The 72,089-nt window shown below is 42.2% G+C and overlaps 2 protein-coding genes across 4 annotated transcripts; one reads left to right on the top strand and one right to left on the bottom strand.

Annotated features, from left to right (window-relative positions):
* Positions 1–2,460: 2,460 nt before the first annotated feature.
* Positions 2,461–13,576, bottom strand: LOC110533262 (nicotinamide N-methyltransferase). Of its 3 annotated transcripts, XM_036989442.2 has the most exons (5): positions 12,904–13,013; positions 12,741–12,753; positions 8,417–8,820; positions 3,554–3,761; positions 2,461–3,244 (listed from the first exon to the last, which is right to left on the bottom strand). In XM_036989442.2, the coding sequence occupies exons 3-5, from the start codon at positions 8,556–8,558 to the stop codon at positions 2,821–2,823; spliced, it is 774 nt and encodes a 257-aa protein (XP_036845337.1). In that variant the 5' UTR covers positions 8,559–8,820; positions 12,741–12,753; positions 12,904–13,013; the 3' UTR covers positions 2,461–2,820. The 3 variants fall into 3 exon arrangements, with proteins under 3 accessions (XP_036845337.1, XP_036845339.1, XP_090044893.1); XM_036989444.2 differs by lacking the exons at positions 12,741–12,753; positions 12,904–13,013 and adding an exon at positions 13,463–13,576; XM_090188767.1 differs by lacking the exons at positions 2,461–3,244; positions 3,554–3,761; positions 12,741–12,753; positions 12,904–13,013 and adding an exon at positions 3,951–7,421 and having other exon boundaries at positions 8,417–8,548.
* Positions 13,577–17,342: 3,766 nt separating this feature from the next.
* LOC110534824 (B-cell receptor CD22) lies at positions 17,343–57,917 on the top strand. Its single transcript, XM_090188765.1, has 11 exons — positions 17,343–17,875; positions 18,135–18,182; positions 20,222–20,263; positions 33,774–34,037; positions 35,851–36,114; positions 36,780–37,046; positions 47,347–47,616; positions 48,714–48,998; positions 49,998–50,085; positions 50,862–50,931; positions 55,342–57,917. The coding sequence occupies exons 2-11, from the start codon at positions 18,137–18,139 to the stop codon at positions 55,582–55,584; spliced, it is 1,839 nt and encodes a 612-aa protein (XP_090044891.1). The 5' UTR covers positions 17,343–17,875; positions 18,135–18,136; the 3' UTR covers positions 55,585–57,917.
* The last annotated feature ends 14,172 nt before the right edge of the window (positions 57,918–72,089 follow it).

Raw genomic sequence — 72,089 nt, 5'->3', positions numbered from 1 at the left:
TGCAAAAGCACGCCAGGATAACCTGTCTACATGACTACCACCTGTAGCACTCACATCTGTAGCCAAGCAATGTTTAGAAAGGCTGGTTATGGCTCACATCCCAGGAACCATGGACCCAATCCAATTCGCATTCCCAACAGATCCACAGATGATGCCGTCCTGTCTCCCTGTAGCGCTGTATTAGGCATCTCACATTGCAATTTATTTATTGCCCTGGCCACATGTGCAGTCCTCATGCCTCCTTGCAGCATGCCTAAGGCACGTTCACGCAGATGAGCAGGTTCCCTGAGCATCTTTCTTTTGGTGTTTTTCAGAGTCAGTAGAAAGGCCTCTTTAGTGTCCTAAGTTTTCATAACTGTGACCTTAATTGCCTACCATCTGTAAGCTGTTAGTGTCTTAACGACCATTCAACAGGTGCATGTTCACTAATTGTTTATGGTTCATTGAACAAGCATTGGAAACAGTGTTTAAACCCTTTACAATGAAGATCTGTGAAGTTATTTGGATTTTTACGAATTATCTTTGAAAGGCAGGGTCCTGAAAAAGGGACATTTATAATACATTTGATCAAATAGCCTAGTGCACACACAAAAACTTTTCAAGTCTTCAAATCGATGGGCTATTGTACAGAAAAACGTGGACAGTCAGGATCATCACAAATTCAGAAACTGCTGGACAGCAACACAATAAAGTAAAGCACTGATAATTGGAAATGAGATCAGAATGACCGCTAAGACTTGATCCATTAATTAAATAATTAAAATGGTATCCTAGGCTACAAACCTAAACCTAATCCATATGTTCAAATCAAAAGGCCTGATTGACATGACATCACAGCCACATCCTGAGTGAAGACACATTCACAAATCAAAATATGTTTTAGTATTTAGTTTAACAGCTCTGGTAAAGTCCAAGAGAACAATAAACACTTTTCAACAAGGAAACAGGAATCCCCCCCCAAAAAAATGCAATTCTCATGATAATTTTAAAGGAGAACAAAAACTGCTTAGCCTACATTTGAAGAGCACCGCAGGAGTTTCATAATTCAGCATCTTCCCAGTTAATAGCCTAGTTTTTGCATTCTCAAACCTCCTGCTATTTAGGATTTTTTTTGTTTGTTGGACAAGGCTCTTGTCTCAGGGTAGGAGTGGTGATCTAGGATCAGGTAACACCCTGCCTGTCAAATCCTATTCATTATGATCTAAAATGTAAAGCTGATCCTAGATCAACCATGAGACCAGGGATCTAACACAATAGGGGGCAACTTCAGGAACACAGGGAATTTAACATGTTGTCTAAACGCGTTTGAACAGAGCCATGCAAACAGTACTGCACACAATGAGAGAGAGAGAGAGACAGAGACAGAGACAGAGAGAGAGAGAGAGAGAGAGAGACAGAGATAGAGATAGAGAGAGAGAGAGACAGAGACAGAGACAGAGACAGAGAGAGAGAGAGAGAGACAGAGACAGAGACAGAGAGAGAGAGAGAGACAGAGAGAGAGAGAGACAGAGACAGAGACAGAGAGAGAGAGAGAGAGAGACAGAGACAGAGACAGAGACAGAGACAGAGAGAGAGAGAGAGAGAGAGAGAGAGAGACAGAGACAGAGACAGAGACAGAGACAGAGAGAGAGAGAGAGAGAGAGAGAGAGAGAGAGAGAGAGAGAGAGAGAGAGAGAGAGAGAGAGAGAGACAGAGACAGAGACAGAGACAGAGATAGAGACAGCTATATTTAATCTGGAGAACACAAATAGCAGGAGGGAAATACATCATAGTGTTCCCTCCACTGTCACATGACCCTCCTGATTTGTTTTAATCTAGGTGGTGTCTGTGGTCATATACCAGACATTTATGTCTGACAGGAAAAGGAACATTAGGGACTGAGTGTGGCAGACAGTGTGAGTGTGTCCCAAATGGCAGCCTATTCCCTATATGTCGTTCACTACTTTAGACCGGAGCCCATTTGGGATGCAGAGTGAATGCCTATTCCCTATATGTCGTTCACTACTTTAGACCAGAGCCATTTGGGATGTAGAGTGAATGCCTATTCCCTATATGTCGTTCACTACTTTAGACCGGAGCCCATTTGGGATGCAGAGTGAATGCCTATTCCCTATATGTCGTTCACTACTTTAGACCGGAGCCCATTTGGGATGCAGAGTGAATGCCTATTCCCTGTATGTCGTTCACTACTTTAGACCGGAGCCCATTTGGGATGCAGGGTGAATGTTCCTGTCTGACATCCTCTGTTCCATGTGTCCGTTTCTATCTCTCCCTGTCCCGGATAAATTGGATTTGGAAAGAAATGAGAGTGTGTGTGTGTGTGTGTGTGTGTGTGTATGTGTGTGTGTGTGTGTGTGTGTGTGTGTGTGTGTGTGTGTGTGTGTGTGTGTGTTTGCCAGATCAGCACTAGAACATGTAAAGACAAGAACATCATTTAGAAACTAAAAAACCCATAAAGACATTTGATCCACCATGTTATTTTTTCTTAACATTTAAAAGGGAAAACCCAGACACTGCTCTTGCTTGTATTACCCCCAAGCCATAAGACTCCTGAACAGGTAATCAAATGGCTACCCGGACTATCTGCATTGTGTCCCACAACACCCCAACCCCTCTTTTACGCTGCTGCTACTCAGTTTATCTTATATGCATAGTCACTTTAACTATACATTCATGTACATACTACCTCAATTGGGCCGACCAACCATTGTGTCCCACCACCTGACCAACTGACCTTCCGGACCTTTTTATTGTGTATAATAACCCATGACACAACCACAGCGTGTTACATAGTTTCTTACATAAACGTACAAGAGGTGATCAGTGTTTGATGGCAATGAGATGGAAGGAGGCGGCGTAGTCACACTTGTGGTTGCTGTCCCTGTCCTCAGCCTGCTGCAGAGTGAACTCCTCCACAGACAGTCCCAGCTTCGACAGCGTCTCGGTGATGAACTCCTCGCTCAGGTTGACACAGTCGAACCTCTGCTCTCCCACCGTGTAGAAGGTCTCATCCAGGTCCCCGATCAGGACCAGGACACCTCCAGACCTCAGTAGGTCCACCATGGAGGACAGCGAGCGGCGGTAGGACTCGCGGTCCTTACACGCCGCTTCCAGGCACAGCGAGGAGAGGACACAGTCCGCCGGAGGAACCGTGACAGGGTGGAACGGGTTCTCCAGGCAGATGTCGCACTTTAGAACCTGTTTAACCCTCTGACGGAGAGTGTCTGAGATGATCGCTGGGGTTCTGGTGAGAGACAGAGACAGAAGGAGAATGAGGTTTTTAGAAGTAAATAGAATACATCGATTACAAGAAAGAAATGAAGCGAAAAGAAAAAAAATACCTACATTTACAAAACATTTATTTAACCATAGTTGAAACCGTACAACTTCTAACCTGTATCTGCACTGTAAAAATACAGTACATTTTACAGTAAGTTTCTTTGGAATGTATGGTAACGTACTGTACTTTTTTTTTTTTTTTTTACAGTAACTTTCAGGTAACCAGATGCCAGTAAGTTAATGTAAAAAAAAAAAAACAACAGGATTACTGTACCTTTTCCTCTCCAGATCACAGACATACTGGAGGTGAGCGTTCCAGTCTAAACATCCCTCCTCGGCTTTCAGCCACTTCTCAATCTCCTTCCTGTTGCTGTCCACGTAGTCCGACACCACGATCTCATCATAGTACTCACAGGCACTGATCAGCGTGTGGATGGTTGGCCCTGTACCCACTTCTATCAGCCTCTGGCCCCTGTACTTCCCTGAGGAGAGAAACAACACCGTTTCGTTCATTCTCTGTTGATATGTATTTAAATGTCCGTTATATAGAGTGCATTCAGAAAGTATTCAGACCCCTTCCCTTTTGGCCACATTTAGTTACATTACAGCCTTATTGTAAAATGGATAAAAACCAATGTAACGATCGTCGTCGGAATGAGACCAAGGTGCAGCGTGGTAAACGCACGTTTTCTTTAATATATTAGATGTTCCACCAAAAACAATCATCAACGAACGAAAAGCTATGAAGTGCAACACATGCAACAAACAAAGACAAGATCCCACAAATGAAAGAGGGAAAAAAAGGCCTGTCTAAGTGTGATTCCCAATCAGAGACAACGATGGACAGCTGCCTCTGATTGGGAACCATACCAGGCCAAAAACAAAGAAACAGATGACATAGAATGCCCACCCCAAATCACATCTTGACCCTAACCAAAATAGAGAATAAAAAACCTCTCTATGGCCAGGGCATGACAACAAGTATTTCCACATCAATCTACACACAATGCCCCATAATGACATCACAATACCCCATAATGACATCACAATACCCCATAATGACATCACAATACCCCATAATGACATCACAATACCCCATAATGACAAAGCCTACACAGGTTTTTAGACATTTTTGCAAAAACTAAAATAGAAATACCTTATTTGTATTCATTATGGATCCCCATTAGCTGCTGTCAAAGCAGCTGCTACTCTTCAAAATTAAGGCAGTTTATAAAAAAATGTAAACTTTACAATACATTCACAGATTTCACAACACACTGTGTGCCCTCAGGCCCCTACTCCACCACTACCACATATCTACAGTACTAAATCCATCTGTATGTATAGTGTGTATGTTATCGTGTGTGTGTGTGTGTGTGTGTGTGTGTGTGTGTGTGTGTGTGTGCCAATGTTTGTGTTGCTTCAGTCCCCACTGTTCCATAAGGTGTATTTTAGTCCGTTTTTTTATTATAATTTCACTGCTTGCGTCAGTTACCTGATGTGGAATAGAGTTCCATGTAGTCATGGCTCCATGTAGTACTGTGGAATAGAGGTCCATGTAGTCATGGCTCCATGTAGTACTGTGGAATAGAGTTCCATGTAGTCATGGCTCCATGTAGTACTGTGGAATAGAGGTCCATGTAGTCATGGCTCTATGTAGTACTGTGGAATAGAGTTCCATGTAGCCATGGCTCTATGTAGTACTGTGGAATAGAGTTCCATGTAGTCATGTCTCTATGTAGTACTGTGGAATAGAGTTCCATGTAATCATGGCTCTATGTAGTACTGTGGAATAGAGTTCCATGTAGTCATGGCTCTATGTAGTACTGTGGAATAGAGTTCCATGTAGTCATGGCTCTATGTAGTACTGTGCGCCTCCCATAGTCTGTTCTGGACTTGGGGACTGTGAAGAGACCTCTGGTGTTATGTCTTGTGGGGTATGTATGGGTGTCTGAGCTGTGTGCTAATAGTTTAAACGGACAGCTTGGTGAATTCAACATGTCAATACCTCTCACAAATACAAGTCATGATGAAGTCAATCTCTCCTCAACTTTCAGCCAGGAGAGTCTGACATGCATATTATTAATATTAGTTCTCTGTGTACATCCAAGGGCCAGCCGTGCTGCCCTGTTCTGAACCAGCCGTGCTGCCCTGTTCTGAACCAGCCGTGCTGCCCTGTTCTGAGCCAATTGCAATTTTCCGAAGTCCTTTTTCGTGGCACCTGACCACACGACTGAACAGTAGTCCAAGTGTGACAAAACTAGGGCCTGTAGGACCTGCCTTGTTGATATTGTTGTTAAGAAGGTAGAAACTAGAGCCTGTAGGACCTGCCTTGTTGATAGTGTTGTTAAGAAGGTAGAAACTAGGGCCTGTAGGACCTGCCTTGTTGATAGTGTTGTTAAGAAGGTAGAAACTAGGGCCTGTAGGACCTGCCTTGTTGATAGTGTTGTTAAGAAGGTAGAAACTAGGGCCTGTAGGACCTGCCTTGTTGATAGTGTTGTTAAGAAGGTAGAAACTAGAGCCTGTAGGACCTGCCTTGTTGATAGTGCTGTTAAGATGGTAGAAACTAGGGCCTGTAGGACCTGCCTTGTTGATAGTGCTGTTAAGAAGGTAGAAACTAGGGCCTGCAGGACCTGCCTTGTTGATTGTGTTGTTAAGAAGGTAGAAACTAGAGCCTGTAGGACCTGCCTTGTTGATAGTGTTGTTAAGAAGGTAGAAACTAGGGCCTGTAGGACCTGCCTTGTTGATAGTGTTGTTAAGAAGGTAAAAACTAGGGCCTGCAGGACCTGCCTTGTTGATAGTGTTGTTAAGAAGGTAGAAACTAGGGCCTGTAGGACCTGCCTTGTTGATAGTGTTGTTAAGAAGGTAAAAACTAGGGCCTGCAGGACCTGCCTTGTTGATAGTGCTGTTGAGAAGGTAGAAACTAGGACCTGTAGGACCTGCCTTGTTGATAGTGTTGTTAAGAAGGTAGAAACTAGGACCTGCCATGTTGATAGTGCTGTTAAGAAGATAGAAACTAGAGCCTGCAGGACCTGCCTTGTTGATAGTGCTGTCTAGAAGGTAGAAACTAGAGCCTGCCATGTTGATAGTGCTGTCTAGAAGGTAGAAACTAGAGCCTGTAGGACCTGCCTTGTTGATAGTGTTGTTAAGAAGGTAGAAACTAGAGCCTGTAGGACCTGCCTTGTTGATAGTGTTGTTAAGAAGGTAGAAACTAGGGCCTGTAGGACCTGCCTTGTTGATAGTGCTGTTAAGAAGGTAGAAACTAGGACCTGTAGGACCTGCCTTGTTGATAGTGCTGTTGAGAAGGTAGAAACTAGGACCTGTAGGACCTGCCTTGTTGATAGTGCTGTTGAGAAGGTAGAGCAGAGCTTTATTATGGACAGACTTCTCCCCATCTTAGCTACTGTTGTAACGATATGTTTTGACCGGGACAGTTTACATTCTAAGGTTACTCCAAGTAGTTTAGTCACCTCAACTTGCTCAATTATTTATTATGAGATTTAGTTGAGGTTTAGGGTTTAGTGAGTGTTTTGTTCCAAATACAATGCTTTTAGTTATATTTAGACTAACTTATTCCTTGCCACCCACTCTGAAACTAACTGCTCTTTGTTGAGTGTTGCAGTCATTTCAGTCACTGTAGTAGCTGATGTGTGTAGTGTTGAGTCATGTGCATACATAGACACACTGGCTTTACTCAAAGTTAGTGGCATGTCATTAGTAAAAAATTTAAAAAGCAAGGGGCCTAAACAAGAAGAGAAGAAGCTTCCACCCTCTGTGTTCCGTTAGACAGGTAACTCTTTATCCACATTATAGTAGGGGTTGTAAAGCCATAACACATATGTTTTTCCAGCAGCAGACTATGATCGATAATGTCAAAAGTTAGGGGAGGTTTTGGCCGGCAGGGATATCCTTGTCTCATCGCACACTAGTGACTCCTGTGGCGGGCCGGGCGCAGTGCAAGCTGACACGGTCGCCAGGTGTACGGTGTTTCCTCCGGCACATTGTTGCGGCTAGCTTCCGGGTTGGATGTGCATTGTGTCAAGAAGCAGTGCGGCTGGGTTGTGTTTCGGAGGACGCACGGCTCTCGACCTTCGCCTCTCCCCAGTCCGTACGGGAGTTGCAGCGATGAGACAAGACTGTAACTACCAATTGGAAACCATGAAATTGGGGAGAAAAAAATGGGGTACAAAAATAAAAAATCTGAAATCTGAAACAAAACAGAATCATTTTATCATCAATTTCTCTCAGCCAATCATCAGTCATTTGTGTCAGTGCTGTGGTTGTTGAGTGTCCTTCCCTATATGCTGTGTGCTGAGAGTCTGTCAGTTTATTAAAATACCATTTTATCTGGTCAAACACTATTTTTTCCAGAAGTTTACTAAGGGTTGGTAACAGACTGATTGGGCGGTTATTTTAGACAGTAAAGGGGGCTTGACTATTCTTGGGTAGCGGAATGACTTCTGCTTCCCTCCAGGCCTGAGGAAACGCTTTCTAGTAGGCTTACATTGAAGATGTGACAATATGCCTAGACACACCAATTACCTTATCAATACACCTAAACACACCAATTACCTTATCAATACACCTAGACACACCAATTACCTTATCAATACACCTAAACACACCAATTACCATATCAATACACCTAAACACACCAATTACCTTATCAATACACCTAGACACACCAATTACCTTATCAATACACCTAAACACACCAATTACCTTATCAATACACCTAGACACACCAATTACCCTATCAATACACCTAAACACACAACTTACCTTATCAATACACCTAGACACACAACTTACCTTATCAATACACCTAGACACACCAATTACCCTATCAATACACCTAGACACACCAATTACCTTATCAATACACCTAGACACACCACTTACCTTATCAATACACCTAAACACACCAATTACCTTATCAATACACCTAAACACACAAATTACCTTATCAATACACCTAGACAAACCAATTACCTTATCAATACACCTAGACACACCAATTGCCTTATCAATACACCTAGACACACCAATTGCCTTATCAATACACCTAGACACACCAATGAAATTACATACTATTGGAATCAATGACACAGAGTGATCTACTGTCCCTGTCGTCTACCTGTTGAGAAGGTCTTGCTGAGCTGACAGAGGACGAAGGAGACGAAGCGGCTGTTGTCTTTCTGGCCCGGGACAGCAGCAAACTGGTAGCAGTAGTTGAAGTAGGTCTTTGGGTCAAACTTGGCCTGGTGGCACTCTCCCATGGTGCTGTTCAGGTGGTGTGGTGGCTGTTCAGGTGTTCAGGTGGTGTGGTGGCTGTTCAGGTGTTCAGGTAGTGTGGTGCTGTTCAGGTGTTCAGGTGGTCTAGTGGCTGTTCAGGTGTTCAGGTGGTGTGGTGCTGTTCAGGTGTTGAGGTGGTCTAGTGGCTGTTCAGGTGTTCAGGTGTGTGACTCAGTTGGTATGGTTCGGTGGTGTGGTGGGTGTTCAGGTGTGCGACTCAGGATGGTGGTGGGAGAGGTGCAGTACCTGTGAGAGAGGGGGGAAACAATCGGTTAGATAGAGTGTACTACAGCCCATTGTGCAGAAACGTCCCTTTTCCCCTGACACCAGGAGTGGTGTCGCCCTGGGTGGCTGTCTAAAGCCCCTGCTGCAAGTGTGTGTGTGTGTGTGCGTGTGTGTGTGTGTGTGTGTGTGTGTGTGTGTGTGTGTGTGTGTGTGTGTGTGTGTGTGTGTGTGTGAACTACAGACCTATAGTCACAGACTGATATCTGACCAGTCCCTGTGGTATTACAGACCTATAGTCACAGACTGATATCTGACCAGTCCCTGTGGTATTACAGACCTATAGTCACGGACTGATATCTGACCAGTCTGTGTGGAGTACTATTAGATCTCATTGGCTGTTTGTAATGAAAAGCCAAATGTTGTGTTGGACATGTCAGACAGACACTCATGTAAAGACATCACTTCAGAGAAACAGAAAGTTGACTGTGTGAAAGCAGGGTAAATATACCGCCACCTCCTGGAATAGAGTTTGTATATCTCCAAAAAATGATGTTATACCGCCACCTCCAGGGCCGGAGAATCTATATCACCAAAAAATGATGTTATACCGCCACCTCCAGGGCCGGAGAATCTATATCACCAAAAAATGATGTTATACCGCCACCTCCAGGGCCGGAGAATCTATATCACCAAAAAATGATGTTATACCGCCACCTCCAGGGCCGGAGAATCTATATCACCAAAAAATGATGTTATACCGCCACCTCCAGGGCCGGAGAATCTATATCACCAAAAAATGATGTTATACCGCCACCTCCAGGGCCGGAGAATCTATATCACCAAAAAATGATGTTATACCGCCACCTCCAGGGCCGGAGAATCTATATCACCAAAAAATGATGTTATACCGCCACCTCCAGGGCCGGAGAATCTATATCACCAAAAAATGATGTTATACTGCCACCTCCTGGGCCGGAGTTTGTATATCACCAAATAATGATGTTATGCTGTGTGACGACCCTCCCACTCTGTCTGCCGTATTCTGTCTTTGTTCTTGTTTCCTTATTAGGATGCCGGTGGGCGGAGTTGGGAGGGTCGTCAGCTTCATGGGAAACACCTGGGCCAGGTGTTCTTGCTGGCCTTTTGTTTGTTTGCTTTGGCACCTTTCAACACCCTACATTATCACATTCATGCAAAACACTCACTTACGCTACTGATTACTGATTACACACACCATTGTATATTTTCCTTAGTTGCTTTAGTTAATAAATATATATTTTGTTACTCCTTATCTCCACGTTGTCTCCCTTTGTTACGGGCTTTGAGCCGGTTCGTGACATACTGCCACCTCCTGGAATAGAGTATGTATATCACCAAAAAATGATGTTATACCGCCACCTCCTGGGCCGGAGTTTGCAACCGAAGATAACTTTTTGAATAAACTATTTCGACGGACACTTTCATCCTCAACGAAACCAATCAACATACATGGAATACTTAACTCTAGCCAAATACGACTGATTCATTTCATTGAAATAGCCATGATAAAGTTATTTAAAGTGGTAATCAGCAGTTGAAACAATAACAAAGTGATCTCAACACCGACGTTTCGGTACAAAGCAGTGGGACGGGGCTGAAGAAATGGAACCACTCTCAAAGTCAAAGAATTAGAGCGCGATGGATACAAGGACGGACCATCCATTATATTAAATGGTTTGTTTGTAATGTTTTCTAGTTTTGACCAATTTTTTTTTAGGCTATACAGTGTTTGTTTACAAAGCATTGTCGTTAAACATGGTTTTATTTTAGGTTCTGATGGGGTACAACCGTTGAGCTAAGCTCATAAGCCATTTCTAAGTTATATTTAAGCAATATTGCATGAGGTGGTGTGGTATATGGCCAATAACACACAGCTTAGGGCTGTTCTTATCCATGGTATATTGACCATATACCACAAACCCCCTGAGGTGCCTTATTGCTGTTATAAACTGGTTACCAACATAATTACAGCAGCCGTGCCTTATTGCTGTTATAAACTGGTTACCAACATAATTACAGCAGCCGTGCCTTATTGCTGTTATAAACTGGTTACCAACATAATTACAGCAGCCGTGCCTTATTGTTAATATAAACTGGTTACCAAAATAATTACAGCAGCCGTGCCTTATTGTTATTATAAACTGGTTACCAACATAATTACAGCAGCCGTGCCTTATTGTTGTTATCAACTGGTTACCAACATAATTACAGCAGCCGTGCCTTATTGCTGTTATAAACTGGTTACCAACATAATTACAGCAGCCGTGCCTTATTGTTGTTATAAACTGGTTACCAACATAATTACAGCAGCCGTGCCTTATTGCTGTTATAAACTGGTTACCAAAATAATTACAGCAGCCATGCCTTATTGTTGTTATAAACTGGTTACCAACATAATTACAGCAGCCGTGCCTTATTGCTGTTACCAACATAATTACAGCAGCCGTGCCTTATTGTTGTTATAAACTGGTTACCAACATAATTACAGCAGCCGTGCCTTATTGCTGTTATAAACTGGTTACCAACATAATTACAGCAGCCGTGCCTTATTGCTGTTATAAACTGGTTACCAACATAATTACAGCAGCCGTGCCTTATTGTTGTTATAAACTGGTTACCAACATAATTACAGCATCCGTGCCTTATTGCTGTTATAAACTGGTTACCAACATAATTACAGCAGCCGTGCCTTATTGTTAATATAAACTGGTTACCAACATAATTACAGCAGCCGTGCCTTATTGTTAATATAAACTGGTTACCAAAATAATTACAGCAGCAGTGCCTTATTGTTAATATAAACTGGTTACCAACATAATTACAGCAGCAGTGCCTTATTGTTATTATAAACTGGTTACCAACATAATTACAGCAGCCGTGCCTTATTGCTGTTATAAACTGGTTACCAACATAATTACAGCAGCCGTGCCTTATTGCTGTTACCAACATAATTACAGCAGCCGTGCCTTATTGTTGTTATAAACTGGTTACCAACATAATTACAGCAGCCGTGCCTTATTGCTGTTATAAACTGGTTACCAACATAATTACAGCAGCCGTGCCTTATTGTTGTTATCAACTAGTTACCAACATAATTACAGCAGCCGTGCCTTATTGCTGTTATAAACTGGTTACCAACATAATTACAGCAGCCGTGCCTTATTGTTGTTATAAACTGGTTACCAAAATAATTACAGCAGCCGTGCCTTATTGTTGTTATAAACTGGTTACCAACATAATTACAGCAGCCGTGCCTTATTGTTGTTATAAACTGGTTACCAACATAATTACAGCAGCCGTGCCTTATTGTTGTTATAAACTGGTTACCAACATAATTACAGCAGCCGTGCCTTATTGCTGTTATAAACTGGTTACCAACATAATTACAGCAGCCGTGCCTTATTGCTGTTATAAACTGGTTACCAACATAATTACAGCAGCCGTGCCTTATTGCTGTTATAAACTGGTTACCAAAATAATTACAGCAGCCGTGCCTTATTGCTGTTATAAACTGGTTACCAACATAATTACAGCAGCCGTGCCTTATTGTTGTTATAAACTGGTTACCAAAATAATTACAGCAGCCGTGCCTTATTGTTGTTATAAACTGGTTACCAACATAATTACAGCAGCCGTGCCTTATTGCTGTTATAAACTGGTTACCAACATAATTACAGCAGTAAAAAGACATGTTTTGTCATAACCGTGATATACGGTCTGATATATACCACGGCTGTCAGCCAATCAGCATTCAGTGCTCAAACCACCCAGTTTATAATCTTCAACAATCAAATGGGTACATATCATTCATTTATAAGTCCCCCAAAAAATGGATATAGGGAACTGCTGATTGGCCCTTGTGAGATTGTCTCTGTCGGACCTGGTGAGTGTACATTATTCACCCATGTTGGTCACCTGTGGGTAAAGAGTGGTATCATCAATGTAAACATGCAGAGATATGCGATGCCAACATTTATGACAACAGGCACAATAGGACAGACAGACAGCATTGTTCTACTGTGTATTACATGGAGAAAGAGATCCCATACTGGCCCACTGACACACCTTCTCAACTCCGTGCAGTGATTCGTTGACACTACTGCTTCTCTTAATGCGTCCAGGAACCTATTATTGGTGCGATTTCTTGCTCCATGCTGAGCGCGCCATGCAGCGTGCTGAAAGGGTAAGGGGATGTATTAATAAACTTCAGCTGTCCGGATACAGAATGTATTTCTGGGAGTTCTGTAGGAACGCCTGACTATTTTCATTCGCTCACTGGCTACATAAATAAATAATTTACTAATGATTTTATAAATGTAAGAAAAAGTTCAACTACAGATAGGAAACTTTGAAACAAGACAAGTGCAGATTGATTGCGGCACTGTAGCCTAGATCTCCAAATGTCAAAGCAGCGCTGTTTCAGGAAGCGCAACACCAGCCGGCAGTGTGACATGCGACGGTTACCATGTAGTCAATAAAATAAAATAAATCACATTTACAAGAGAGAAGACATTGAACAAAATAGTTAACCGCTCAAAGTAGTAGTTCATAGTAACACATGTTTAAATTCAGTACTGTGGCATGTCGGAGGACAGCATGAGAGACGGAGTGACTGAGTACTTACAGCTGGATCCGATGAGAGTGCCCGATCTCCCAGGAAGAGTCCTGTGACAACACCCTTATGGAAAACCTGCTGAACTGGAATAACACACGTGTGTGTGTGTGTGTGTGTGTGTGTGTGTGTGTGTGTGTGTGTGTGTGTGTGTGTGTGTGTGTGTGTGTGTGTGTGTGTTTGCCAGATCAGCACTAGAACATGTAAAGACAAGAACATCATTTAGAAACTAAAAAACCCATAAACACATTTGATCCACCATATGTTATTTTTTCTTAACATTTAAAAGAGAAAACCCAGACACTGCTCTTGCTTGTATTACCCCCAAGCCATAAGACTCCTGAACAGCTAATCAAATGGCTACCCGGACTATCTGCATTGTGTCCCACCACACCCCAACCCCTCTTTCTGCTACTGCTACTCTCTGTACATCATATATGCATAGGCACTTTAACCAGACCTATATGTACATACTACCTCAATCAGCCTGACTAACCGGTGTCTGTTTATAGCCTCTCTACTGTATATAGCCTCTCTACTGTATATAACCTCTCTACTTTATATAGCCTCTCTACTGTGTATAGCCTCTCTACTGTATATAGCCTCTCTACTGTATATAGCCTCTCTCCTGTATATAGCCTCTCTACTGTATATAGCCTCTCTCCTGTATATAGCCTCTCTACTGTATATAGCCTCTCTACTGTATATAGCCTCTCTCCTGTATATAGCCTCTCTACTGTATATAGCCTCTCTACTGTGTATAGCCTCTATACTGTATATAGCCCCTCTACTGTATGTAGCCTCTCTACTGTATATAGCCTCTCTACTGTATATAGCCTCTCTACTGTATATAGCCTCTCTACTGTATATAACCTCTCTACTTTATATAGCCTCTCTACTGTGTATAGCCTCTCTACTGTGTATAGCCTCTCTACTGTATATTGCCTGTCTACTGTATATAGCCTCTCTACTGTATATAGCCTCTCTACTGTATATAACCTCTCTACTGTATATAGCCTCTCTACTGTATATAGCCTCTCTACTGTGTATAGCCTCTCTACTGTATATATCCTCTATACTGTATATAGCCTCTCTACTGTCTATAGCCTCTCTATTGTATATAGCCTCTCTACTGTATATAGCCTCTCTACTGTGTATAACCTCTCTCCTGTATATGGCCCCTCTACTGTATATAGCCTCACTACTGTATATAGCCTCTCTACTGTATATAGCCCCTCTACTGTATATAGCCTGTCTACTGTATATAGCCTCTCTACTGTATATAGCCTGTCAACTGTATATACCCTCTCTACTGTGTATAGCCTCTCTACTGTATATAGCCCCTCTACTGTATATAGCCTCTCTACTGTGTATAACCTCTCTCCTGTATATAGCCTCTCTACTGTCTATAACCTCTCTACTGTATATAGCCTCTACTGTGTATAGTCTCTCTACTGTATATTGCCTGTCTACTGTATATAGCCTCTCTACTGTATATAGCCTCTCTACTGTATATAACCTCTCTACTGTATATAGCCTCTCTACTGTATATAGCCTCTCTACTGTGTATAGCCTCTCTACTGTATATATCCTCTATACTGTATATAGCCTCTCTACTGTCTATAGCCTCTCTATTGTATATAGCCTCTCTACTGTATATAGCCTCTCTACTGTGTATAACCTCTCTCCTGTATATGGCCCCTCTACTGTATATAGCCTCACTACTGTATATAGCCTCTCTACTGTATATAGCCCCTCTACTGTATATAGCCTGTCTACTGTATATAGCCTCTCTACTGTATATAGCCTGTCAACTGTATATACCCTCTCTACTGTGTATAGCCTCTCTACTGTATATAGCCCCTCTACTGTATATAGCCTCTCTACTGTGTATAACCTCTCTCCTGTATATAGCCTCTCTACTGTCTATAACCTCTCTACTGTATATAGCCTCTACTGTATATAGCCTCTCTACTGTATAAGCCTCTCTACTGTATATAGCCTCTCTACTGTATATAGCCTCTCTACTGTGTATAGCCTCTCTACTGTATATAGCCTCTCTCCTGTATATAGCCTGTCTACTGTATATAGCCTCTCTACTGTATATATCCTCTCTACTGTATATAGCCTCTCTACTGTATATAGCCTCTCTACTGTATATAGCCTCTCTACTGTATATAGCCTCTCTACTGTATATAGCCTCTCTACTGTATATATCCTCTATACTGTATATAGCCTCTCTACTGTCTATAGCCTCTCTACTGTATATAGCCTCTCTCCTGTATATAGCCTCTCTACTGTATATAGCCTCTCTACTGTATATAGCCTCTCTCCTGTATATAGCCTATCTCCTGTATATAGCCCCTCTACTATATATAGCCCCTCTACTGTATATAGCCTCTCTACTGTATATAGCCTCTCTACTGTAAATAGCCTCTCTACTGTGTATAGCCTCTATACTGTATATAGCCCCTCTACTGTATGTAGCCTCTCTACTGTATATATCCTCTCTACTGTATATAGCCTCTCTACTGTATATAGCCTCTCTTCTGTATATAGCCTCTCTACTGTATATAGCCTCTCTACTGTGTATAGCCTCTCTACTGTATATATCCTCTCTACTGTATATAGCCTCTCTACTGTAAATAGCCTCTCTACTGTGTATAGCCTCTCTACTGTATATAGCCTCTCTACTGTATATAGCCTGTCTACTGTATATAGCCTCTCTACTGTATATAGCCTCTCTACTGTATACAACCTCTCTACTGTATATAGCCTCTCTACTGTATATAGCCTCTCTACTGAGTATAGCCTCTCTACTGTATATATCCTCTATACTGTATATAGCCTCTCTACTGTCTATAGCCTCTCTACTGTATATAGTCTCTCTACTGTATATAGCCTCTCTACTGTGTATAACCTTTCTCCTGTATATAGCCTCTCCACTGTATATAGCCTCTCTACTTTATATAGCCTCTCTACTGTATATAGCCTTGCTACTGTATATAGCCTCTCTACTGTATATAGCCTCTCTACTGTATATAGCCTGTCTACTGTATATAGCCTCTCTACTGTATATAGCCTGTCTACTGTATATAGCCTCTCTACTGTGTATAGCCTCTCTACTGTATATAGCCCCTCTACTGTATATAGCCTCTCTACTGTGTATAACCTCTCTCCTGTATATAGCCTCTCTACTGTATATAGCCTCTCTACTGTATATAGCCTCTACTGTATATAGCCTCTCTACTGTATATAGCCTCTCTACTGTATATAGCTTCTCTACTGTATATAGCCTCTCTACTGTATATAGCCTCTCTACTGTATATAGCCTCTCTACTGTATATAGCCTCTACTGTATATAGCCTCTCTACTGTATATAGCCTCTCTACTGTATATAGCTTCTCTACTGTATATAGCCTCTCTACTGTATATAGTCTCTCTACTGTATATAGCCTCTCTACTGTATATAGCTTCTCTACTGTATATAGCCTCTCTACTGTGTATAACCTCTCTCCTGTACATAGCCTCTCTACTGTATATAGCCTCTCTACTGTATATAGCCTCTACTGTATATATCCTCTCTACTGTATATAGCCTCTCTACTGTATATAGCCTCTACTGTATATAGCCTCTCTACTGTATATAGCCTCTCTACTGTATATAGCCTCTCTACTGTATATAGCCTCTCTACTGTATATAGCCTCTCTACTGTGTATAGCCTCTCTACTGTATATAGCCTCTCTACTGTATATAGCCTCTCTACTGTAAAAAAAACTTACATATTGCAGCTTTAAAGGGATAGTTAAGATAAATGTACTGAAAACCCGATTGAATGAAAACTCCATGAGACACTCTGTTGGCCAGCAAGTGGGAGTGTTTTCAGCGGTGTAGGTAGATGTATTCAGCGCGAGGTAGATGTATTCAGCGCGAGCAAAGGGAACCATGTCTGCAAAGCCCGTTAAAATGCCCCCAACTAAGGCAATTTAATTTCCTAAATCAGATTCGGGCCCTTGGTGATTTGTTTGCTATTATCATGCTTAAATTCCAGGTCAGAATACGGGTAGAGAGAAAAGCGCATTAAAACAAAAGTGAATTTACGTTTCATTGACGTGCGCATAACACGGCTTGGAATTCCCCCGTTTTTAGTAGCTGATATAATTGTATTGAACAGCCAGCAGATGTAGCCCTCGGCCTATTCCTCTCAAGCCATTTATTTGAACGCTATTGATGGATACTAATGACGTAAGTTTTGTCTGTATTCGTGCTTGACGACGGGACCACTCTGTGTCTGGGTGAAGAATGAGAAGGACCACCATTTCCATCAGAGGAATTATCATTAGGACAAATCGTTGAGTTTTTAAATCAGTTTTTTTCAATTTTAAATCAATTTTTTACATTTCTAGGTGTTGGAAACTTTACATGGTAGGTTGATTTATTGTGTATTTACAGTAAATCAGTGTGACAAAAACAACAATGACTGGTTGAACATGTATGGATGTTATAGGAACTTATGATATTATTTAGTTGAAACTTTTTTTGATGTGACGATTATTATTTATTTGTTTTACATTGATGACTAACTGAGCCTTTATGATGGTCATGTAGTGAGAGTGTCTGCTGATTATATCGTTGTGTGTGTGTGTGTGTGTGTGTGTGTCTGTCTCTCTCTCACCCCGTGCAGAGATGAAAGGCGCAGAGAGACTCATCTTTCTGGGCTGGCTGCTGACAGGTTTTTATTTAATTTGCTACATTTCTTTCTAATATATGTTCAGGTCAAGTTTGAGAAGGAAGATTTTTTTTCAATTTTTAGAGCAATTCAAAAATGATCAATTTGTCAATAAACGTAGGTTATGATGTGATATTTATTCCTTCAGTGTCAGTATTGTATTGGGTTGTTGAGCCCAGCCCTGGGAACAGAGACCACTAACTCAGTCCTGTTGAACCCAGCCCTGGGAACAGAGACCACTAACTCAGTCCTGTTGAACCCAGCCCTGGGAACAGAGACCACTAACTCAGTCCTGTTGAACCCAGCCCTGGGAACAGAGACCACTAACTCAGTCCTGTTGAACCCAGCCCTGGGAACAGAGACCACTAACTCAGTTCTGTTGAACCTAGCCCTGGGAACAGAGACCACTAACTCAGTTCTGTTGAACCCAGCCCTGGGAACAGAGACCACTAACTCAGTCCTGTTGAACCCAGCCCTGGGAACAGAGACCACTAACTCAGTTCTGTTCAACCCAGCCCTGGGAACAGAGACCACTAACTCAGTTCTGTTGAACCTAGCCCTGGGAACAGAGACCACTAACTCAGTCCTGTTGAACCCAGCCCTGGGAACAGTTCTGTTGAACCCAGCCCTGGGAACAGAGACCACTAACTCAGTTCTGTTGAACCCAGCCCTGGGAACAGAGACCACTAACTCAGTTCTGTTGAACCCAGCCCTGGGAACAGAGACCACTAACTCAGTTCTGTTGAACCCAGCCCTGGGAACAGAGACCACTAACTCAGTTCTGTTGAACCCAGCACTGGGAACAGAGACCACTAACTCAGTCCTGTTGAACCCAGCCCTGGGAACAGTTCTGTTGAACCCAGCCCTGGGAACAGAGACCACTAACTCAGTCCTGTTGAACCCAGCCCTGGGAACAGAGACCACTAACTCAGTTCTGTTGAACCCAGCCCTGGGAACAGTTCTGTTGAACCCAGCCCTGGGAACAGAGACCACTAACTCAGTCCTGTTGAACCCAGCCCTGGGAACAGAGACCACTAACTCAGTCCTGTTGAACCCAGCCCTGGGAACAGTTCTGTTGAACCCAGCCCTGGGAACAGAGACCACTAACTCAGTCCTGTTGAACCCAGCCCTGGGAACAGAGACCACTAACTCAGTTCTGTTGAACCCAGCCCTGGGAACAGTTCTGTTGAACCCAGCCCTGGGAACAGAGACCACTAACTCAGTCCTGTTGAACCCAGCCCTGGGAACAGAGACCACTAACTCAGTCCTGTTGAACCCAGCCCTGGGAACAGAGACCACTAACTCAGTCCTGTTGAACCCAGCCCTGGGAACAGAGACCACTAACTCAGTCCTGTTGAACCCAGCCCTGGGAACAGAGACCACTAACTCAGTCCTGTTGAACCCAGCCCTGGGAACAGAGACCACTAACTCAGTCCTGTTGAACCCAGCCCTGGGAACAGAGACCACTAACTCAGTCCTGTTGAACCCAGCCCTGGGAACAGAGACCACTAACTCAGTCCTGTTGAACCCAGCCCTGGGAACAGAGATCACTAACTCAGTTCCAGAAAAACTGCTGTTTTGCCTGTTTCCTCCCAGTCACAACGTAACCAATTTCTTGGAATTTAGCTTGAAATGAAAACATCCTGTCAGATCACTAAGAGCAGTGGGCAGGTCCAGGACATTTCAGGGGCCATATTCATGAAGCGATTCGGAGTAGGACTGCTGATCTAGGATCAGTTTAGCCTTTAAGATCAGAATAAATAAATCAAGATTACATTAACATTAACAGGAGGAACCTAATCCTAGATGAGCATTTATTTATAAATACGGCCTCAGATTATGTCAATTGTAATGGTTAATGGTCAATGGTTAATGGTTAATCAATTGGGAAAAGGTTTAATAATTATAAACTGTTAATCTTTTTACTAACTTAGTAGTTTGTTGTCCAAGCCATCTATCCAGCGGGGTTGGGGTCAAATAGAAATGGAATTGACCCCAAACCCTGCTGTCCGGTCCTGATAGTGAACTGCTGTGTGTTTCAGGTACCCTGTGTCAAGGTGGGGTGGAAGGAACGGTCTGCACTAGTGAGTATTCAGATCAGTGTATTCCAAACAGTGGGTCAGAACTACTTCACTGGTGGGGTGTGGCTAAAGACTAGATTTATGAGGGTTCTTCATTAGACTGATAGAACCAGAGGCTTCTTCATTACACTGATAGAACCAGAGGGTTCTTCATTACACTGATATAACCAGAGGGTTCTTCATTACACTGATAGAACCATAGGGTTCCACTGATAGATCCAGAGGGTTCTTCATTAGACTGATAGAACCAGAGAGTTCTTCATTAGACTGATAGAACCAGAGGCTTCTTCATTACACTGATAGAACCAGAGGGTTCATCATTACACTGATATAACCAGAGGGTTCTTCATTACACTGATAGAACCATAGGGTTCCACTGATAGATCCAGAGGGTTCTTCATTACACTGATAGATCCAGAGGGTTCCACTGATAGAACCATAGGGTTCCACTGATAGAAACAGAGGGTTCTTCATTACACTGATAGAACCAGAGGGTTCTCCATTACACTGATAGAACCAGAGAGTTCTTCATTACACTGATAGAACCATATTGTTCCACTGATAGATCCAGAGGGTACTTCATTACACTGATAGAACCAGAGGGTTCTTCATTAGACTGATAGAACCAGAGGCTTCTTCATTACACTGATAGAACCAGAGGGTTCATCATTACACTGATATAACCAGAGGGTTCTTCATTACACTGATAGAACCATAGGGTTCCACTGATAGATCCAGAGGGTTCTTCATTACACTGATAGATCCAGAGGGTTCCACTGATAGAACCATAGGGTTCCACTGATAGAAACAGAGGGTTCTTCATTACACTGATAGAACCAGAGGGTTCTCCATTACACTGATAGAACCAGAGAGTTCTTCATTACACTGATAGAACCATATTGTTCCACTGATAGATCCAGAGGGTACTTCATTACACTGATAGAACCAGAGGGTTCTTCATTACACTGATAGATCCAGAGGGTTCTTCATTACACTGATAGATCCAGAGGGTTCTTCATTACACTGATAGAACCATAGGGTTCTTCATTACACTGATAGAACCGTTGGGTTCCACTGATAGAAACAGAGGGTTCTTCATTACACTGATAGAACCAGAGGGTTCTCCATTACACTGATAGAACCAGAGAGTTCTTCATTACACTGATAGAACCATATTGTTCCACTGATAGATCCAGAGGGTACTTCATTACACTGATAGAACCAGAGGGTTCTTCATTACACTGATAGATCCAGAGGGTTCTTCATTACACTGATAGATCCAGAGGGTTCTTCATTACACTGATAGAACCATAGGGTTCTTCATTACACTGATAGAACCGTTGGGTTCCACTGATAGAAAAAGAGGGTTCTTCATTACACTGATAGAACCAGAGGGTTCTCCATTACACTGATATAACCAGAGGGTTCTTCATTACACTGATAGAACCATATTGTTCCACTGATAGATCCAGAGGGTACTTCATTACACTGATAGAACCAGAGGGTTCTTCATTACACTGATAGATCCAGAGGGTTCTTCATTACACTGATAGATCCAGAGGGTTCTTCATTACACTGATAGAACCAGAGGGTTCCACTGATAGAACCAGAGGGTTCCCCTGATAGATCCAGAGGGTTCTTCATTCCACTGATAGATCCAGATGGTTCTTCATTCCACTAGTAGAACCAAAGGGTTCTTTATTACACTGATAGATCCAGATGGTTCTTCATTACACTGATATAACCTGAGGGTTCCCCTGATAGATCCAGAGGGTTCTTCATTACACTGACAGATCCAGAGGGTTCTTCATTACACTGATAGATCCAGAGGGTTCTTCATTACACTGATAGAACCAGAGGGTACTTCATTACACTGATAGATCCAGAGGGTTCTTCATTACACTGATAGATCCAGAGGGTTCTTCATTACACTGATAGAACCAGGGAGTTCTTCATTACACTGATAGACCCAGAGGGTTCTTCATTACACTGATAGATCCAGAGGGTTCTTCATTACACTGATAGAACCAGAGGGTTCCACTGATAGAACCAGAGGGTTCCCCTGATAGATCCAGAGGGTTCTTCATTCCACTAATAGATCCAGAGGGTTCTTCATTCCACTGATAGAACCAAAGGGTTCTTTATTACACTGATAGATCCAGATGGTTCTTCATTACACTGATAGAACCTGAGGGTTCCCCTGATAGATCCAGAGGGTTCTTCATTACACTGATAGATCCAGAGGGTTCTTCATTACACTGATAGAACCAGAGGGTTCTTCATTACACTGATAGATCCAGAGGGTTCTTCATTACACTGATAGAACCAGAGGGTTCTTCATTACACTGATAGATCCAGAGGGTTCTTCATTACACTGATAGATCCAGAGAGTTATTCATTACACTGATAGATCCAGAGGGTACTTCATTACACTGATAGAACCAGATAGTTCTTCATTACACTGATAGATCCAGAGGGTTCTTCATTACACTGATAGAACCAGAGGTTTCTTCATTACACTGATATAACCAGAGGGTTCTTTATTACACTGATAGATCCAGATGGTTCTTCTTTGCACTGATAGAACCTGAGGGTTCCCCTGATAGATCCAGAGGGTTCTTCATTACACTGATAGATCCAGAGGGTTCTTCATTACACTGATAGAACCAGAGGGTTCTTCATTACACTGATAGATCCAGAGGGTTCTTCATTACACTGATAGAACCAGAGGGTTCTTCATTACACTGATAGATCCAGAGGGTTCTTCATTACACTGATAGATCCAGAGGGTTCTTCATTACACTGATAGAACCAGAGGGTTCCACTGATAGAACCATTGGGTTCCCCTGATAGATCCAGAGGGTTCTTCATTCCACTGATAGATCCAGAGGGTTCTTCATTCCACTGATAGAACCAGAGGGTTCTTTATTACACTGATAGATCCAGATGGTTCTTCATTACACTGATATAACCTGAGGGTTCCCCTGATAGATCCAGAGGGTTCTTCATTACACTGACAGATCCAGAGGGTTCTTCATTACACTGATAGATCCAGAGGGTTCTTCATTACACTGATAGAACAAGAGGGTACTTCATTACACTGATAGATCCAGAGGGTTCTTCATTACAATGATAGATCCAGAGGGTTCTTCATTACACTGATAGAACCAGAGAGTTCTTCATTACACTGATAGACCCAGAGGGTTCTTCATTACACTGATAGAACCAGAGGGTTCTTCATTACACTGATAGATCCAGAGGGTTCTTCATTACACTGATAGATCCAGAGGGTTCCACTGATAGAACCAGAGGGTTCCCCTGATAGATCCAGAGGGTTCTTCATTCCACTAATAGATCCAGAGGGTTCTTCATTCCACTGATAGAACCAAATGGTTCTTTATTACACTGATAGATCCAGATGGTTCTTCATTACACTGATAGAACCTGAGGGTTCCCCTGATAGATCCAGAGGGTTCTTCATTACACTGATAGATCCAGAGGGTTCTTCATTACACTGATAGAACCAGAGGGTTCTTCATTACACTGATAGATCCAGAGGGTTCTTCATTACACTGATAGAACCAGAGGGTTCTTCATTACACTGATAGATCCAGAGGGTTCTTCATTACACTGATAGATCCAGAGAGTTCTTCATTACACTGATAGATCCAGAGGGTACTTCATTACACTGATAGAACCAGAGAGTTCTTCATTACACTGATAGATCCAGAGGGTTCTTCATTACACTGATAGAACCAAAGGGTTCTTCATTACACTGATAGAACCAGAGGGTTCTTTATTACACTGATAGATCCAGATGGTTCTTCATTGCACTGATAGAACCTGAGGGTTCCCCTGATAGATCCAGAGGGTTCTTCATTACACTGATAGATCCAGAGGGTTCTTCATTACACTGATAGAACCAGAGGGTTCTTCATTACACTGATAGATCCAGAGGGTTCTTCATTACACTGATAGAACCAGAGGGTTCTTCATTACACTGATAGATCCAGAGGGTTCTTCATTACACTGATAGAACCAGAGGGTTCCACTGATAGAACCAGAGGGTTCCCCTGATAGATCCAGAGGGTTCTTCATTCCACTGATAGATCCAGAGGGTTCTTCATTCCACTGATAGAACCAGAGGGTTCTTTATTACACTGATAGATCCAGATGGTTCTTCATTACACTGATATAACCTGAGGGTTCCCCTGATAGATCCAGAGGGTTCTTCATTACACTGACAGATCCAGAGGGTTCTTCATTACACTGATAGATCCAGAGGGTTCTTCATTACACTGATAGAACCAGAGGGTTCTTCATTACACTGATAGAACCATAGGGTTCTTCATTACACTGATAGAACCGTTGGGTTCCACTGATAGAAAAAGAGGGTTCTTCATTACACTGATAGAACCAGAGGGTTCTCCATTACACTGATATAACCAGAGGGTTCTTCATTACACTGATAGAACCATATTGTTCCACTGATAGATCCAGAGGGTACTTCATTACACTGATAGAACCAGAGGGTTCTTCATTACACTGATAGATCCAGAGGGTTCTTCATTACACTGATAGATCCAGAGGGTTCTTCATTACGCTGATAGAACCAGAGGGTTCCACTGATAGAACCAGAGGGTTCCCCTGATAGATCCAGAGGGTTCTTCATTCCACTGATAGATCCAGATGGTTCTTCATTCCACTAGTAGAACCAAAGGGTTCTTTATTACACTGATAGATCCAGATGGTTCTTCATTACACTGATATAACCTGAGGGTTCCCCTGATAGATCCAGAGGGTTCTTCATTACACTGACAGATCCAGAGGGTTCTTCATTACACTGATAGATCCAGAGGGTTCTTCATTACACTGATAGAACCAGAGGGTACTTCATTACACTGATAGATCCAGAGGGTTCTTCATTACACTGATAGATCCAGAGGGTTCTTCATTACACTGATAGAACCAGAGAGTTCTTCATTACACTGATAGACCCAGAGGGTTCTTCATTACACTGATAGAACCAGAGGGTTCCACTGATAGAACCAGAGGGTTCCCCTGATAGATCCAGAGGGTTCTTCATTCCACTAATAGATCCAGAGGGTTCTTCATTCCACTGATAGAACCAAAGGGTTCTTTATTACACTGATAGATCCAGATGGTTCTTCATTACACTGATAGAACCTGAGGGTTCCCCTGATAGATCCAGAGGGTTCTTCATTACACTGATAGATCCAGAGGGTTCTTCATTACACTGATAGAACCAGAGGGTTCTTCATTACACTGATAGATCCAGAGGGTTCTTCATTACACTGATAGAACCAGAGGGTCCTTCATTACACTGATAGATCCAGAGGGTTCTTCATTACACTGATAGATCCAGAGAGTTCTTCATTACACTGATAGATCCAGAGGGTACTTCATTACACTGATAGAACCAGAGAGTTCTTCATTACACTGATAGATCCAGAGGGTTCTTCATTACACTGATAGAACCAGAGGGTTCTTCATTACACTGATAGAACAAGAGGGTTCTTTATTACACTGATAGATCCAGATGGTTCTTCATTGCACTGATAGAACCTGAGGGTTCCCCTGATAGATCCAGAGGGTTCTTCATTACACTGATAGATCCAGAGGGTTCTTCATTACACTGATAGAACCAGAGAGTTCTTCATTACACTGATAGATCCAGAGGGTTCTTCATTACACTGATAGAACCAGATGGTTCTTCATTACACTGATAGATCCAGAGGGTTCTTCATTACACTGATAGATCCAGAGGGTTCTTCATTACACTGATAGAACCAGAGGGTTCTTCATTACACTGATAGATACAGAGGGTTCTTCATTGCACTGATAGATCCAGAGGGTTCTTCATTACACTGATAGATACAGAGGGTTCCACTGATAGAACCAGAGGGTTCTTCATTACACTGATAGAACCAGAGGGTTCTTCATTACACTGATAGATCCAGAGGGTTCTTCATTACACTGATAGATCCAGAGGGTTCTTCATTACACTGATAGATCCAGAGGTTTCCACTGATAGAACCAGAGGGTTCTTCATTACACTGATAGAACCAGAGGGTTCTTCATTACACTGATAGAACCAGAGGGTTCTTCATTACACTGTAAGAAAAAAAATCACAGTTACTGATTGCAGTGGAAATATGATAAATATACAAAACATTGCTGCATTTTTAAGGAATTATTACTGTTAAGGACAGTATGCTGCTCTATTCTGATTACTTACTGTATTCTGATTACTTCCTGTATTCTGATTACTTACTGTATTCTGATTACTTACTGTATTCTGATTACTTGGGAGTCAATCTCACTGGGACTTTGAACTCACAACCTCTTTGTTGCCAGTGAACTGAATTTCCCGCTACACCACCGGCTCTGCGGGTATGATGACGATTGAGAAAGATCGTTAAAAGATTAAAAACAATAGACATTCTGTCATTTGTCCCTATGGGGGAACCTTTTTGAGTTCCACGTACAACCCTTTTTTTTGTTTATAATCCTCTCATGAAGAAACCTCTGGTTCCATGTAGAACCAATAACAGGTTGGATAGTTATACAGTGTATTCGGAAAGTATTCAGACCCTTTGACTTTATCCACATTTTGTTACGTTACAGCCTTATTCTAAAATGGATGAAATTATAATGTTTCCCCCCCCCCCCCCCCCCCCATCTAATAACCCATAATGACTAAGCAAAAACAGGCTGTTTAAAATTAAAAACAGAAATACCTTATTTACTTAAGTATTCAGACCCTTTGCTATGAGGCTCGAAATTCAGCTCAAGTGCATCCTGTTTCCATTGATCATCCTTGAGATGTTTAAACAACTTGATTGGAGTCCACCTGTGGTAAATTCAATTGATTGGACATGATTTGGAAAGGCACACACCTGTCTATATAAGGTCCCACAGTTGACAGTGCATCTCAGAGCAAAAAACAAGCCATGAGGTTGAAGGAATTGTCCGTAGAGCTCCGAGACACGATTGTGTCGCAGGACAGGTCTGAGAGAGGGTAACAAACAATTCTGGCAGCATTGAAGGTCCCAAAGAACACAGTAGCTTCCATCATTCTTAAATGGAAGAAGTTTGGAACCGACTCTTCCTAGAGCTGGCCGCCCGGCCAAACTGAGCCGGGCACGATCCCTACGGTGAAGCATGGTGGTGGCAGCAGCATCACGTCTGGAGGAAACCTTGCACCATCCATACGGTGAAGCATGGTGGTGGCAGCATCACATCTGGAGGAAACCTTGAACCATCCCTACGGTGAAGCATGGTGGGGGCAGCATCACATCTGGAGGAAACCTTGAACCATCCCTACGGTGAAGCATGGTGGTGGCAGCATCACATCTGGAGGAAACCTTGCACCATCCCTACGGTGAAGCATGGTGGTGGCAGCATCACATCTGGAGGAAACCTTGCACCATCCCTACGGTGAAGCATGGTGGTTGCAGCGTGCGTAGAGGGTCTGAATACTAATGTAAATGTGATATTTCAAAAATGTATAAAAACCTGTTTTTTTTATATAGGGTAATGTGTGTAGATTGATGAGAAAAAAAATGAAATGTTTTAATACATTTTAAAATAAGGCTGTAACGTAGCAAAATGTTGAAAAGAATGGAAGGGGTCTGACTACGTTCTGAATGCTCCGTACATATATGATACTTTAGATGCATTTATGGTTGTTAGGTAACTCGCATGCTAATGGTCAGTGCCTTTATGGGTAAAGATGTAGTATAACGGGACATTTTCTACCCAATATATTCAATGTAAGGAACAATCATTTCTGAACCTTGAAATGTGGGTGGGGCAATGTGCTGGCGGAGGGATTATTAGCATATTTGGGGGCATGGTCTAAAATATGTTGTATTTGTGCCAGCTGTTACTGGAAGTGTTGGGGCTTATTAGCATATTTGGGGGCTTGGTCTAAAATATGTTGTATTTGTGCCAGCTGTTACTGGAAGTGTTGGGGCTTATTAGCATATTTGGGGGCTTGGTCTAAAATATGTTGTATTTGTGCCAGCTGTTACTGGAAGTGTTGGGGCTTATTAGCATATTTGGGGGCATGGTTTAAAATATGTTGTATTTGTGCCAGCTGTTACTGGAAGTGTTGGGGCTTATTAGCATATTTGGGGGCTTGGTCTAAAATATGTTGTATTTGTGCCAGCTGTTACTGGAAGTGTTGGGGCTTATTAGCATATTTGGGGGCATGGTTTAAAATATGTTGTATTTGTGCCAGCTGTTACTGGAAGTGTTGGGGCTTATTAGCATATTTGGGGGCATGGTTTAAAATATGTTGTATTTGTGCCAGCTGTTACTGGAAGTGTTGGGGCTTATTAGCATATTTGGGGGCGTGGTTTAAAATATGTTGTATTTGTGCCAGCTGTTACTGTAAGTGTTGGGGCTTATTAGCATATTTGGGGGCTTGGTCTAAAATATGTTGTATTTGTGCCAGCTGTTACTGGAAGTGTTGGGGCTTATTAGCATATTTTGGGACGTGGTCTAAAATATGTTGTATTTGTGTCAGCTGTTACTGGAAGTGTTGGGGATTATTAGCATATTTGGGGGCATGGTCTAAAATATGTTGTATTTGTGCCAGCTGTTACTGGAAGTGTTGGAGCTTATTAGCATATTTGGGGGCATGGTCTAAAATATGTTGTATTTGTGCCAGCTGTTACTTGAAGTGTTGGGGCTTATTAGCATATTTTGGGGCATGGTCTAAAATATGTTGTATTTGTGCCAGCTGTTACTGGAAGTGTTGGGGCTTATTAGCATATTTGGGGGCATGGTCTAAAATATGTTGTATTTGTGCCAGCTGTTACTGGAGGTGTTGGGGCTAATTAGCATATTTGGGGGCATGGTCTAAAATATGTTGTATTTGTGCCAGCTGTTACTGGAAGTGTTGGGGATTATTAGCAATTTGGGGGCATGGTCTAGAATATGTTGTATTTGTGCCAGCTGTTACTGGAAGTGTTGGAGCTTATTAGCATATTTGGGGGCATGGTCTAAAATATGTTGTATTTGTGCCAGCTGTTACTGGAAGTGTTGGGGATTATTAGCATATTTGGGGGCATGGTCTAAAATATGTTGTATTTGTGCCAGCTGTTACTGGAAGTGTTGGAGCTTATTAGCATATTTGGGGGCATGGTCTAAAATATGTTGTATTTGTGCCAGCTGTTACTGGAAGTGTTGGGGCTTATTAGCATATTTTGGGGCATGGTCTAAAATATGTTGTATTTGTGCCAGCTGTTACTGGAAGTGTTGGGGCTTATTAGCATATTTGGGGGCTTGGTCTAAAATATGTTGTATTTGTGCCAGCTGTTACTGGAAGTGTTGGGGCTTATTAGCATATTTGGGGGCATGGTTTAAAATATGTTGTATTTGTGCCAGCTGTTACTGTAAGTGTTGGGGCTTATTAGCATATTTGGGGGCTTGGTCTAAAATATGTTGTATTTGTGCCAGCTGTTACTGGAAGTGTTGGGGCTTATTAGCATATTTGGGGGCGTGGTCTAAAATATGTTGTATTTGTGCCAGCTGTTACTGGAAGTGTTGGGGATTATTAGCATATTTGGGGGCATGGTCTAAAATATGTTGTATTTGTGCCAGCTGTTACTGGAAGTGTTGGAGCTTATTAGCATATTTGGGGGCATGGTCTAAAATATGTTGTATTTGTGCCAGCTGTTACTTGAAGTGTTGGGGCTTATTAGCATATTTTGGGGCATGGTCTAAAATATGTTGTATTTGTGCCAGCTGTTACTGGAAGTGTTGGGGCTTATTAGCATATTTGGGGGCATGGTCTAAAATATGTTGTATTTGTGCCAGCTGTTACTGGAGGTGTTGGGGCTAATTAGCATATTTGGGGGCATGGTCTAAAATATTTGTATTTGTGCCAGCTGTTACTGGAAGTGTTGGGGATTATTAGCAATTTGGGGGCATGGTCTAGAATATGTTGTATTTGTGCCAGCTGTTACTGGAAGTGTTGGAGCTTATTAGCATATTTGGGGGCATGGTCTAAAATATGTTGTATTTGTGCCAGCTGTTACTGGAAGTGTTGGAGCTTATTAGCATATTTGGGGGCATGGTCTAAAATATGTTGTATTTGTGCCAGCTGTTACTTGAAGTGTTGGGGCTTATTAGCATATTTTGGGGCATGGTCTAAAATATGTTGTATTTGTGCCAGCTGTTACTGGAAGTGTTGGGGCTTATTAGCATATTTGGGGGCTTGGTCTAAAATATGTTGTATTTGTGCCAGCTGTTACTGGAGGTGTTGGGGCTAATTAGCATATTTGGGGGCATGGTCTAAAATATGTTGTATTTGTGCCAGCTGTTACTGGAAGTGTTGAGGCTTATTCGCATATTTGGGGGCATGGTCTAAAATAGGTTGTATTTGTGCCAGCTGTTACTGGAAGTGTTGGGGCTTATTAGCATATTTGGGGGCATGGTTTAAAATATGTTGTATTTGTGCCAGCTGTTACTGGAAGTGTTGGGGCTTATTAGCATATTTGGGGGCTTGGTCTAAAATATGTTGTATTTGTGCCAGCTGTTACTGGAAGTGTTGGGGCTTATTAGCATATTTGGGGGCGTGGTCTAAAATATGTTGTATTTGTGCCAGCTGTTACTGGAAGTGTTGGGGCTTATTAGCATATTTGGGGGCATGGTCTAAAATATGTTGTATTTGTGCCAGCTGTTACTGGAAGTGTTGGGACTTATTAGCATATTTGGGGGGCATGGTCTAAAATATGTTGTATTTGTGCCAGCTGTTACTGGAAGTGTTGGGGCTTATTAGCATATTTGGGGGCATGGTCTAAAATATGTTGTATTTGTGCCAGCTGTTACTGGAAGTGTTGGGGCTTATTAGCATATTTGGGGGCATGGTTTAAAATATGTTGTATTTGTCCCAGCTGTTACTTGAAGTGTTGGGGCTTATTAGCATATTTGGGGTGCGTGGTCTAAAATATGTTGTAGTTGTGCCAGCTGTTACTGGAAGTGTTGCATAATGTTAAGTGATGAAGTGAAGGTTGAGCACCCCCCCCCATAGTGCATTCAGAAAGTATTCACACCCCTTGATTGTTTTTTCTTTACACATTTTGGTTGTGTTATAGTCTGAATGTGGATTATTTGTAGATGATTTGGCACATGCCTACACCTAGTAGCTCAATAATGTCAGAGTGGAATGATGGTTTTATACATTTTGATAGATTAATAAATAATTGAAAGTTAAAATTTAGTTATTAAGTATTCAACCCTTTTGTTATGGCAAGCCTAAATAATTTCAAGGGTAAATATTTGCTTAACATTTCACATAACAATTTGCATGGACTCCCTTCATTTGCAATAATAGTGTTAAATAAGATGGGTTTTTTATGACTACCTCACACTCGCTTAGGGCATGGTGAAATTATTAATTACACTTTGGAGGGTGTATCAATAAATACAGTCACTACAAAAATACAGGCGTCCGTCCAAACTCGGTCGCAGGAGAGGAAGGAAACCACTCAGGGATTTCCATTCTGTACAGGCTTCCTTCTTTTCACTCTGTCATTTAGGTTAGTATTGTGGAGTAACTATAATGTTGTTGATCCATCCTCAGTTTTCTCCCGTCACAGCCATTAAACTCTTTAACTGTTTTAAAGTCACCATTGATCTCATCGTGAAATCCCTGAGCGGTTTCCTCAAAGGGATATTCAATGTCTGTTTTTTTTCTAATTTTGACCCATCTACCAATAGGTGCCCTTCTTTGCGAGTCATTGGAAAACCTCCCTGGTCTTTGTGGTTGAATCTCTGTTTGAAATTCACTGCTCGGCTGAGGGACCTTACAGATAATTGTATGTGTTGGGGGGTGCAGAGATGGGGAAGTCATTTAAAAATCACGTTGAACACTATAATTTGCACACGGAGTGTTAAGCACATTTTCCCTACTGAACTTATGTAGGGATTGCCATAACAAAGGGTTTGCATCATTATTGACTCAAGACATTTCAGCTTTCCATTTGTAATACTTAAAAAAAAAGATATATATCCAAAAGAGTATATTTCCCTTGTGACATTCTGGTGTATTGTGGGTAGGCCAGTGACACAGCGTCTCAATTTAATTCATTTTAAATTCAGGCTGTAACAACAACAAAAATGGTGGACAACTTTCTGAAAAGTTGTCAGTGTTTACAATTGGCTCATTCATCCCCCTCCTCTCCCCTGTAACTATTCCCCAGGTCGTTGCTGTAAATGAGAACGTTGTTCTCAGTCTCCTCTCCCCTGTAACTATTCCCCAGGTCGTTGCTGTAAATGAGAACGTTGTTCTCAGTCTCCTCTCCCCTGTAACTATTCCCCAGGTCGTTGGTGTAAATGAGAACGTTGTTCTCAGTCTCCTCTCCCCTGTAACTATTCCCCAGGTCGTTGCTGTAAATGAGAACGTTGTTCTCAGTCTCCTCTCCCCTGTAACTATTCCCCAGGTCGTTGCTGCAAATGAGAACGTTGTTCTCAGTCTCCTCTCCCCTGTAACTATTCCCCAGGTCGTTGCTGCAAATGAGAACGTTGTTCTCAGTCTCCTCTCCCCTGTAACTATTCCCCAGGTCGTTGCTGTAAATGAGAACGTTGTTCTCAGTCTCCTCTCCCCTGTAACTATTCCCCAGGTCGTTGCTGCAAATGAGAACGTTGTTCTCAGTCTCCTCTCCCCTGTAACTATTCCCCAGGTCGTTGCTGCAAATGAGAACGTTGTTCTCAGTCTCCTCTCCCCTGTAACTATTCCCCAGGTCGTTGCTGCAAATGAGAACGTTGTTCTCAGTCTCCTCTCCCCTGTAACTATTCCCCAGGTCGTTGCTGTAAATGAGAACGTTGTTCTCAGTCTCCTCTCCCCTGTAACTATTCCCCAGGTCGTTGCTGCAAATGAGAACGTTGTTCTCAGTCTCCTCTCCCCTGTAACTATTCCCCAGGTCGTTGCTGCAAATGAGAACGTTGTTCTCAGTCTCCTCTCCCCTGTAACTATTCCCCAGGTCGTTGCTGCAAATGAGAACGTTGTTCTCAGTCTCCTCTCCCCTGTAACTATTCCCCAGGTCGTTGCTGCAAATGAGAACGTTGTTCTCAGTCTCCTCTCCCCTGTAACTATTCCCCAGGTCGTTGCTGCAAATGAGAACGTTGTTCTCAGTCTCCTCTCCCCTGTAACTATTCCCCAGGTCGTTGCTGCAAATGAGAACGTTGTTCTCAGTCTCCTCTCCCCTGTAACTATTCCCCAGGTCGTTGCTGCAAATGAGAACGTTGTTCTCAGTCAACTTACCTGGTAAAATAACGGATAAATAAAATAAAAAATATAAAAAACTATCACCCTCACCTCTGACCTTTTTTATTGGATTGTATTCTTAATTAAAAATATATATAATCTGTCAGCTCAAACTGTGTTTTTTGTGTTTGTTGCTGTTCTGTTGACATTAATTGGTTCTATTAATTTGTTGACATGATAAGATGATAATTTTTTTGTTTATTTTCCTTCCAGATCCTCCCAGGAACACGTCAGTATCTGTGATTCCCTCTGGCGAAGTGTTAGAGGGCAGTTCAGTGACTCTGACCTGCAGCAGTGATGCCAACCCACCAGGGATCAGCTACCGCTGGTACTCAGTGAGAGCGGGTGACACCAGATCTACAGGCTATGGGCCGGTCCTGAGGACCAAAATCTGGGCGGACAATACCCTCTTCTACTGTGAAGCCAAGAATATGTGTGGAGCACATAATTCAACGATCACTAAAGTAACTGTGTGGTGTAAGTTCAAGGAACCAGAGTACAGTAAGCTTGTCTGTGGCCCTCTGTATCTCAGTTGGTAGAGCATAGCACTCCCTCCGTTCAGAGTTGTAGGTTCAGTTCCCGGGGGGGACCACCCATATGTTAAATGTATGCACGCATGACTTTAAGTTGCTTTGGCTAAAAGTGTCTGCTTAAATGTCACTTATATTATAAATATCAACAAGGCTTTATGTCTTTTTAAAAATGTAACCTTTATTTAACCAGCTCATTGAGATATAAAATATTTTTTTCAAGAGTGTCCTGGCCAAGATAGGCAGCACCAAGTCAATACACAAATTACAGACAAACAACATGAAAAACTACAAATAATCAAGTAAAAACCATTGAATTAACAAGAGTATAAAACAGCAAATTAAAGACATTGACAGGTCAGGGAAGCAGCCTCAAAATCCTTCATCAGTGATTTAAAAACACCAATCGGGACAAGTTCTTCCAGTTTAAAAGTATTTTGTAAGGTGTTCCAAGACAATGGCGCAGAGGACATAAAAGCCCTTTTACCAAATTCAGTTTGGACATTTGGAACAGTTAGCAGGATAAAGTCCAGCGAACGAAGAGACGACCCACCACATTTCTGAACAATAAAAATGCCCAAATAAAAAGGTAGTAAACCCAAAATGGCTTTGTAAATAAAAGTGTACCCGTGCCTGAGCCTACGAGTGACTAGAGAAGGCCAGCCAACCCTGGTATACAAAGTGCAGTGGTGCGTAAAGGTTTTGTAGTTTAAAATAAATCTCAAAGTGCCATGGTAAAGAGTGTCAATTGATTTCAAACACTGAGCGGAAGAAGCATTCATATATAAAATATCCCCATAGTCTAGTAAAGGCATAAATGTAGCTGATATACTAGCCTCCTTCTGGCTTCAATAGAAAAACAGGGTTATTCCTAAAATAAAATCCCAATTTCAGCTTCAATTTCTTTGAAAGCTGTTGAAAATGCAATTTAAAAGAGAGGCCGTCATCAATTCAAATTCCAAGATATTTACATGAGGTTACAGTCTCAATCTCACTGCCCTGACAGGTGAAAAGTTCAGAGGTCTATCTCTGGCATTAGAAAACACCATTAGTTTAGTTTTGCCAGTATTGAGCATAAGCTTCAATTGACACAAGGTATGTTGAACAGTATAACAAGCAGTTTGCATGTTCTGGAAAGCTTTTGTAAGAGACAGTAACAGTAAATAACAGTATCATCAGCATAAAAATGAAGTTGCACATTTTTTGTCTAAATCATTTATATAAATAGTGAATAAGAGAGGACCAAGTACAGAGCCTTGGGGCACACCATTACAGACAGACAATTTAACAGACATGAGCCCATCCAACAGAGTGCACTGAGTTCTATCAGACAGATGGTTAGCAAACCATGCAACTGCATGCTCCGAAAGACCTACAGTACACTCGACAATCTCTGCCTTAGTAAAGCACGATCAACTGTATCAAAAGCCTTAGAGAGATCGATAAAAAAGTGAGACACAGTGCTGTTTTTTGTCAAGGGCTTCAGTGATATCATTTAAAACCTTCATGGCTGCTGTAATTGTGCTATGCTTCTTCCTGAAGCCCGATTGGTACATTGATAAAAAAATAGAGTTAGTAAATAAAACATATTTTAGCTGTTCACTCACAAGGGTTTAGCTCAGTAGACTAACATAGTCTCGAGTCTGTAAAGATACATAAGCCTATATAATACTGGTGTTAAAAAGGCTTTAGCTCAGGAGGCTAATGAAGCCTTGAGTCACACATACAGTATAACATGTGTATTGCCTATTTCCCTCCAGATGGTCCTAAAACCATGTCTGTGTCAGTCACCCCATCTGGACCCGTGTTTGATGGTGCGATGGTGAATCTGACCTGCAGCAGCAATGGCAACCCACCAGTAAGCAGCTTCACCTGGTACAGTGTGAAGGGAGACCAGGCGACACGGCTTGGGGTTGGGACGAGGCTAGAGACCAGTGTGTCTGCAGAAGTCCACCAGTTTTACTGTGAGGGCAGAAACGACCACGGAGGACAGAACTCAACGCTGATAGAAGTGGTTGTACAGTGTATGTATACTGTAGCTACAAGACCAATTCAACCATCGGCAAACATTTTTGGCAGTTATTCAACAATGCTGTTCTTGTTCTTCTTCTTGTTCTTCTTGTTCTTCTTCTTGTTCTTATTGTTGTTGTTCTTCTTCTTGTTCTTCTTCTTGTTGTTGTTGTTGTTCTTCTTCTTCTTCTTCTTGTTCTTCTTGTTGTTCTTCTTCTTGTTGTTCTTCTTCTTGCTCTTATTGTTGTTCTTCTTCTTCTTGTTCTTCTTCTTGTTGTTGTTCTTCTTCTTCTTCTTCTTCTTCTTCTTCTTCTTGTTGTTCTTCTTCTTGTTCTTGTTCTTGTTATTTTTCTTCTTGTTCTTCTTGTTCTTCTTCTTGTTCTTCTTGTTGTTGTTGTTCTTCTTCTTCTTATTCTTCTTCTTATTCTTCTTCTTCTTGTTCTTCTTGTTGTTCTTCTTCTTGTTGTTCTTCTTCTTGTTATTTTTCTTCTTGTTCTTCTTCTTGTTCTTCTTGTTGTTGTTGTTCTTCTTCTTGTTCTTGTTCTTCTTGTTCTTCTTCTTGTTATTTTTCTTCTTGTTCTTCTTCTTGTTCTTGTTGTTGTTGTTGTTGTTCTTCTTCTTTTTCTTCTTCTTCTTCTTCTTGTTCTGTATTAATGCAGATACCAATCTATCTCTCCAGATCCTCCCAGAAACACGTCAGTATCAGTGAATTCCTCTGGTCCAGTGTTGAAGGGCAGTTCAGTGACTCTGACCTGCATCAGTGATGCCAACCCACCAGTGTCCAGCTATAACTGGTACTCAGTCGACGAGAGCGAAACACGCAGTGTAATAGGAGTTGAACAGATGTACATAGTAGCTAATGTCAATGGTAATACACAGTACTTCTGCATAGCTAAAAATCGACACGGATCGGACAATTCAACAATGCTCCAGCTCGACATTCAGTGTACGTTTTAATATCATAAACATCATGTAATGTGCCCCCAAATGGGACAGGGTCATTTTGTTGATGCAAGTCAGTGGTAATGTTTACCAAGCAATGAGTATTTTGGAGGGTCACCCACTTAAATTCTAGATCTGGTCAACCACATCGCTTCCATTATCCGATGGATCAACATTTAAATGGCCCTTGTTGGGTCATGGCACAGCAATGTCTGGGAACCACTGATTATAAACACAATCTGATAAACACAGGCTAGTAATTCCACAAAGGTCTGTTGTAATGGTGTTAGTCAGAGTAGACATAGTATTAATATCTGTAGTCAAAGTAGTTATAGTAGGTATAATAGTTATAGTAGGTATAATAGTTATAATAGTTATAGTAGTTATAATAGTTATAGTAGGTATAATAGTTATAATAGTTATAGTAGTTATAATAGTTATAGTAGGTATAGAATATATAATAGTTATAATAGTTATAATAGTTATAGTAGGTATAATAGTTATAGTAGGTATAATAGTTATAGTAGGTATAATAGTTATAGTAGTTATAATAGTTATAGTAGTTATTGTAGTTATAATAGTTATAGTAGGTATAATAGTTATAGTAGGTATAATAGTTATAATAGTTATAGTAGGTATAATAGTTATAGTAGGTATAATAGTTAAAGTAGTTATAATAGTTATAGTAGTTATTGTAGTTATAATAGTTATAATAGTTATAGAAGATATAATAGTTATAGTAGGTATAATAGTTATAGTAGGTATAATAGTTATAGTAGGTATAATAGTTATAGTAGTTATAGTAGGTATAATAGTTATAATAGTTATAGAATATATAATAGTTATAATAGTTATAATAGTTATAGTAGGTATAATAGTTATAGTAGGTATAATAGTTATAGTAGGTATAATAGTTATAGTAGGTATAATAGTTATAGTAGTTATAATAGTTATAGTAGTTATTGTAGTTATAATAGTTATAGTAGGTATAATAGTTATAGTAGTTATAGTAGTTATAGTAGTTATAGTAGGTATAATAGTTATAGTAGTTATAGTAGTTATAATAGTTATAGTAGGTATAATAGTTATAGTAGTTATAGTAGTTATAGTAGTTATAGTAGGTATAATAGTTATAGTAGGTATAATAGTTATAGTAGTTATAGTAGGTATAATAGTTATAATAGTTATAGAAGATATAATAGTTATAGTAGGTATAATAGTTATAGTAGGTATAATAGTTATAGTAGTTATAATAGTTATAGTAGGTATAATAGTTATAGTAGGTATAATAGTTATAGTAGTTATAATAGTTATAGTAGTTATTGTAGTTATAATAGTTATAGTAGGTATAATAGTTATAGTAGGTATAATAGTTATAATAGTTATAGTAGGTATAATAGTTATAGTAGGTATAATAGTTATAATAGTTATAGTAGGTATAATAGTTATTGTAGTTATAATAGTTATAGTAGGTATAATAGTTATAGTAGTTATAGTAGGTATAATAGTTATAGTAGTTATAGTAGGTATAATAGTTATAGTAGGTATAATAGTTATAATAGTTATAGTAGGTATAATAGTTATAGTAGGTATAATAGTTATAGTAGGTATAATAGTTATAGTAGTTATAGTAGGTATAATAGTTATAGTAGTTATAGTAGGTATAATAGTTATAGTAGTTATAGTAGGTATAATAGTTATAATAGTTATAGAAGATATAATAGTTATAGTAGGTATAATAGTTATAGTAGGTATAATAGTTATTGTAGTTATAATAGTTATAATAGTTATAGTAGTTATAATAGTTATAGTAGGTATAGTAGGTATAATAGTTATAGTAGGTATAATAGTTATAGTAGGCATAATAGTTATAGTAGTTATAGTAGGTATAATAGTTATAGTAGTTATAATAGTTATAATAGTTATAGTAGTTATAGTAGGTATAATAGTTATAGTAGTTATAGTAGGTATAATAGTTATAGTAGGTATAATAGTTATAGTAGTTATAATAGTTATAGTAGTTATAGTAGGTATAATAGTTATAGTAGTTATAATAGTTATAGTAGTCAATAGTTATAGTAGTTATAATAGTTATAATAGTTATAGTAGGTATAATAGTTATTGTAGTTATAATAGTTATAGTAGTTATAATAGTTATAGTAGTTATAGTAGTTATAATAGTTATAGTAGGTATAATAGTTATAGTAGGTATAATAGTTATAGTAGTTATAGTAGGTATAATAGTTATAGTAGTTATAATAGTTATAGTAGGTATAATAGTTATAGTAGGTATAATAGTTATAGTAGGTATAATAGTTATAATAGTTATAGTAGGTATAATAGTTATAGTAGTTATAATAGTTATAGTAGGTATAATAGTTATAGTAGGTATAATAGTTATAGTAGTTATAGTAGTTATAGTAGTTATAGTAGGTATAATAGTTATAGTAGTTATAGTAGTTATAATAGTTATAGTAGGTATAATAGTTATAGTAGTTATAGTAGTTATAGTAGTTATAGTAGGTATAATAGTTATAATAGGTATAATAGTTATAGTAGTTATAATAGTTATAGTAGTTATTGTAGTTATAATAGGTATAATAGTTATAGTAGTTATAATAGTTCTAGTAGGTATAGTAGTTATAGTAGGTATAATAGTTATAGTAGTTATAGTAGGTATAATAGTTATAATAGTTATAGAAGATATAATAGTTATAGTAGGTATAATAGTTATAATAGTTATAGTAGGTATAATAGTTATAGTAGGTATAATAGTTATAGTAGTTATAGTAGGTATAATAGTTATAATAGTTATAGAAGATATAATAGTTATAGTAGGTATAATAGTTATAGTAGGTATAATAGTTATAGTAGTTATAATAGTTATAGTAGGTATAATAGTTATAGTAGGTATAATAGTTATAGTAGTTATAATAGTTATAGTAGTTATTGTAGTTATAATAGTTATAGTAGGTATAATAGTTATAGTAGGTATAATAGTTATAATAGTTATAGTAGGTATAATAGTTATAGTAGGTATAATAGTTAAAGTAGTTATAGTAGGTATAATAGTTATAGTAGGTATAATAGTTATAGTAGTTATAGTAGGTATAATAGTTATAGTAGTTATAGTAGGTATAATAGTTATAGTAGGTATAATAGTTATAGTAGTTATAGTAGGTATAATAGTTATAATAGTTATAGAAGATATAATAGTTATAGTAGGTATAATAGTTATAGTAGGTATAATAGTTATAGTAGGTATAATAGTTATAATAGTTATAGTAGGTATAATAGTTATAGTAGGTATAATAGTTATAGTAGGTATAATAGTTATAGTAGTTATAGTAGGTATAATAGTTATAGTAGTTATAGTAGGTATAATAGTTATAGTAGGTATAATAGTTATAGTAGGTATAATAGTTATAGTAGTTATAGTAGGTATAATAGTTATAGTAGTTATAGTAGGTATAATAGTTATAGTAGGTATAATAGTTATAGTAGGTATAATAGTTATAGTAGTTATAATAGTTATAATAGTTATAGTAGTTATAATAGTTATAGTAGGTATAGTAGGTATAATAGTTATAGTAGGTATAATAGTTATAGTAGGCATAATAGTTATAGTAGTTATAGTAGGTATAATAGTTATAGTAGTTATAATAGTTATAATAGTTATAGTAGTTATAGTAGGTATAATAGTTATAGTAGTTATAGTAGGTATAATAGTTATAGTAGGTATAATAGTTATAGTAGTTATAATAGTTATAATAGGTATAATAGTTATAGTAGTTATAATAGTTATAGTAGTTATAGTAGTTATAGTAGGTATAATAGTTATAGTAGGTATAATAGTTATAATAGTTATAGTAGGTATAATAGTTATAGTAGGTATAATAGTTATAGTAGGTATAATAGTTATAGTAGTTATAGTAGGTATAATAGTTATAGTAGTTATAGTAGGTATAATAGTTATAGTAGGTATAATAGTTATAGTAGTTATAGTAGGTATAATAGTTATAATAGTTATAGAAGATATAATAGTTATAGTAGGTATAATAGTTATAGTAGGTATAATAGTTATAGTAGTTATAATAGTTATAATAGTTATAGTAGTTATAATAGTTATAGTAGGTATAGTAGGTATAATAGTTATAGTAGGTATAATAGTTATAGTAGGCATAATAGTTATAGTAGTTATAGTAGGTATAATAGTTATAGTAGTTATAATAGTTATAATAGTTATAGTAGTTATAGTAGGTATAATAGTTATAGTAGTTATAGTAGGTATAATAGTTATAGTAGGTATAATAGTTATAGTAGGCATAATAGTTATAGTAGTTATAGTAGGTATAATAGTTATAGTAGTTATAATAGTTATAATAGTTATAGTAGTTATAGTAGGTATAATAGTTATAGTAGTTATAGTAGGTATAATAGTTATAGTAGGTATAATAGTTATAGTAGGTATAATAGTTATAGTAGTTATAATAGTTATAATAGTTATAGTAGTTATAGTAGGTATAATAGTTATAGTAGTTATAGTAGGTATAATAGTTATAGTAGTTATAATAGTTATAGTAGTCAATAGTTATAGTAGTTATAATAGTTATAATAGTTATAGTAGGTATAATAGTTATTGTAGTTATAATAGTTATAGTAGTTATAATAGTTATAGTAGTTATAGTAGTTATAATAGTTATAGTAGGTATAATAGTTATAGTAGGTATAATAGTTATAGTAGTTATAATAGTTATAGTAGGTATAATAGTTATAGTAGGTATAATAGTTATAGTAGGTATAATAGGTATAGTAGTTATAGTAGGTATAATAGTTATAGTAGTTATAGTAGTTATAATAGTTATAGTAGTTATAATAGTTATAGTAGTTATAATAGTTATAATAGTTATAGTATGTATAATAGTTATAATAGTTATAGTAGGTATAATAGTTATAGTAGTTATAGTAGGTATAATAGTTATAGTAGTTATAGTAGTTATAGTAGGTATAATAGTTATAATAGTTATAGTAGGTATAATAGTTATAATAGTTATAGTAGGTATAATAGTTATAATAGTTATAGTAGGTATAATAGTTATAATAGTTATAGTATGTATAATAGTTATAATAGTTATAGTAGGTATAATAGTTATAGTAGTTATAGTAGGTATAATAGTTATAGTAGTTATAGTAGTTATAGTAGGTATAATAGTTATAATAGTTATAGTAGGTATAATAGTTATAATAGTTATAGTAGGTATAATAGTTATAATAGTTATAGTAGTTATAATAGTTATAGTAGGTATAATAGTTATTGTAGTTATAGTAGTTATAGTAGGTATAATAGTTATAGTAGTTATAGTAGTTATAGTAGGTATAATAGTTATAATAGTTATAGTAGGTATAATAGTTATAATAGTTATAGTAGGTATAATAGTTATAATAGTTATAGTAGGTATAATAGTTATAGTAGTTATAATAGTTATAGTAGGTATAATAGTTATTGTAGTTATAGTAGTTATAGTAGGTATAATAGTTATAGTAGTTATAGTAGGTATAATAGTTATAGTAGTTATAGTAGGTATAATAGTTATAGTAGTTATAGTAGTTATAGTAGGTATAATAGTTATAGTAGGTATAATAGTTATAGTAGTTATAATAGTTATGGTAGGTATAATAGTTATAGTAGGTATAATAGTTATAGTAGTTATAATAGTTATAATAGTTATAGTAGGTATAATAGTTATAGCAGTTATAGTAGGTATAATAGTTATAGTAGGCATAATAGTTATAGTAGTTATAATAGTTATAATAGTTATAGTAGGTATAATAGTTATAGTAGTTATAGTAGTTATAGTAGGTATAATAGTTATAGTAGGTGTAATAGTTATAGTAGTTATAATAGTTATAGTAGTTATAGTAGGTATAATAGTTATAGTAGTTATAATAGTTATAGTAGTCAATAGTTATAGTAGTTATAATAGTTATAGTAGGTATAATAGTTATAGTAGGTATAATAGTTATAATAGTTATAGTAGTTATAATAGTTATAGTAGTTATAGTAGGTATAATAGTTATAATAGTTATAGTAGGTATAATAGTTATTGTAGTTATAGTAGTTATAGTAGGTATAATAGTTATAGTAGTTATAGTAGGTATAATAGTTATAGTAGTTATAGTAGTTATAGTATGTATAATAGTTATAGTAGTTATAGTAGGTATAATAGTTATAATAGTTATAATAGTTATAGTATGTATAATAGTTATAATAGTTATAGTAGGTATAATAGTTATTGTAGTTATAGTAGTTATAGTAGGTATAATAGTTATAGTAGTTATAGTATGTATAATAGTTATTGTAGTTATAGTAGTTATAGTAGGTATAATAGTTATTGTAGTTATAGTAGTTATAGTAGGTATAATAGTTATAGTAGTTATAGTAGTTATAGTAGTTATAATAGTTATAGTAGTTATAATAGTTATAGTAGTTATTGTAGTTATAATAGTTATAGTAGGTATAATAGTTATAGTAGGTACAATAGTTATAATAGTTATAGTAGGTATAATAGTTATAGTAGGTATAATAGTTAAAGTAGTTATAATAGTTATAGTAGTTATTGTAGTTATAATAGTTATAGTAGGTATAATAGTTATAGTAGTTATAGTAGGTATAATAGTTATAGTAGTTATAGTAGGTATAATAGTTATAGTAGGTATAATAGTTATAATAGTTATAGTAGGTATAATAGTTATAGTAGGTATAATAGTTATAGTAGGTATAATAGTTATAGTAGTTATAGTAGGTATAATAGTTATAGTAGTTATAGTAGGTATAATAGTTATAGTAGGTATAATAGTTATAGTAGTTATAGTAGGTATAATAGTTATAATAGTTATAGAAGATATAATAGTTATAGTAGGTATAATAGTTATAGTAGGTATAATAGTTATAGTAGTTATAATAGTTATAATAGTTATAGTAGTTATAATAGTTATAGTAGGTATAGTAGGTATAATAGTTATAGTAGGTATAATAGTTATAGTAGGCATAATAGTTATAGTAGTTATAGTAGGTATAATAGTTATAGTAGTTATAATAGTTATAATAGTTATAGTAGTTATAGTAGGTATAATAGTTATAGTAGTTATAGTAGGTATAATAGTTATAGTAGGTATAATAGTTATAGTAGTTATAATAGTTATAGTAGTTATAGTAGGTATAATAGTTATAGTAGTTATAATAGTTATAGTAGTCAATAGTTATAGTAGTTATAATAGTTATAATAGTTATAGTAGGTATAATAGTTATTGTAGTTATAATAGTTATAGTAGTTATAATAGTTATAGTAGTTATAGTAGTTATAATAGTTATAGTAGGTATAATAGTTATAGTAGGTATAATAGTTATAGTAGTTATAATAGTTATAGTAGGTATAATAGTTATAGTAGGTATAATAGTTATAGTAGGTATAATAGGTATAGTAGTTATAGTAGGTATAATAGTTATAGTAGTTATAGTAGTTATAATAGTTATAGTAGTTATAATAGTTATAGTAGTTATAGTAGGTATAATAGTTATAGTAGTTATAGTAGTTATAGTATGTATAATAGTTATAATAGTTATAGTAGTTATAGTAGGTATAATAGTTATAGTAGTTATAGTAGGTATAATAGTTATAGTAGTTATAGTAGGTATAATAGTTATAGTAGTTATAGTAGTTATAGAATGTTTAATAGTTATAGTAGTTATAGTAGGTATAATAGTTATAGTAGTTATAGTAGGTATAATAGTTATAGTAGTTATAGTAGGTATAATAGTTATAGTAGTTATAGTATGTATAATAGTTATAGTAGTTATAGTAGGTATAATAGTTATAGTAGTTATAGTATGTATAATAGTTATAGTAGTTATAGTAGGTATAATAGTTATAGTAGTTATAGTAGGTATAATAGTTATAGTAGTTATAGTAGGTATAATAGTTATAGTAGTTATAGTAGTTATAGAATGTTTAATAGTTATAGTAGTTATAGTAGGTATAATAGTTATAGTAGGTATAATAGTTATAGTAGTTATAATAGTTATGGTAGGTATAATAGTTATAGTAGGTATAATAGTTATAGTAGTTATAATAGTTATAATAGTTATAGTAGGTATAATAGTTATAGCAGTTATAGTAGGTATAATAGTTATAGTAGGCATAATAGTTATAGTAGTTATAATAGTTATAATAGTTATAGTAGGTATAATAGTTATAGTAGTTATAGTAGTTATAGTAGGTATAATAGTTATAGTAGGTGTAATAGTTATAGTAGTTATAATAGTTATAGTAGTTATAGTAGGTATAATAGTTATAGTAGTTATAATAGTTATAGTAGTCAATAGTTATAGTAGTTATAATAGTTATAGTAGGTATAATAGTTATAGTAGGTATAATAGTTATAGTAGTTATAGTAGGTATAATAGTTATAGTAGTTATAGTAGGTATAATAGTTATAGTAGGTATAATAGTTATAGTAGGTATAATAGTTATAGTAGTTATAGTAGGTATAATAGTTATAATAGTTATAGTAGGTATAATAGTTATAGTAGGTATAATAGTTATAGTAGGTATAATAGTTATAATAGTTATAGTAGGTATAATAGTTATAATAGTTATAGTAGTTATAATAGTTATAGTAGGTATAGTAGGTATAATAGTTATAGTAGGTATAATAGTTATAGTAGGTATAATAGTTATAGTAGTTATAGTAGGTATAATAGTTATAGTAGTTATAGTAGGTATAATAGTTATAGTAGTTATAGTAGGTATAATAGTTATAGTAGGTATAATAGTTATAGTAGTTATAGTAGTTATAGTAGGTATAGTAGTTATAGTAGTTATAGTAGTTATAGTAGTTATAGTAGTTATAGTAGGTATAATAGTTATAGTAGTTATAGTAGTTATAGTAGTTATAGTAGTTATAGTATGTATAATAGTTATAATAGTTATAGTAGGTATAATAGTTATAATAGTTATAGTAGGTATAATAGTTATTGTAGTTATAGTAGTTATAGTAGGTATAATAGTTATAGTAGTTATAGTAGGTATAATAGTTATAGTAGTTATAGTAGTTATAGTATGTATAATAGTTATAGTAGTTATAGTAGGTATAATAGTTATAGTAGTTATAGTAGTTATAATAGTTATAGTATGTATAATAGTTATTGTAGTTATAGTAGTTATAGTATGTATAATAGTTATTGTAGTTATAGTAGTTATAGTAGGTATAATAGTTATAGTAGTTATAGTAGGTATAATAGTTATAGTAGTTATAGTAGTTATAGTAGGTATAATAGTTATAGCAGTTATAGTAGGTATAATAGTTATAGTAGGCATAATAGTTATAGTAGTTATAATAGTTATAATAGTTATAGTAGGTATAATAGTTATAGTAGTTATAGTAGTTATAGTAGGTATAATAGTTATAGTAGGTGTAATAGTTATAGTAGTTATAATAGTTATAGTAGTTATAGTAGGTATAATAGTTATAGTAGGTATAATAGTTATAGTAGGTATAATAGTTATAGTAGTTATAGTAGGTATAATAGTTATAGTAGTTATAGTAGTTATAGTAGGTATAATAGTTATAGTAGTTATAGTAGTTATAGTAGTTATAGTATGTTTAATAGTTATAGTAGTGGTAGTAGTTATAGTAGGTATAATAGTTATAGTAGGTATAATAGTTATTGTAGTTATAGTAGTTATAGTAGTTATAATAGTTATAATAGTTATAATAGTTATAGTAGGTATAATAGTTATAGTAGTTATAATAGTTATAGTAGGTATAATAGTTATAATAGTTATAATAGTTATAGTAGGTATAATAGTTATAGTATGTTTAATAGTTTTAGTAGTGGTTGTAGTTATAGTAGGTATAATAGTTATAGTAGGTATAATAGTTATTGTAGTTATAGTAGTTATAGTAGTGGTAGTAGTTATAGTAGGTATAATAGTTATAGTAGTTATAATAGTTATAGTAGGTATAATAGTTATAGTAGGTATAAAAGTTATTGTAGTTATAGTAGTTATAGTAGTGGTAGTAGTTATAGTAGATATAATAGTTATAATAGTTATAGTAGTTATAATAGTTATAGTAGGTATAATAGTTATAGTAGTGGTAGTAGTTATAGTAGTTATAGTAGTTATTGTAGTTATAGTAGTTATAGTAGTGGTAGTAGTTATAGTAGGTATAATAGTTATAGTAGTCGTAGTATCAATTGTTGTGCTTTCAGAGCTGCTGGTAATTCTGTCCTTTCCCTCCAGATCCTCCCAGGAACACATCAGTATCTGTGAGTCCCTCTGATTCTGTGTTAGAGGACAGTTCAGTGACTCTGACCTGCAGCAGTGATGCCAACCCACCAGTGACCAGTTACCGCTGGTACTCAGTGAGAGAGGGGAAGGAGGACTATGTGGCCTCTGGACAAAAACTAATCCAAGCCACAATGAATGTTATTGATGGAAGAGAATACTACTGTAAAGCCCAAAATCATCATGGAGAGGATCAGTCAGCGACTACAAACGCATCTATGGAGTGTAAGTGAGGTTGCAAAATTCCGTAACTCTCCCAAAATATTCAGTTTTTTTTTTTCACCTTTCTGGGACAGAGGGTAGAATTGAGTTGTTTGGATGAATGAGGTGCCCTATGCATATAATTGGTATTATTTTAAAGAAAACACTCCAAAGTTTCCAAAACGGTTAAAATAATGTCTGTGAGTATAACAGAACTGATATAGCAGGCAAAAACCTGAGGAAAATCCATCCAGGAAATGCTATTATTTTGAAATGGAAGTTTTTCCATTGAAAGCCTACCCACCATACAAAGACTTATAACCCAGTTCACGATCCCTATGGCTTCCACTACATGTGGCCAGTCTTTAGGCATTGTTGCAGGCTTTTACTCTGAAAAATGAGGGAGATGAGAGGACAGTGGAAATTTCCAGACATGAGTCTAGCGCGTGACCGGGAGTGCACCTTTTTTGTTTTTCCTTTTCTATTGACGAAGCTTTTGTCCGGTTGAAATATGATTGATTATTTATGACAAAAACAACCTGAGGATTGATTATAAACATAAAACACTATTGTGAAACTGGGAGTCTTGCGAGTGCAACCATATGAAGATCATCAAAGGTAAGTGATTAATTTTATCTCTATTTCTGACTTGTGTAACTCCTCTACTTGGCTGTTTGTAATGTTTTGTGAGCTGGGCTCTGTCCTCAGATAATCGCATGGTATGCTTTCCCCGTAAACTATTTTTGAAATCTGACACTGTGGTTGGATTAACAAGAAATTAATCTTTAAACCGATGTATAACACTTGTATGTTATAGGAATTATTATAATGAGTATTTCTGTTTTTTAATTTGGCACTCTGCAATTTCACTGGCTGTTGACCAGGTGTTCCGCTAGCGCTACCCTGGTTGGTAGATTTTGGGAAAGTTATCACATTGTTGTAACCCTAGGTGTAACCCTAGATGCTATTGTTTTTTTCTCCTCAATCAAACATTTGCTCGTTAGCAATGAATTAAACAGTATGATTTATCAAAGTTTCATAAACTATAAAATAAGGATGAAGGTCAAACTTGAATAGAAAATGTTAATTCCTCTCCTTGTTCTTCTGTCTCTTCTTTCTAGTTGCTCCTCAGATCTCATCCTCCTCTCGCTGCCTCCACTCCGGATCTCAGGTCAGCTGTACCTGTGACAGCCACGCTAACCCCGCCCCCTTGGTGCAGTGGCGTCTGTCTGGCCGACATGTCAATCATTCCACAGCCACGGCCATCAGGGAGGAGCCTCTGGGCAGAATTGGCCTCAGGAGCACTCTGACCATCCGTCAATCACAAGAAGACACGCCCACTGCACTTTGCCTCAGCTCCAACTCTCAGGGCTCTGCCAGTCTGCAGCTTTGTGTCACCTCCACAGGTAAGATACACCTCCACAGGTAAGACACAACTCCATAGGTAAGACACACCTCCACAGGTAAGACACACCTCCACAGGTAAGACACACCTCCACAGGTAAGACACACCTCCACAAGTAAGACACACCTCCACAGGTAAGACACACCTCCACAGGTAAGACACACCTCCACATGTAAGACACACCTCCATAGGTAAGACACACCTCCACAGGTAAGACACACCTCCATAGGTAAGACACACCTCCACAGGTAAGACACACCTCCATAGGTAAGACACACCTCCATAGGTAAGACACACCTCCACAAGTAAGACACACCTCCATAGGTAAGACACACCTTCACAAGTAAGACACACCTCCATAGGTAAGACAAACCTCCACAGGTAAGACACACCTCCACAAGTAAGACAAACTTCCACAAGTAAGACACACCTCCATAGGTAAGACACACCTTCAAAAGTAAGACACACCTCCATAGGTAAGACACACCTTCACAAGTAAGACATACCTTCACAAGTAAGACAAACCTCCACAGGTAAGACACACCTCCACAAGTAAGACACACCTCCATAGGTAAGACACACCTTCACAAGTAAGACATACCTTCACAAGTAAGACACACCTCCAAATATAAGACACACCTTCACCGGTAAGACACACCTGGGTAGGTAAAGGGTCAGTTGAGAGATAAATAGGGACAGGTCCAACTGTCAGGACTCTGCCAGGCTGCAACTGTGTAGCACATCCACACATAAGAGGAACAGTTAAAACACACCTGGACAGGTGTGAGGCGACAGGTGAGAAAGACAGATGGAGCTGAAGTGGAACAGAAACCTCTGAGGAAGGATAGCTTAGACAGTTCCACGTCAACAGGTAACACACCTGGACAGGTAATGAGAGAGAGATGGGGACAAGGGAAAAGAGCTGAAGAGGAACAGACAGAAACAAGTGAGAGAGAGCTGGTCTCCCGGTCTCTTTCATGTCTCATCCTTCTGACCGTAGGTTACCAGATGCTGTCTCTGTTGGTGGGAGCAGGGGCAGGTGCTGCTGGGATGCTGTTGCTGTGCGTTGTAACATGTGTCATTGCCAGGTCAGTCATACATCCCTCATACCGTGCTGCTGAGTGTAAAAACACTGTTCATAACATTATCCTGTTCAGTATTTGGCAGACATCAGTCCAACATAAGTCATTATTTCAGATATATTGTAAGTAATTTTTTGTGGTTTTGTGGTTATCCAGACATGAATGATATATGGTAAACACAGGAGACTGATATATGGTAAACACAGGAGACTGATATATGGTAAACACAGGAGACTGATATATGGTAAACACAGGAGACTGATATATGGTGGCAAACACAGGAGACTGATATATGGTTGTAAACACAGGAGCATGAGATATGGTGGCAAACACAGGAGACTGATATATGGTTGTAAACACAGGAGGCTGATATATGGCTGTAAACACAGGAGACTGATATATGGTTGTAAACACAGGAGACTGATATATGGTGGTAAACACAGGAGACTGATATATGGTGGTAAACACAGGAGACTGATATATGGTTAACACAGGAGACTGATATATGGTTGTAAACACAGGAGGCTGATATATGGCTGTAAACACAGGAGACTGATATATGGTTGTAAACACAGGAGACTGATATATGGTGGTAAACACAGGAGACTGATATATGGTAAACACAGGAGACTGATATATGGTTGTAAACACAGGAGACTGATATATGGTAAACACAGGAGACTGATATATGGTAAACACAGGAGACTGATATATGGTTGTAAACACAGGAGACTGATATATGGTTGTACACACAGGAGACTGATATATGGTTGTACACACAGGAGATTGCATGCCAAGACAACCTGGGATCTGAAACCGGAGGACATAACAGAGCTCATACTAACTGACTGGGTAAGTGTCAATATACACACACATACACGCACACACACACACAAGCGCGCGCACACATACACACACAAGCGCGCGCGCAAACACACACACAACACACACACACAAGCGTGCACACACACAACACACACAAGCGTGCACACACACACACACACACACCCTTCCTGTATCCTCCCCAACCTATCCTGTTTACGACCCTGTTTTTATGCCTCTCTCCTTGTCTGGTACCTCTCTCAACACAGCCTGATCTGATTGACTTTGTCTGGTACCTCTCTCAACACAGCCTGATCTGATTGACTTTGTCTGGTACCTCTCTCAACACAGCCTGATCTGATTGACTTTGTCTGGTTGTAGAAGTACAGTACCTGTATTTGTATATAGTTCCGTAAACTCTCTCACATACAGGCTGCCTTGGAAGCATAAGGAATAATGGACACCACCCAGGAAACGAACGACGGAGAAACATTAACAGTGGGTGACTTGATGAGAGAAGTGAATCCAACTGCACATCCCATTATTCTACGTGCTCCGTTTACTGAGTGGTGTCCATCCCCGGCTTTGTGCTCCGTTTACTGAGTGGTGTCCATCACTGGCTTTGTGCTCCGTTTACTGAGTGGTGTCCATCACTGGCTTTGTGCTCCGTTTACTGAGTGGTGTCCATCACTGGCTTTGTGCTCCGTTTACTGAGTGGTGTCCATCACTGGCTTTGTGCTCTGTTTACTGAGTGGTGTCCATCACCGGCTTTGTGCTCCGTTTACTGAGTGGTGTCCATCACTGGCTTTGTGCTCCGTTTACTGAGTGGTGTCCATCACTGGCTTTGTGCTCCGTTTACTGAGTGGTGTCCATCACTGGCTTTGTGCTCCGTTTACTGAGTGGTGTCCATCACTGGCTTCATGCTCCGTTTACTGAGTGGTGTCCATCACTGGCTTTGTGCTCCGTTTACTGAGTGGTGTCCATCACCGGCTTTGTGCTCCGTTTACTGAGTGGTGTCCATCACTGGCTTTGTGCTCCGTTTACTGAGTGGTGTCCATCACTGGCTTTGTGCTCCGTTTACTGAGTGGTGTCCATCACTGGCTTCATGCTCCGTTTACTGAGTGGTGTCCATCACTGGCTTTGTGCTCCGTTTACTGAGTGGTGTCCATCACTGGCTTTGTGCTCCGTTTACTGAGTGGTGTCCATCACTGGCTTCATGCTCCGTTTACTGAGTGGTGTCCATCACTGGCTTTGTTTTCCTTCCAGTCCGTAGACTACCCTTTGTTCAAAGATGACCTTATACCAACTCTCTCTCCACCTTATACCAACTCTCTCCACACCTTATACCAACTCTCTCCACACCTTATACCAACTCTCTTCACACCTTATACCAACTCTCTCTCCACCTTATACCAACTCTCTCTCCACATTATACCAACTCTCTCCACACCTTATACCAACTCTCTCCACACCTTATACCAACTCTCTCTCCACCTTATACCAACTCTCTCCACACCTTATACCAACTCTCTCTCCACACCTTATACCAACTCTCTCCACACCTTATACCAACTCTCTCCACACCTTATACCAACTCTCTCCCCACCTTATACCAACAATCTCTCCACCTTATACCAACTCTCTCCACCTTCAACCAACTCCCCACACCTTACACCAAATCTCTCTCCACCTTCTACCAACTCTCTCTCCACCTTATACCAACTCTCTCCACCTTATACCAACTATCTCTCCACACCTTCTACCAACTCTCTCCCCACCTTATACCAACTCTCTCCACACCTTATACCAACTCTCTCCACACCTTATACCAACTCTCTCCACACCTTATACCAACTCTCTCCACACCTTATACCAACTCTCTCCACACCTTATACCAACTCTCTCCACACCTTATACCATCTCTCTCCCCACCTTCTACCAACTCTCTCTCCACCTTCTACCAACACTCTCTCCACCTTATACCAACTCTCTCCACACCTTATACCAACTCTCTCCACACCTTATACCAACTCTCTCCACCTTATACCAACTCTCTCCACACCTTATACCAACTCTCTCCACACCTTATACCAACTCTCTCCACACCTTATACCAACTCTCTCCACACCTTATACCAACTCTCTCCACCTTATACCAACTCTCTCCACCTTATACCAACTCTCTCCACACCTTATACCAACTCTCTCCACACCTTATACCAACTCTCTCCACACCTTATACCAACTCTCTCCACACCTTATACCAACTCTCTCCACACCTTATACCAACTCTCTCCACACCTTATACCAACTCTCTCCCCACCTTATACCAACTCTCTCCACACCTTCTACCAACTCTCTCTCCACCTTCTAACAACTATCTCTCCACACCTTATACCAACTCTCTCCACACCTTATACCAACTCTCTCCACACCTTATACCAACTCTCTCCACCTTATACCAACTCTCTCCACCTTATACCAACTCTCTCCACACCTTATACCAACTCTCTCCACACCTTATACCAACTCTCTCCACACATTATACCAACTCTCTCCACACCTTATACCAACTCTCTCCACCTTATACCAACTCTCTCTCCATCTTATACCAACTCTCTCCACACCTTCTACCAACTCTCTCTCCACCTTCTAACAACTATCTCTCCACACCTTATACCAACTCTCTCCCCACCTTATACCAACTCTCTCTCCATCTTATACCAACTCTCCACACCTTTTAACAATTTGTGCTCACCAGCACATACAGTGCCTTGCGAAAGTATTCGGCCCCCTTGAACTTTGCGACCTTTTGCCACATTTCAGGCTTCAAACATAAAGATATAAAACTGTATTTTTTTGTGAAGAATCAACAACAAGTGGGACACAATCATGAAGTGGAACGACATTTATTGGATATTTCAAACTTTTTTAACAAATCAAAAACTGAAAAATTGGGCGTGCAAAATTATTCAGCCCCCTTAAGTTAATACTTTGTAGCGCCACCTTTTGCTGCGATTACAGCTGTAAGTCGCTTGGGGTATGTCTCTATCAGTTTTGCACATCGAGAGACTGAAATTTTTTCCCATTCCTCCTTGCAAAACAGCTCGAGCTCAGGGAGGTTGGATGGAGAGCATTTGTGAACAGCAGTTTTCAGTTCTTTCCACAGATTCTCGATTGGATTCAGGTCTGGACTTTGACTTGGCCATTCTAACACCTGGATATGTTTATTTTTGAACCATTCCATTGTAGATTTTGCTTTATGTTTTGGATCATTGTCTTGTTGGAAGACAAATCTCCGTCCCAGTCTCAGGTCTTTTGCAGACTCCATCAGGTTTTCTTCCAGAATGGTCCTGTATTTGGCTCCATCCATCTTCCCATCAATTTTAACCATCTTCCCTGTCCCTGCTGAAGAAAAGCAGGCCCAAACCATGATGCTGCCACCACCATGTTTGACAGTGGGGATGGTGTGTTCAGCTGTGTTGCTTTTACGCCAAACATAACGTTTTGCATTGTTACCAAAAAGCTCAATTTTGGTTTCATCTGACCAGAGCACCTTCTTCCACATGTTTGGTGTGTCTCCCAGGTGGCTTGTGGCAAACTTTAAACGACACTTTTTATGGATATCTTTAAGAAATGGCTTTCTTCTTGCCACTCTTCCATAAAGGCCAGATTTGTGCAGTATACGACAATATTGTTGTCCTATGGACAGTCTCCCACCTCAGCTGTAGATCTCTGCAGTTCATCCAGAGTGATCATGGGCCTCTTGGCTGCATCTCTGATCAGTCTTCTCCTTGTATGAGCTGAAAGTTTAGAGGGACGGCCAGGTCTTGGTAGATTTGCAGTGGTCTGATACTCCTTCCATTTCAATATTATCGCTTGCACAGTGCTCCTTGGGATGTTTAAAGCTTGGGAAATCTTTTTGTATCCAAATCCGGCTTTAAACTTCTTCACAACAGTATCTCGGACCTGCCTGGTGTGTTCCTTGTTCTTCATGATGCTCTCTGCGCTTTTAACGGACCTCTGAGACTTTCACAGTGCAGGTGCATTTATACGGAGACTTGATTACACACAGGTGGATTGTATTTATCATCATTAGTCATTTAGGTCAACATTGGATCATTCAGAGATCCTCACTGAACTTCTGGAGAGAGTTTGCTGCACTGAAAGTAAAGGGGCTGAATAATTTTGCACGCCCAATTCTTCAGTTTTTGATTTGTTAAAAAAGTTTGAAATATCCAATAAATGTCGTTCCACTTCATGATTGTGTCCCACTTGTTGTTGATTCTTCACAAAAAAATACAGTTTTATATCTTTATGTTTGAAGCCTGAAATGTGGCAAAAGTTCGCAAAGTTCAAGGGGGCCGAATACTTTCGCAAGGCACTGTAGTTTTTTTTTGTTTTTCCATGCAGATTGTTTAGTGTGTCTTCTATCTTCTAGACTCTCTCTCAGGAAGAGGACTCTCTGTACGCCAGTAAATCCACACTGACCGGACACCCGAGAGCCAACGGGGCCAATGGGAAAGGGACCAGAGGGGTTAATCCAGACCTCCATGGGCCCCAACCCACAGACCCTCCTGGAGGTCTACACTACAAACCCCCACCCATAGGCCCCCTTAACAGTGATCACGTACCCCTCCAGCACTCCAGCCTGGACACCACCACGACCAGGATAGAGGGGTAGGGAGCGGGGGGTGACATCAGGGGTGAGAGAGAGTGACATCAGGGGTGAGAGAGGATGACAGTTTCCTACCAGGAGAACACCTATATGTCAGTTTCCAACCAGGAGAACATCTATATGTCAGTTTCCAACCAGAACACCTATATGTCAGTTTCCAACCAGAACACCTATATGTCAGTTTCCAACCAGGAGAACACCTATACGTCAGTTTCCAACCAGGAGAACACCTATATGTCAGTTTCCAACCAGGAGAACACCTATATGTCAGTTTCCAACCAGGAGAACATCTATATGTCAGTTTCCAACCAGGAGAACACCTATATGTCAGTTTCCAATCAGGAGAACATCTATATGTCAGTTTCCAACCAGGAGAACACCTATTTCCCAGCAGGCTTCAGGAATAGAAGTCATTGAATGCAACAATCGTGTCTCTTGTCACTAAAAAATACAGTAATGGACGGGCATCTCTCACATTCACTAGAAATGCATTCTGGGAAATGTGCAAATACAGCTTTGCACCCACTCTCAAAACAAAACCCCCAATGTTCAGCGTTTGAAACCTAAACGCCTTGTGCTGACTAAACGTGTTCACGTGTTTTAAAAAAGGGTTCAACATGTTCTGGTGTTTACAATCTGTTGTTATGAGCTGAACCCGGTTCAAATCAAATCAAATGTTTTTGGTCACATAGACATGGTTAGCAGATGTTAATGTGAGTGTAGTGAAATGCTTCTAGTTCCGACAGTGCAGTAACAAGTATCTAACAAGTAATCTAACAATTCCCCAACAACTACCTAATACACACACATCTAAAAGGGTGAATGAGAATATGTACATATAAATATATGGATGAGCGATGGACGAACGGCATAGGCAAGGTGCAATAGATGGTATAAAATACAGTATATACATATGAGATGAGTAATGCAAGATATGTAAACGTTATTAAAGTGGCATTGTTTAAAGTGACTAGTGATCCATTTATAAAAGTGTCCAGTGATTGGGTATCAGCGTAGGCAGCAGCCTCTTTGAGTTAGTGATTTCTGTTTAGCAGTCTGATGGCCTTGAGATAGAAGCTGTTTTTTCAGTCTCTCGGTCCCAGTTTTGATGCACCTGTACTGACCTCGCCTTCTGGATGATAGCGGGGTGAACAGGCAGTGGCTCGGGTGGTTGTTGTCCTTGATTATCTTTTTGGCCTTCCTGTGACATCGGGTGGTGTAGGTGTCCTGGAGGGCAGGTAGTTTGCCCCCGGTGATGCGTTGTGCAGACCTCACTACCCTCTGGAGAGCCTTACGGTTGTGGGCGGAGCAGTTGCCGTACCAGGCGGTGATACAGCCCGACAGAATGCTCTCGATTGTGCATCTGTAAAAGTTTGTCATGGTTTTGGGTGACAAGCCAAATTTCTTCTGCCTTCTGAAGTTGAAGAGGCGCTGTTACGCCTTCTTCACCACACTGTCTGTGTGGGTGGACCATTTCAGTTTGTCTGTAATGTGTACGCCAAGGGAACTTTCCACCTTCTCCTTCTATGTGAACATTGTTGTTATGATTTAAACATTGTTGTTATGATTTAAACACTGCTGTTAGGATTTAAACCCTGTTATGATTTAAACACTGTTGTTATGATTTAAACACTGTTGTTATGATTTAAACACTGTTGTTATGATTTAAACACTGCTGTTATGATCTAAACACTGTTGTTATGATTTAAACACTGTTATGATCTAAACACTGTTGTTATGATTTAAACACTGTTATGATCTAAACACTGCTGTTAGGATTTAAACACTGTGACATGTTTTTGTTGAACTTCTAAATGCCTTGAAGAGTTTAAAAAGTGTTCCAGAAAAGTGTTTAGCTATCTGTTCAGATCATAAACACTTGGCTTTACAGTGTCGAGAGTAGGGGAGTAGGGGTTAGTAGGGAGGCGGACAAAGGAGGGAAGGGGAGACAAGGAGGAGGGGGGAGATGGGAGATGGGAGAGAGAAGGGGGAGAGAGGCCAGCATCAAAGGACAACAGCCAGAGGAGGAAGAGGCGGATTCGGAGCTTGGGAATTGTGTCTTAACGTCCTAGTAAGACAAAAGCCGGAGTGAGAATGAATGCCGTGGTTGGGTCAGGAACTGGCAGGGAGGGTGGGGTTAACGCAGGACAAGCAGGAAAGGAATGGCAACAAAAGACTCTAGAACCTGGACCAATAGAATGCTATCTGACTGGCTGATTGTCTCCAGGAGCCCAGGAGGGACACAATGGAGACTTCGTTTGTTTTGCTTTCTGTGAATGTAACGCTGTATTTATAAACTCTGGAATTATAAAAAAAAACTATGTTGAATAAAATCCAAATAAGTTTATAATAGAGAGATTGTGGCCCAGGATATGACACAGTGGGTGGAGACAGAGGAATAACGTTTATCCAATACTCAAACCTTATTTTTGCCTGGCTACCCAAACACCTTGTTCCGGCCAAAAGCTACAGAGTGAGTCTGGATCTGAGTACCTAACCGATAATTTCAAGAATGTAAATGGGGTGGCAGGTAGACTAGCGGTTAAGAGCATTTGACCAGTAACCAAAAGGTTGCTGGTTTGAATATCAGAGCCGACTAGGTGAACAATATTGAGCAAGGCACTTAATCCTGATTGCTAATGTAAAATAATTCAGCTTGGTTCGTCAGGTAAACCCTATCCACTGCCAAGGCAGCAGCTACTCTTCCTTGGGTTTATTATGGATCCCCATTAGTTCCTGCCAAGGCAGCAGCTACTCTTCCTGGGGTTTATTATGGATCCCCATTAGTTCCTGTCAAGGCAGCAGCTACTCTTCATGGGGTTTATTATGGATCCCCATTAGTTCCTGCCAAGGCAGCAGCTACTCTTCCTGGGGTTTATTATGGATCCCCATTAGTTCCTGCCAAGGCAGCAGCTACTCTTCCTTGGGTTTATTATGGATCCCCATTAGTTCCTGCCAAGGCAGCAGCTACTCTTCCTGGGGTTTATTATGGATCCCCATTAGTTCCTGTCAAGGCAGCAGCTACTCTTCCTTGGGTTTATTATGGATCCCCATTAGTTCCTGCCAAGGCAGCAGCTACTCTTCCTGGGGTTTATTATGGATCCCCATTAGTTCCTGTCAAGGCAGCAGCTACTCTTCCTTGGGTTTATTATGGATCCCCATTAGTTCCTGCCAATGCAGCAGCTACTCTTCCTGGGGTTTATTATGGATCCCCATTAGTTCCTGTCAAGGCAGCAGCTACTCTTCCTTGGGTTTATTATGGATCCCCATTAGTTCCTGCCAAGGCAGCAGCTACTCTTCCTGGGGTTTATTATGGATCCCCATTAGTTCCTGTCAAGGCAGCAGCTACTCTTCCTGGGGTTTATTATGGATCCCCATTAGTTCCTGCCAAGGCAGCAGCTACCCGTCCTGGGGTTTATTATGGATCCCCATTAGTTCCTGCCAAGGCAGCAGCTACTCTTCCTGGGGTTTATTATGGATCCCCATTAATTCCTGCCAAGGCAGCAGCTACTCTTCCTGGGGTTTATTATGGATCCCCATTAGTTCCTGCCAAGGCAGCAGCTACTCTTCCTGGGGTTTATTATGGATCCCCATTAGTTCCTGCCAAGGCAGCAGCTACTCTTCCTGGGGTTTATTATGGATCCCCATTAGTTCCTGCCAAGGCAGCAGCTACTCTTCCTGGGGTTTATTATGGATCCCCATTAATAATTTGTAAATTGTGTAACTGCTGTGCTTGTTGAATGTCCTTTCCTATAAGCTATAGGCTGTTGTCAATTTTTTTACAGTAAAACAGCATTGTATCCGGTCAAACACAATTTCTTCCAAAAGTTTACAAAGGGTCAGCCTTTTGAGCCAGTAAAGGGGGGCTTTACTATTCTTAGGTTGGGGAATGACTTCAGCTTCCCTCCAGGCCTGAGGGCAACACGCTCTCTAGTAGGCTTAAATTGAAGATGTGGCAAATAGGAGTGGCAATATCGTCCGCTATTATCCTCAGTCATTTTCCATCCAGGTTGTCAGACCTCAGTGGCTTGCCATTGTTGATAGACATAATTTTTTCACCTCTTCCACACTCGCTTCACAGAATTCAAAATTACAATGCTCGTCTTTCATCATTTTAATCAGTTATACTTGGATGTGTAGTGTCAGCGTTTGTTGCTGGCATGTCATGCCTCAATTTGCGAATCTTGAATTTTTTTTAAAGTAGTTGCCGATATCAGTGGGTTTTGTGATGAATGAGCCATCTGATTCAATGAGCCATCTGATTCAATGAGCCATCTGATTCAATGAGCCATCTGATTCAATGAGCCATCTGATTCAATGAGCCATCTGATTCAATGAGCCATCTGATTCAATGAGCCATCTGATTCAATGAGCCATCTGATTCAATGAGCCATCTGATTCAATGAGCCATCTGATTCAATGAGCCATCTGATTCAATGAGCCATCTGATTCAATGAGCCATCTGATTCAATGAGCCATCTGATTCAATGAGCCATCTGATTTAATTTATGGTGCTCCAAAGCTTTTTTCTGTCATTTGTCTTTGTTTCATAATATCTTATTCCTTTCATTCAGTTTAGTCACATGATTTCTCCATTTGCAACACATTTGCCAAATCGGTTGTGTAGCCAGACTCATTTGCCATACATTTTTCCTCATCCCTCTCAACCATACAATTTCCTGTAGGGGTGGGAGGGCAGAGAGACCAGAGGTGGCAGAACAGAGTGCTTGGGTTGGGGTGTAGGGTTAGAACAGAGCCTGAAGGTAGGGAGGGGCAGTTCCTCTTGCTGCTCTGTAGGTAAGCACCATGGTCTGGTAGTGCTTGGGTTGGGGTGTAGGGTTTGATCAGAGCCTGAAGGTAGGGAGGGGCAGTTCCTCTTGCTGCTCTGTAGGTAAGCACCATGGTCTAGTAGTGGATGGGTTGGGGTGTAGGGTTTGATCAGAGCCTGAAGGTAGGGAGGGGCAGTTCCTCTTGCTGCTCCTTGGGTAAGCACCATGGTCTGGTAGTGCTTGGGTTGGGGTGTAGGGTTGGAGCAGAGCCTGAAGGTAGGGAGGGGCAGTTCCTCTTGATGCTCCGTAGGTAAGCACCATGGTCTAGTAGTGGATGTGAACTTTGACTGGAAGCCAGTGGAGTGTGAAGAGGAGCAGGGTGACATGGGAGGAGCAGGGTGACATGGGAGGAGCAGGGTGACATGGGAGAACTTGGGGAGGTTGAACACCAGGCCGGCTGCATCGTTCTGGATCAGTTGCAGGCGTTTGATGGCACAAGACCCAGCCAACAGCGAGTTGCAGTAGTCCAGACGGGAGATGAAAAGTGGATTAGGACCTCCCTGTGTGAGGTAGAGTCTCTCTACGGATGTTGTAGAGCATGAACCTGTAGGAGCGAGTCACTGCTTTGATGTTTACAGAGAACGACAGGGTGTTGTCCAGGGTTACACCAAGGTTCTTTGCTCTCTGGTAAGGCGACACCGTGGAGTTGTCAACCGTGATGGAGAGGTCTTGGAGCAGGCAGGCCTTCCCTGGGAAGAGGAGCAGATTCATCTTGTCCAGGTTGAGCTTGAGGTGGTGAGCTGACATCCAAGTTGAGATATCTGTCAGGCACGCAGAGATGTGTGTCGCCACCTGGGTGTCAGAAGGGGGGAAGGAGAAAAGTAGTGGAGTATAATCCTCATAGCAGTGATAGGAGAGACCATGACAAGATATGACGGAGCTGAGTGACTTGGTCTATAGAGAGAAGAAGAGAGGGACTAGAACCGAGCCCTGGGGGACACCAGTAGTGAGAGTACGTGGTGCAGACACAGATCCTCTCCACATCACCTGGTAGGAGCGGCCTGCCAGGTAGGATGCAATCCAAGAGTGGGCAGAGCCCGAGACGCCCAGCCCTGTGAGGGTGGAGAGGAGGATCTGATAGAGCCTGAGACGCCCAGCCCTGAGAGGGTGGAGAGGAGGATCTGATAGAGCCTGAGTCTCTCAGCTCTGAGTGGGTGGAGAGGAGGCGGAGCCTGAGACGCCCAGCCCTGAGAGGGTGGAGAGGAGGATCTGATAGAGACTGAGACGCCCAGCCCTGAGAGGGTGGAGAGGAGGATTTGATATAGCCTGAGACGCCCAGCCCTGAGAGGGTGGAGAGGAGGATCTGATAGAGTCTGAGTCTCCCAGCCCTGAGAGGGGAGAGGAGGATCTGATGGTTCACTGTATCGGAGGCAGCAGATAGATCTAGGAGGATGAGAACAGAGGAGACAGTCAGCTTTGGCAGTGTGGAGAGCCTCTATGACACAGAGAAGAGCAGTCTCGGTTGAGTGACCAGTCTTGAAGCCTCAGTTGAGTGAACCGTCTTGAAGCCTGATTGGTTAGGGTCCAGAAGATCATTCTGACAGAGTTGATCAGAAACAGCACAAGGGTTTTGGAAAGAAAAGACGTCAGATGTGTCACGTGTTGGTTTCTTGAGGAGGGGATTTGGCCAATTTGAAGTCAGAGGGGATGCAGCCAGTGGTCAGGGATGAGTTGATGAGGGAAGTGCCATCGATAAAAGACTGTGCAGCATCCTTTTAAATTATAATACGTGATCTAAAAATATTTTATTATTTTTATCCCTTGAAGTATAATTTTTTTGCCAAAATGGCCGGTGGCTTCAAAGCCTCTCAATGACCAAGGTATAACATCAGCTTTCTAGGGGTTTTATACATAATTTCGTTACATCCTAATCCAACAGTGACACCTGGTGGCCACTGTAGGTATTACACTCAGTTTTTGCTTTTCTAGAAACCAATGACCGCAAATAATGCAATCCAGCCACTTCAATGTTTAGTTGTCAGAAAACATATGAAAAGAGTTTCAGAAATTCCGTCACACATTTTATACCAACACATTTTTTGAATTTTATTTTACACAATTACAAACATTCGTGGCAGTCATAAATTATTGTAAAAATAACAGCACACATCCAATCGTTTCAAAGTACAACTTTTTAAAACATTTTTCCCTAAAGTAGTACTTTCCAATACTGTCCTTGACATCCATTTGCCTATGCTGGTTTTTACATGATCAGTTCTGAGTTATTGATCGTTGTTGTTAATCAATCATTAAGTGGAGGTAACCTACTGTAACAGTGTAGTTGAAATATCAACCAACAAAGTTTTTTATCCTGATCCTAGATCTGTTTGTAGATCTGTTTCTGACATCATGACAACGACAGCAAGAGCCCAAACTGGTCTAGGGTCAGCCCAAAAAGAGAAACACTTCGTAAAAAAAAATAAAAAAAATAATTCCAACCAGTTGCCATTGAAATGACATCTTTTCAACCAGTTTTGATCACCGGGGAAACTAACAAGTCGTGACATAGTTCAGACAGAAAGTGCATTTCCTTGAGCGTCTACACAATATACAAGTCTATCATGTTGGTGGTGTAAGGCATCATTGAGAAAGAGCTAAATGAGTTGTGGAAGTTTGACAGTTTGAGCCTTGTCATGTAACGACAACACAAACAGATCAGTAATAACAACAGGTAAGTAGAACATGGTGTGATATACAGTCAGAACCTACCTGTGAATTAGGTAGGTTACCGCGGTCTGCTATTACGGACACTCTGTTTGATATCTAGCCAATATTCATTTCACTTCAGAGACTTCTAGTCATTTAGCTACTTATTAAAACATTTTGGAAAATCAATTTGCTTATTTACCATTTTTTTTGTTGGAACAAAGTGAATAATTGAATCATGTACAACGTCATAACAGCGACTAATTATTCCACCGTGAGAGATCAGAAGAATTGGGCTGTGTGTTTAAAACGCGGCTTTTACTTTACAGAGAAATTGACGCTGAGAAAAGTGGCTACGGGAAATCAAACCAAAAGCAACACCTGTGATTCCGACGCACCTGTGATTCCGGCGCACCTGTGATTCCGGCGCACCTGTGATTCCGACGCACCTGTGATTCCGACACCCAACAAAAAAAAGTTCACTTAGCAGACTCTCTTATTCAGAGCAACCTCAAGGGCACATTCGACAGATTTTTCCACCTTGCCGGCTCGATGATTTGAACCAAGGACCTTTTGGTTACTGGCCCAACCGCTACCTGCCACCCTGTATATAAAAAGATGCATTGGAATGACTGCATTGATCATAGACATAGGTTATTATTATGGATGGCAGAAATATAACGTGTGTATGAATAAAATGTGACCAGATTGAAGGAAACAGTTCTGAGCTCTGATATTATGTTACTGAAGCCCTCTAGAAACATCCGTCCACTATTTACCCTGAAATTAAAATCTGACTTTATATCAGAACAATTCTAACTGAGGTAATCGATCTCTTAGAGTCCTAGACTGCTGATTGGTTTAAGAGTCCAGCTCTGTTTGTCCAACCACATGCCACCATGGGCAAATTTTCCAAAACACAGATTAAGTATAGATCTACAGTAGGTGCCAGAACAGACCCCACGGAGTGAGAGAGAGAAAAGAGAAGAGGAAGAGAACAAATCAAAGAGCACCAGGCCTAGGTTTCTAGTCTTGCCTCACCAGCCTCAGGTGAGGAGAGGGTCATCGTCTCCGGCCAGGCCTTCCTCTTCTGGGATGAGGACCTCTGCCTCCTTACTTTCATCCACCCCCAGCAGCCCCACAATCCTGTAGGTCACAGAAAGAGCAAGAGAAGGAGCCAGAGAGAGGGAAAGAGACGGGGAGAGAGTGAGACGGTGAGATTGACAGAGAGCGAGAGGGAGACAGGGAGATATGTGGAGAGAGACAGAGAGAGAGAGCGAGACTGAGAGATTGACAGAGAGACAGGGAGAGAGAGAGATATGTGGAGAGAAAAAGGGAGATATGTGGAGAGAGACAGGGAGAGAGAGCGAGACGGAGAGATTGGCAGAGATTGAGAGAGAGACAGGGAGAGAGACAGAGAGAGACAGGGAGTCCAAATAACCTGCCTTCAGTCTCTCACTACAGCCTTTGACCTGCACAGAGTCTGACATTATAGAAGAGGACAGGTGAACGGCAGATTCCCTGTGGAATACAGGTTGTAGTTTTCACCTTTCCGGGGCTTTTAATTCAGTGCAGATGAAAGAAAGGAGACAAGGAGGGGAAGCCTCTTAAAAGTTATAGAGGTGCACACAACGTGAGTCAGTAGTGGTTCCAGACAGCCAGAGAGCCTGTTGGTTTGTTTACGCGGCAGGATGGGAGAGCCAGCAGGATGGGAGAGACAGCGTGGCAGGATGGGAGAGCCAGCGTGGCAGGATGGGAGAGCCAGCGTGGCAGGATGGGAGAGCCAGCAGGATGGGAGAGCCAGCAGGATGGGAGAGCCAGCGAGGCAGGATGGGAGAGCCAGCGCGGCAGGATGGGAGAGCCAGCGAGGCAGGATGGGAGAGCCAGCAGGATGGGAGAGCCAGCAGGATGGGAGAGCCAGCGAGGCAGGATGGGAGAGCCAGCGAGGCAGGATGGGAGAGCCAGCGTGGCAGGATGGGAGAGCCAGCAGGATGGGAGAGCCAGCGTGGCAGAATGGGAGAGCCAGCAGGATGGGAGAGCCAGCAGGATGGGAGAGCCAGCGTGGCAGGATGGGAGAGCCAGCGTGGCAGGATGGGAGAGCCAGCGTGGCAGGATGGGAGAGCAAGCGTGGCAGGATGGGAGAGCCAGCGTGGCAGGATGGGAGAGCCAGCGTGGCAGGATGGGAGAGCCAGCGAGGCAGGATGGGAGAGCCAGCGAGGCAGGATGGGAGAGCCAGCAAGATGGGAGAGCCAGCGTGGCAGGATGGGAGAGCCAGCGTGGCAGGATGGGAGAGCCAGCGCGGAAGGATGGGAGAGCCAGCGCGGAAGGATGGGAGAGCCAGCGCGGAAGGATGGGAGAGCCAGCAGGATGGGAGAGCCAGCGAGGCAGGATGGAAGAGCCAGCGTGGCAGGATGGGAGAGCCAGCGTGGCAGGATGGGAGAGCCAGCGTGGCAGGATGGGAGAGCCAGCGAGGCAGGATGGGAGAGCCAGCGTGGCAGGATGGGAGAGCCAGAAGGATGGGAGAGCCAGCAAGATGGGAGAGACAGTGCGGCAGGATAGGAGAGCCAGCGAGGCAGGATGGGAGAGCCAGCGTGGCAGGATGGGAGAGCCAGCAGGATGGGAGAGCCAGCAGGATGGGAGAGCCAGCAGGATGGGAGAGCCAGCAGGATGGGAGAGCCAGCGAGGCAGGATGGGAGAGCAAGCGTGGCAGGATGGGAGAGCCTGCATGGCAGGATGGGAGAGCCAGCGTGGCAGGATGGGAGAGCCAGCGTGGCAGGATGGGAGAGCCAGCGTGGCAGGATGGGAGAGCCAGCGAGGCAGGATGGGAGAGCCAGCGTGGCAGGATGGGAGAGCCAGAAGGATGGGAGAGCCAGCAAGATGGGAGAGACAGTGCGGCAGGATAGGAGAGCCAGCGAGGCAGGATGGGAGAGCCAGCGTGGCAGGATGGGAGAGCCAGCAGGATGGGAGAGCCAGCAGGATGGGAGAGCCAGCAGGATGGGAGAGCCAGCAGGATGGGAGAGCCAGCGAGGCAGGATGGGAGAGCCAGCGTGGCAGGATGGGAGAGCCAGCATGGCAGGATGGGAGAGCCAGCGTGGCAGGATGGGAGAGCCAGCGTGGCAGGATGGGAGAGCCAGCGTGGCAGGATGGGAGAGCCAGCGAGGCAGGATGGGAGAGCCAGCGTGGCAGGATGGGAGAGCCAGCAGGATGGGAGAGCCAGCAAGATGGGAGAGACAGTGCGGCAGGATAGGAGAGCCAGCGAGGCAGGATGGGAGAGCCAGCGTGGCAGGATGGGAGAGCCAGCAGGATGGGAGAGCCAGCAGGATGGGAGAGCCAGCAGGATGGGAGAGCCAGCGAGGCAGGATGGGAGAGCCAGCGTGGCAGGATGGGAGAGCCAGCGTGGCAGGATGGGAGAGCCAGCGTGGCAGGATGGGAGAGCCAGCGTGGCAGGATGGGAGAGCCAGCGTGGCAGGATGGGAGAGCCAGCGAGGCAGGATGGGAGAGCCAGCGAGGCAGGATGGGAGAGCCAGCAAGATGGGAGAGCCAGCGTGGCAGGATGGGAGAGCCAGCGTGGCAGGATGGGAGAGCCAGCGTGGTAGGATGGGAGAGCCAGCGAGGCAGGATGGGAGAGCCAGCGAGGCAGGATGGGAGAGCCAGCAAGATGGGAGAGCCAGCGTGGCAGGATGGGAGAGCCAGCGTGGCAGGATGGGAGAGCCAGCGCGGAAGGATGGGAGAGCCAGCGCGGAAGGATGGGAGAGCCAGCGCGGAAGGATGGGAGAGCCAGCAGGATGGGAGAGCCAGCGAGGCAGGATGGGAGAGCCAGCGTGGCAGGATGGGAGAGCCAGCGTGGCAGGATGGGAGAGCCAGAGTGGCAGGATGGGAGAGCCAGCGAGGCAGGATGGGAGAGCCAGCGAGGCAGGATGGGAGAGCCAGCAAGATGGGAGAGCCAGCGTGGCAGGATGGGAGAGCCAGCGTGGCAGGATGGGAGAGCCAGCGCGGAAGGATGGGAGAGCCAGCGTGGCAGGATGGGAGAGCCAGCGAAAAAAGATGGGAGAGCCAGCGAGGCAGGATGGGAGAGCCAGCAAGATGGGAGAACCAGCGTGGCAGGATGGGAGAGCCAGCGTGGCAGGATGGGAGAGCCAGCGTGGCAGGATGGGAGAGCCAGCGTGGCAGGATGGGAGAGCCAGCGAGGCAGGATGGGAGAGCCAGCGAGGCAGGATGGGAGAGCCAGCAAGATGGGAGAGCCAGCGTGGCAGGATGGGAGAGCCAGCGTGGCAGGATGGGAGAGCCAGTGCGGAAGGATGGGAGAGCCAGCGCGGAAGGATGGGAGAGCCAGCAGGATGGGAGAGCCAGCAAGGCAGGATGGGAGAGCCAGCGTGGCAGGATGGGAGAGCCAGCGTGGCAGGATGGGAGAGCCAGCGTGGCAGGATGGGAGAGCCAGCGAGGCAGGATGGGAGAGCCAGCGTGGCAGGATGGGAGAGCCAGCAGGATGGGAGAGCCAGCAAGATGGGAGAGACAGTGCGGCAGGATAGGAGAGCCAGCGAGGCAGGATGGGAGAGCCAGCGTGGCAGGATGGGAGAGCCAGCAGGATGGGAGAGCCAGCAGGATGGGAGAGCCAGCAGGATGGGAGAGCCAGCGAGGCAGGATGGGAGAGCCAGCGTGGCAGGATGGGAGAGCCAGCGTGGCAGGATGGGAGAGCCAGCGTGGCAGGATGGGAGAGCCAGCGTGGCAGGATGGGAGAGCCAGCGCGGCAGGATGGGAGAGCCAGCGCGGAAGGATGGGAGAGCCAGCGTGGCAGGATGGGAGAGCCAGCGTGGCAGGATGGGAGAGCCAGCGTGGCAGGATGGGAGAGCCAGCGAGGCAGGATGGGAGAGCCAGCGAGGCAGGATGGGAGAGCCAGCAAGATGGGAGAGCCAGCGTGGCAGGATGGGAGAGCCAGCGTGGCAGGATGGGAGAGCCAGTGCGGAAGGATGGGAGAGCCAGCGCGGAAGGATGGGAGAGCCAGCGCGGAAGGATGGGAGAGCCAGCAGGATGGGAGAGCCAGCGAGGCAGGATGGGAGAGCCAGCGTGGCAGGATGGGAGAGCCAGCGTGGCAGGATGGGAGAGCCAGCGTGGCAGGATGGGAGAGCCAGCGAGGCAGGATGGGAGAGCCAGCGTGGCAGGATGGGAGAGCCAGCAGGATGGGAGAGCCAGCAAGATGGGAGAGACAGTGCGGCAGGATAGGAGAGCCAGCGAGGCAGGATGGGAGAGCCAGCGTGGCAGGATGGGAGAGCCAGCAGGATGGGAGAGCCAGCAGGATGGGAGAGCCAGCAGGATGGGAGAGCCAGCGAGGCAGGATGGGAGAGCCAGCGTGGCAGGATGGGAGAGCCAGCGTGGCAGGATGGGAGAGCCAGCGTGGCAGGATGGGAGAGCCAGCGTGGCAGGATGGGAGAGCCAGCGTGGCAGGATGGGAGAGCCAGCGCGGAAGGATGGGAGAGCCAGCGTGGCAGGATGGGAGAGCCAGCGTGGCAGGATGGGAGAGCCAGCGTGGCAGGATGGGAGAGCCAGCAAGATGGGAGAGCCAGCGCGGAAGGATGGGAGAGCCTGTTGGTTTGTTTACGCGGCAGGATGGGAGAGCCAGCAGGATGGGAGAGACAGCGTGGCAGGATGGGAGAGCCAGCGTGGCAGGATGGGAGAGCCAGCGTGGCAGGATGGGAGAGCCAGCGTGGCAGGATGGGAGAGCCAGCGTGGCAGGATGGGAGAGCCAGCGAGGCAGGATGGGAGAGCCAGCGTGGCAGGATGGGAGAGCCAGAAGGATGGGAGAGCCAGCAAGATGGGAGAGACAGTGCGGCAGGATAGGAGAGCCAGCGAGGCAGGATGGGAGAGCCAGCGTGGCAGGATGGGAGAGCCAGCAGGATGGGAGAGCCAGCAGGATGGGAGAGCCAGCAGGATGGGAGAGCCAGCAGGATGGGAGAGCCAGCGAGGCAGGATGGGAGAGCAAGCGTGGCAGGATGGGAGAGCCTGCATGGCAGGATGGGAGAGCCAGCGTGGCAGGATGGGAGAGCCAGCGTGGCAGGATGGGAGAGCCAGCGTGGCAGGATGGGAGAGCCAGCGAGGCAGGATGGGAGAGCCAGCGTGGCAGGATGGGAGAGCCAGAAGGATGGGAGAGCCAGCAAGATGGGAGAGACAGTGCGGCAGGATAGGAGAGCCAGCGAGGCAGGATGGGAGAGCCAGCGTGGCAGGATGGGAGAGCCAGCAGGATGGGAGAGCCAGCAGGATGGGAGAGCCAGCAGGATGGGAGAGCCAGCAGGATGGGAGAGCCAGCGAGGCAGGATGGGAGAGCCAGCGTGGCAGGATGGGAGAGCCAGCATGGCAGGATGGGAGAGCCAGCGTGGCAGGATGGGAGAGCCAGCGTGGCAGGATGGGAGAGCCAGCGTGGCAGGATGGGAGAGCCAGCGAGGCAGGATGGGAGAGCCAGCGTGGCAGGATGGGAGAGCCAGCAGGATGGGAGAGCCAGCAAGATGGGAGAGACAGTGCGGCAGGATAGGAGAGCCAGCGAGGCAGGATGGGAGAGCCAGCGTGGCAGGATGGGAGAGCCAGCAGGATGGGAGAGCCAGCAGGATGGGAGAGCCAGCAGGATGGGAGAGCCAGCGAGGCAGGATGGGAGAGCCAGCGTGGCAGGATGGGAGAGCCAGCGTGGCAGGATGGGAGAGCCAGCGTGGCAGGATGGGAGAGCCAGTGTGGCAGGATGGGAGAGCCAGCGTGGCAGGATGGGAGAGCCAGCGAGGCAGGATGGGAGAGCCAGCGAGGCAGGATGGGAGAGCCAGCAAGATGGGAGAGCCAGCGTGGCAGGATGGGAGAGCCAGCGTGGCAGGATGGGAGAGCCAGCGTGGTAGGATGGGAGAGCCAGCGAGGCAGGATGGGAGAGCCAGCGAGGCAGGATGGGAGAGCCAGCAAGATGGGAGAGCCAGCGTGGCAGGATGGGAGAGCCAGCGTGGCAGGATGGGAGAGCCAGCGCGGAAGGATGGGAGAGCCAGCGCGGAAGGATGGGAGAGCCAGCGCGGAAGGATGGGAGAGCCAGCAGGATGGGAGAGCCAGCGAGGCAGGATGGGAGAGCCAGCGTGGCAGGATGGGAGAGCCAGCGTGGCAGGATGGGAGAGCCAGAGTGGCAGGATGGGAGAGCCAGCGAGGCAGGATGGGAGAGCCAGCGAGGCAGGATGGGAGAGCCAGCAAGATGGGAGAGCCAGCGTGGCAGGATGGGAGAGCCAGCGTGGCAGGATGGGAGAGCCAGCGCGGAAGGATGGGAGAGCCAGCGTGGCAGGATGGGAGAGCCAGCGAAAAAAGATGGGAGAGCCAGCGAGGCAGGATGGGAGAGCCAGCAAGATGGGAGAACCAGCGTGGCAGGATGGGAGAGCCAGCGTGGCAGGATGGGAGAGCCAGCGTGGCAGGATGGGAGAGCCAGCGTGGCAGGATGGGAGAGCCAGCGAGGCAGGATGGGAGAGCCAGCGAGGCAGGATGGGAGAGCCAGCAAGATGGGAGAGCCAGCGTGGCAGGATGGGAGAGCCAGCGTGGCAGGATGGGAGAGCCAGTGCGGAAGGATGGGAGAGCCAGCGCGGAAGGATGGGAGAGCCAGCAGGATGGGAGAGCCAGCAAGGCAGGATGGGAGAGCCAGCGTGGCAGGATGGGAGAGCCAGCGTGGCAGGATGGGAGAGCCAGCGTGGCAGGATGGGAGAGCCAGCGAGGCAGGATGGGAGAGCCAGCGTGGCAGGATGGGAGAGCCAGCAGGATGGGAGAGCCAGCAAGATGGGAGAGACAGTGCGGCAGGATAGGAGAGCCAGCGAGGCAGGATGGGAGAGCCAGCGTGGCAGGATGGGAGAGCCAGCAGGATGGGAGAGCCAGCAGGATGGGAGAGCCAGCAGGATGGGAGAGCCAGCGAGGCAGGATGGGAGAGCCAGCGTGGCAGGATGGGAGAGCCAGCGTGGCAGGATGGGAGAGCCAGCGTGGCAGGATGGGAGAGCCAGCGTGGCAGGATGGGAGAGCCAGCGCGGCAGGATGGGAGAGCCAGCGCGGAAGGATGGGAGAGCCAGCGTGGCAGGATGGGAGAGCCAGCGTGGCAGGATGGGAGAGCCAGCGTGGCAGGATGGGAGAGCCAGCGAGGCAGGATGGGAGAGCCAGCGAGGCAGGATGGGAGAGCCAGCAAGATGGGAGAGCCAGCGTGGCAGGATGGGAGAGCCAGCGTGGCAGGATGGGAGAGCCAGTGCGGAAGGATGGGAGAGCCAGCGCGGAAGGATGGGAGAGCCAGCGCGGAAGGATGGGAGAGCCAGCAGGATGGGAGAGCCAGCGAGGCAGGATGGGAGAGCCAGCGTGGCAGGATGGGAGAGCCAGCGTGGCAGGATGGGAGAGCCAGCGTGGCAGGATGGGAGAGCCAGCGAGGCAGGATGGGAGAGCCAGCGTGGCAGGATGGGAGAGCCAGCAGGATGGGAGAGCCAGCAAGATGGGAGAGACAGTGCGGCAGGATAGGAGAGCCAGCGAGGCAGGATGGGAGAGCCAGCGTGGCAGGATGGGAGAGCCAGCAGGATGGGAGAGCCAGCAGGATGGGAGAGCCAGCAGGATGGGAGAGCCAGCGAGGCAGGATGGGAGAGCCAGCGTGGCAGGATGGGAGAGCCAGCGTGGCAGGATGGGAGAGCCAGCGTGGCAGGATGGGAGAGCCAGCGTGGCAGGATGGGAGAGCCAGCGTGGCAGGATGGGAGAGCCAGCGCGGAAGGATGGGAGAGCCAGCGTGGCAGGATGGGAGAGCCAGCGTGGCAGGATGGGAGAGCCAGCGTGGCAGGATGGGAGAGCCAGCAAGATGGGAGAGCCAGCGCGGAAGGATGGGAGAGCCAGCGTGGCAGGATGGGAGATCCAGCGAGGCAGGATGGGAGAGCCAGCGAGGCAGGATGGGAGAGCCAGCGTGGCAGGATGGGAGAGCCAGCGTGGCAGGATGGGAGAGCCAGCAAGATGGGAGAGCCAGCGCGGAAGGATGGGAGAGCCAGCGTGGCAGGATGGGAGAGCCAGCGAGGC

The sequence above is a fragment of the Oncorhynchus mykiss genome, chromosome 10 (assembly GCF_057628025.1).
Source record: "Oncorhynchus mykiss isolate SJ-2025 chromosome 10, ASM5762802v1, whole genome shotgun sequence".
In the NCBI taxonomy this organism is placed as follows: Eukaryota; Metazoa; Chordata; class Actinopteri; order Salmoniformes; family Salmonidae; genus Oncorhynchus; species Oncorhynchus mykiss.
This window is presented reverse-complemented; position numbering and strand designations above follow the sequence as displayed.

Coding starts and splice junctions, on each gene's coding strand:
- LOC110533262 (XM_090188767.1), bottom strand. CDS start 6,360: ATGGCAGGCTCTAGTTTCTACCTTCTAGACAGCACTATCAACAAGGCA.
- LOC110534824 (XM_090188765.1), top strand. CDS start 18,137: ATGAAAGGCGCAGAGAGACTCATCTTTCTGGGCTGGCTGCTGACAG. Junction 34,038..35,850: donor CACTAAAGTAACTGTGTGGT/GTAAGTTCAAGG, acceptor ATTTCCCTCCAG/ATGGTCCTAAAACCATGTCT. Junction 50,086..50,861: donor GTAACATGTGTCATTGCCAG/GTCAGTCATACA, acceptor TTGTACACACAG/GAGATTGCATGCCAAGACAA.